Source organism: Ursus arctos, unplaced genomic scaffold (assembly GCF_023065955.2).
Source record: "Ursus arctos isolate Adak ecotype North America unplaced genomic scaffold, UrsArc2.0 scaffold_39, whole genome shotgun sequence".
Classification (NCBI taxonomy): domain Eukaryota; kingdom Metazoa; phylum Chordata; class Mammalia; order Carnivora; family Ursidae; genus Ursus; species Ursus arctos.
The window spans coordinates 370,787-442,875 of record NW_026623055.1 but is presented as its reverse complement, the minus strand read 5'-3'; positions in this window follow the sequence as shown (position 1 = coordinate 442,875).

Genomic DNA, 72,089 nt, shown 5'->3' with positions numbered 1-72,089 from the left:
GTGTGATCCTGTGACTTTGACAAAGTATTTAAGTGTGTCTTCCAAAGGCTTGAGGCTCTGAGGGAGACCGTCACCAATGCTTAGCACTGTTGGGAATCTCTCAGAAAGGGAGTTAGCTCTGGGGGGAGAGAGAGCTGGCTAAGAAGCCAAGCAAAGCCGGTGGAGGAGGTGAGCAGCTGGTCCTGTGTGGGGGGCAGGGACCGGGAGGCAATTCCGTTAGTGGCAGTTGCTTGGAATCGGTTGATGGGCGGGGCAGCAGTTGGAACCCCAAAGGCAGTTGGAAGAGTTGGGTTCCACAGCAGTCTGTGCCTCATAGGTGCTGTGGGCCACCGGCCGGGCACGAAGTCAGAGGGACTGTCACCCACACAGCGGAGTGCTGACTTCCCGCTCTGCGCTTTACAGTCTTTGGGCCACAATTTGGGGTTGCAAGGGCCTGAGAAGGAGCAGAACTTGGTGGGGGGGGGGCAGAGTGCTCCTGCCGCAGTCGCAGGCTTGGGAGGAAGTTTGTCCTAGTGGGGCAGCGAGCAGGGCAAGGGTGGGGCGAAGGCCTGGGAAGACAAGTTTCCCCTTTTCTTCCCCCTCTATGGTCAGGCTGGCCCTCTGTGCCTAGAGCACCACCGGCCAGTGGAGCGAATGGGCAGACAAGCCAGTTCTAGAGAGATCCTTGGCTCGGGCAGCAGCATCTGTTGGGTGTGTTGGACTATAGCATTGGTCTCTATTCCCTAGGAGGCTGGCCGAAAGGGCAAAGAATGAAAGGGGTTGGGATTCAGACCCACTGTTCCCCAATTCCCACATCACTGTGTTCTCGGCATTTCTCAACGAGGGCATAGCTACTGCCTTCCGTGGTTGTTTTCCTGACTCCAATCTACTCTCCACAAAGCAATTTTAAAACTTAAAAAAAAAAAAACCAACAAAATTTAAACTTAAAAAACAAGAAGCAGTCCTGGCATTCCTTAATATCAAATCTCTGGAATGCTCTCTTAGGCTTATGGGGCCCTGTCCCCAGCTGCGGTATGTTGCCCTGTGGTCTGGGGCTGTCATCCGCTGATGGAGCCACCCCCTTGCTCCTGCCTCAGACCTCACCGTCTGCTGCCTCATCCTGGAAACTTTCCTACCTTTGTCTGGGGTCCTCCCCTTTATCTGGGTACCGCAAAACCACCGCTTCCTTACAGGTTTTCCTCCCTGGCGGGCAGTGCCCACCTGGGAGGCTCTGTCCCTGTATCCTGTTCATTCACTCACAGGCCCTCTCACACAGGGCTGAACGGATGTGCTCAGCATTGGTCTCGCCAGAGGCGGTGGCCGTCACGGCAGTTTCTCACCCAGCACCCAGCACCCAGCACCCAGCACGTAGAATGCAGGGTGACTCTCTGATGAGTGAGCACATGGACTGTCTGGTTTCACTCCGCCAGGAGGAGGGGCTCCACTGCTGTGTTAGTCTGTCTTTACACGTTTTGGTAGCTTTGATTTTTACAGTCTGAATCTGCAACCTCTCCCATCAGGCTTTCAAGGGTCTGGGTGTTTCTTCCCACTCTGGCCCAGGTGGGTGGCATCTTCCCCATCCTCTGAACAAGCTAGCTTTTCTGGATCATGTCTTCTGGCTGTGCCTTTTCCATATCGCACCCCCCCCCCACTTCTCTTAACAAGCCTGTTGCTTCCAAAATTTTCTCTCTGATATTTTCTTCTCTGAATTATTTTCAGGATTCGTTTCGAGACCATTCACTTTTGTCAGTCCATCATGTATCATGTGTTGATAACTGTTTCTTTGTGTGCCTTGCTTGTCTGTCTCCCGCAAGTACTTTGTTTTTAAAAGGCAATGACTATAAATTTGTACTTTTCACAGTGCCTTGAAAGCACATATGTGCTTTCTACTAGAATGTAAGAGCGTGTGGTTTCATGAAAGCAGTGATTTTTAACATCGTTTTGACCACTCTTGCATCTTTGGGGTCTTGAGTCATGCCTGGGGCACTAATAAATATTAGTTGAATGAGTTAAAGTGTGGTGGGGAGAATATCCTTATTCCATAAAATGTTCATATTTTGTAATAATAAAAAAATCAACATGGAAGTAACACTCCATACTTGAGTTATTTTGAATGTTATTTCAATGTGTTGGCTAATTTCTGCTGTGTTGAATCCAACCAAATAATCTCACAGGGTTAATTTGCCACTTCCCATCAAAGAGGGCAATGAAAAGTTAGCATTTTGATTATAGAAATTTGCTTTACGGTCTAACATTTTAGGGACACAACGCTTGTGCTTGATAGTATATAGTGAACAGAATTTGGAAGAGCGAGAGGGAGTGGGATCCATGAGGAAGGAAGTGCTCTGGTCTGTAAGTCAGGACACATGTCCCAGACTGAATTTCATGATTGACCAGCTGTATGACTTTGGACCAAGAACTTAACTTCTCTGGGGGTGCCTGGGTGGTGCAGTCGTTAAGCGTCTGCCTTCAGCTCAGGGCGTGATCCCGGCGTTCCGGGATCGAGCCCCACATCAGGCTCCTCCGCTGGGAGCCTGCTTCTTCCTCTCCCACTCCCCCTGCTTGTGTTCCCTCTCTTGCTGGCTGTCTCTCTCTCTGTCAAATAAGATCTTTAAAAAAACAAAAACTTCTCTGGCACTCGCTTGTCTCATAAAGATGAGGGGGTTACATTAGGTTCTGTCTCATTTTAATACGGGGGGATTTATTTCTGGATCATATAAGCTGCTTCTGAAGGTCACCCTGATGCAGTAGAAAAAGTTCTGGACAGAGATCCAGGACCCCTGAGGCCCTGGGGTGACAATATGACATACCAGGACCTTAAGTAAGAGTAACCTCAGGTACTTAGAGGTACATCATGCAGATAAGACATGAAGTTAGCCCTTGCTCACCTTAAAATTGAGTTTCTGTGCCTATAAAGTCAATGAGCAGGGAACTTCGGCCTTGAGATCTAAATAGGGGGTAGCAAAAATGTGGCCTCCAAAGATTTCAAGGAGATAATCCATGTACAGAAAGGCATAGGGTTAATTTAAGCAATCTACAAAAGAAGGGCCGCAGAAAATATGAAGAATATGGTATTTTACATTTAATTCTTTATGCTGTGACAGGCTACATCCCATTTTCACCATTAAGTATATGGTATTGGAGTAGTTACTTGCCCAGTTCACTCAGACACGATACCCTGGACCTCATTTTCTGTAGAATTAAGGGAGTTGGAATTAAGGGAGTCCTTGGGCTCCCTTTCAACTCTACTGATCTATGATTTAATTTTGCATCCCTGAAATCATAGGTAGCAGATACATTTTGACCCGATCCTCCCCTCTGTGGTGTGGGGACTTGATACTCTCTGTTGGTGGGTCTGCAGAGCATGAAAGGCCACGACCACTACAAAGCTACGGGTTGCATGAACGCTGCTGGGTAGAGGAGCTCTGTCACCTCTCAGCTTGGGGCTTCCTTTATCAGTGACAGTTCAGAGAGAGATCTTTGTACATCCAGTGTACCCGTCTTGTTACTGGGAGGACACACTGGCAGATGTGATGCCCAAGAGGTTCCCAAGCTTGCTCGGCCCACAAATTCCCCTTTCACTCCCCCTGAAAGTGTCCTCATATAATATCTGTCATTTCCACTGAAGGACTGACTCCAGGTTCTGCCCCTGTTCCTTCCCTCCTCTGGTGAGATTAAAGAATGCCACAACAGTGTGAGCTTTTTCTTTTTCTTTGCACAGCCAAGATTGAGGCATGATTTTCGTAACCATGCTCACCTAAATTACTATTAGCAATTCTATTAATAGTAGCGATTAAGGCCATTTATAATAACCATAACATGGGGGTGAGGGGGTGGGGGGCGCTCATCCACTCCAGGGCTGGAGTGAGGGGGGAGGGCTCAGCTGCTTCCAAAGGCACAAGGACTATAATTGGGAAAAGGGCGGGTTCCCAAATAGGGGTTGGGCAAAGTGGTTACGTCCTTAGTTATGGAATGAGTGGAGCTGTTGCCTCTTCCCAAGCCCCCCGCCCTTCTGAGGAATGGGGGATGCTCTTGGAGAGGCTACATTGCTGTAGGTTGTAGCTGCTCTGATGTTTACTGAGGCAGCGGTGCTCGGTGCTCGAGGTTTCAGGCAGGGATGCTTAACATCCCGTGGGCCCTTATGGATTTTCCCATGAGTTCCTCCAGGGGCTGGCTTTGTTTTCGCAGCTCCCAAAGTGTTTTCCAAGATGCAAAAAACCATGTGACAGAACACTGTTTGCAACTGGGGTCACTGTATTTTCTGGTGAATGTTCAAAAACAGATTTGGTGCCATTTTGTGTCCCAAAGACTGCCCAGTGAAGTCAGAGACCCAGGGTTTAAATCTCTGGCTTTTGACCCCCTCACTCATTGCCGGGGTCTCCCCGAAGTGAGTATACCACTTCTAAAGAGAGACGTGCATTCCAGAAACCTCAGTCAACTTCTTCACTTTGAGTGACTATTTTAAAAAGTTGTTTTCTAGAAGCAAAAAATTAACAGTTCATCTTGGTAAGGAACTCTAAAGGATCCCACAGCACCAGTCTGACACGAGGTGGGCTGGTGGTTGGATAAGTCAGAGGTTGTGACTCTGTGAGCTTCCCTGGGATGGGGGCAGTTCTGGGACACAGACTCCTGGGGCCTGTGCTAGTAAGAGCAGAGTCAATATTCCTTGAACTGAACTGAAAAGGACAGTTTTAAAAAATCTTATCTTTCATCCTTCATCTTACAATTATATTAGAGGAGTTTTGTGGTCAAAGTACCTATATTTTGGGAGCTGTAATTTAGAAATAGAGCATATCTACCCTTTTGCCCACCTTGCTCCCCATCCTTCTAAAACACAAAGGGAGAAATTCTTAACTTTCTAAGGGAAACATTACTTAAAACATTAGTCTGAATGATAATCAGATCCATAGCCAATCTCAGGAAAATCCTTTAATGTTTCCTAACAGACAGAATATATCCCTGTTTCAAGTGCATATTTCTGTGCAAATGAACTCCCGTAATGCCTGCTGTAGGAAAGTCACTCTCCCCCTTGGGGTGGAGAAGTGTGTAAGCTGGTACCTCGTTCGTCCACCCCGACCAGCAGAGATGATTTGGTTGGTTCACACAGTATTTCCAAGAAAGTTTGAATTGGTTAAAGACATTTCAACATTGGGGCATTCCACACAAAAACTGGTGTTTCCGGCTTCCCTAGAAAAATCCAGAAGACGGGGCAGCCTTGGGCACGTACGTGCACAGGGCAGAAAGGGGCCTTTGCGGGGTGATGGATGCCATGGGGCGCTGCCGATGGGGGTAGGTTGGACTCCTCCACGCCTCCCAGCTGGCCCTGCAGTTACTTGAACCTGTGACTCTTGCGGCTAGGGTCTTCACAGGAAGAAGGGGGGGGGGGTAAACCCAGGGCAAGTCATTAAAGGTTTTCAATGAACTTTTTGGTGGAGAGTTGAAGCAAGAAGCAATAATGAACTATGACAGGGCAGGAAACCTAAACTTTGTACCCTTGGCTTTTCTTTGTTGAGTTTCCACATTTACTCGTGTTATTAAAGTCCTTTAGGAGATCTCAGCCTTTGCAGATAGGCTGAGGGTGAAAAAAAAAAAAAAAGTGTGTCCTGAGCCGGAGAGAAGGAAAGCTGTCTTTCATTGTGGACATCCAGGCCTGGCATGCTGGCTCAGGGAGGAGCCAAGAGCCAGAGAGGCAGTGCCACGCACGGCCTCCTTGCTCCCTGCCGCCCGGAGACGGGAGGCTGCTCTTCACTTATTTTTTAGGGTCAGTTTTGCTTTATTCTCATTTGTCAGAGAGAAAAGCTGGTTGGTGGAGACGGGGTCAGAGAGGAGGATAAAAGAAAACCCTACGGAGGAAAGGAAAGCTCATATGCGCAGAGACAAAAAGTTCCCTTTTTCTTATTCTTAGGAAGATTTTGAGTGTTTTCTCTGGGCGGGGGGGTGATGCTGGATTGGAAGCACCAAGAGGGTTATTCATAACTTTTTAGGAGAGACGGGATTCACAATATGGCTTGGGAATTCACTTCTCACTTATTCGGGGCGTAACAGTTCAATTTTGCTCTTCAGGATGAAGCTTGAAATAATTTTATAGGTCGTGATTTGGCTGAGGCCCACGTGGGCATTTAGTGGGTGCTCCTGTATCCTCCCTCAGCGCTTGCGTCAGTTAATGGGTTACTAGTGCCCGTCCCAGGCACACGCCACCCGTGTGCTGGCTCGGTCCTCTCACTCAGGCACAGTTCCCGTCAGGGAAGCCCAAGGCCTCACCCTCTGTCACCTCCACCCTGCACCCACCCTCAGGTCAGACCTGGTATGTTCTTGCTTCTGAAGAACAAACATCTATTGAGCTCTGCAAGGACAAACAATCTGGCCCTTCCTGAGGTTCTGAGGAGGTAGGAAGGGACTCCACCCTTTTCTCTGTCTTGCACTTTCTTGAATCCCTGTCACACCTCTTTCTTCTAGGTCTTCTTCTCTCCGAATGTTTTCTCCAAAGTCCCTTCAAGCCTACTCCCTTTTCTTTCCTGTCTGACTTCGGAAAATCCCCTTAGCTTGCCTTCTTGTCAGGAGAAACAATAGAAAAATTTAGTAAACCCGACTGCCTGTTCTCTTCAGCAGACCCCTTGGGTTTGGAATTGGAAGGGCTTAGTTCCTCCTAGTGAGGAGAAGCAACAGTTAGTTATTACTTGTTAAGTGATTATCTGACTGCTAGCTTTCGAGTGTCCTCCTCTAGGCATGGACCCCAATGGGGAGACTTGTTTTTTGAGCAAAAATAAAGCCCAAACCCCGTATTTCTGTGTATAACCAGAAGTAAAAATAGAATAATAATAAAAAAGTAAAGCCTTATTTTTAATGTAAGACCACAACTGCCTTGTGTGGAGGGGACCCTGGTGCGTCTTGCATGGACGGTGGGGTTTGCGCGTGCGGCCCTGGGCTGAGGGAATGGGAAGGCTGGAAAGCTCTGCTTTAGGGGTGGGAAGGGGAGACTCTGGAGCCCATCAGGCTGGATACCGAGGGGATGGGAAGGGACCTAGAACAAAGGTCATACCTATTGTGGACTCTCAGATTTCCTGTCAGGATTGGGACAGACACTCGTATTCCATGTTCGCAGCTGAATAATTTGTAGAATCCATATTGCTCACCGATGCTTTTGTGCAAGTTGGTTCTTTTGGGGAAACTTGGAGAAAATGTGAAGTTTCATGACTTGTGTTGGTGGGGTGTGGGAGGCGTGGGGCCGACCCTGGAGTGTGGGGACCACAGGGGACGGAGAGCTTGAGCACCCATGAAGTAGGGACTTGTCTGGGGTCTCCACAGTGGTTAGGAGGCTTAGGTTTCCCATGGCTGCTTTGAGGGGGTGGCAGGAGTTGGGGTGGGGTTCCAGGTCCTTCTGTGGGGTCCAGGCCTTAGAGAGGGCTCTGCAGACATAAGAAATCACCTTAGTGCTTCTCACAGTTGCTCTAGATTTTCAGGGTGTGAAAGAATAAGGATGTCTGGGCTGTTGTCAGGGAGGCAGTTGGGGAAGGGGGTTGAAGGGAGTCCAGTGTCCACGCCGCCACCAACGTCTTGGTGTCTGAAACACTTTGGCAACCCTAGCATTTTCTAGAGGCTTCTTTTCCCCCTAGCTTAGAAGTTTCATTTAGTTTCAGTCTCACCAACTGCAATTCTGCCTGCCTTTCCCTTTTCGGAGGGTGGTTAAAATGTGTTTTAGCTGCCCAGCAGGCCCGGGCCCGGTTCTGCCCCCCCCCCCCGGGGGCCCTGCTGCCTGGGCCTCGTCCAGTGCCTGCAAACCAGAAGTAAGGACGGGGTTTCTCTACCCCACAGGGTTGCTGTGAACAGCAAAGGAGACAGTAAGCACAAGGTGCTGCTTTAAAAAGAGTCCCAAGGGGCTATGCAAAGGGCACCAGCTGTGTCTGGGACCCAGGTGAAGAGAGTAGTGTGACACTGAGGTGGTTTAGGGCGCGATGCACTTCCTACTTTGTGAGTCTCGAGCTCAGAGCTCTTGGACGGTACTCTGGCTCACGGCGACGCCTCCCGCCTCGCGGAGAGCCCCGCTGATTCCACCCTGTCGCAGTCGGCCCTCTCCCGTCGGGGCTGGCCAGAAGCATATGTGAACACTCACACCTCACCCCTTACACCCAGGCGGATAGCATTTCGGTGGAAACCTGGCGGTGAACTCCAGGTAGTGCATTCACCTCTCCGGTTCTCCCCCACCCCCGCCCCCACCCTGAACAGGGCCCCAGAGCTGAGTGCCTTTGCACTTGCCCTCCTCACCTTTTGGAAGGCTGTTCCTCTTCTTCCCAAAGGAGCAATCTCTCCCGTGTGCTACCACCTCTAACAAAAAGTGAAAATAATTATTCTGCCTGTATATTTAGCTCCTGTATGCAAAATTGACTCGGGATCATAAAAAGCTGCCTTTCTCTGCCGAGGCCTGTAATAAACACGTGTTGTACATTTCAGAAATCAGACGGGCCTGCGCTTTACTTCTGACACTTTTGGCTCTGCTCCCTTGGGCAGGAATCTCGGCCCCCTCACCAGTTTCTTTCACCTCCACGCAGTCCCTCCCCTGGACGTGGCATGAGTCTTTGTGGCAGTACATATGCCGATTCCTATTCAGTCAGCTTTGTGCCTGGAAGGTCAGAGGACGCCCTTCCCCTACACCAAATCCCAATTCCCCACCTGGGCTTAAGGGCTCTGCGTGGTCTGCTTTGTGCCTGACTTTTTGAGCTCAATTCGGACTCTTCTTCTCCTGGGTTACCTGCTCCTTTGGCCTTCGTCCTGTATGTGGGGCATGTCAACCTGTGCCTCCTTGTCCCTCTGCTTGGGAAGGCTCTTCCTTTGGACCATTTCCCTTGTGGTTACGAGATGCATCAACTCACACATCACACCTCAGAGAAGAGATGGTATCCAGCCCCCCGCCCCCCAGTCTTTGAGAGTGGTGCAGACACTGTCCACCACACCACCCTTCATGAGCTCCGCTTTGACTCCTCTTACTTACTTGTCTGCTTTTTGCCCTGTCTCCCCCATTGGGTGGGAAGCTCAGTGAGGTCTAGTTTAGTTCACGCCAGTGGTGCCTGGCACATGGCCACTCAGTAAACTCTAGTGGGCAAATGTCTTGTTTCTCCAACTAGATTGTAAGCTCTTGAGCAGTGGGACAGCTTGTCCTTCCTTTGACTCCTTCTCCATAGTGCCTGGCACATAGGAAGTGCCCGGTGAGCGCCGCTTCATAGCTTGTTGAATGTGGTTGACTGTCATTTAGGGGACAGCGACTGAAGAGGAAGGCATCTAGAGTCACAAGTTTCCAAGTGCCGCTGTAAATGTGCTCTCACATGCTATGTAAACATGGGGAGCCCGTGACATGGGACAAGCTTTGATCTGGATTCTAGTTCCACTGCTACCACTAACCAGTGGGCATCCTTGGGCAAGTTTTTTTACGTATTCTTCAAGGGAGCAAGTCCCCTAGACCCCCTCAGCTCTCACCCCTGTGAGTATGGGAGTAAAGTGAGGGGCCACCTAAGGCTTCCTCTCAGCTCTAAATTCTGACTGCCATCCTTTGAGGCCAGGACCATCCCCAGCATCAGGTGGTTTCCGCTTGGTTTTTTGAACATTTACTAATATCCATAGCTTAATCCTATGCAATAAGAGGCGTCGTTCTTTCCAGGACAGAGAACAGGTGCAAAGGTCAGCGGCATAGAGATGTCACTGAGAAGTTGGGTCGGAGGTGTAGGCAAGAGGAGGGCCCCGTAGCTGGAGAACGGAGGTGGAAGGCTGGGTCCTGCCCTGCGGTTTCTTGCGGGTTGCTCCCGTGAATGCTTGAAACGCGAAATGCGCGTGGTTCATTTGTGAGAACTGGCCTTGAAAAGCAATCTGGTGACGGAGGTGAGGAGGGCAATGAGTGGGCAAAAGTTGAATTTTGCAATCAAGTTAAATTCCAGGCCTCGTCGTGTACAGCTTCAACACACCCTCCACAGAGGGAAAGGAAAAGCTGATTCGCGAAATTGTTCCAGTGAGCGCTTGGGCTGATGCCCGCCGCCCCCGCCTCCCCTCGCTGCGCACGAATTGTGGGGGCTTTCTAGATGGCTTTAGGACATATCCCTTGTGAATGGCAAATGTGTATATGAATAAAAAATGAGTCGGGCACATGCCCAAAGCTCGTGGGGGGACGGCGGTGCCTGTGCACCTTCCTCAGCTGCTCGCACTGGCGCCTCTGCTGGGTCCCACCTACACATTTCTCTTCCCTGGGCTCCGGGGCTAATCTGAGCCGGGGCCCCGCCGGGGACCGTGGTCGCAGGCCACAGTGGGGGGCTCTGAAAGGGTTCTTGTGAGCCTTCTATCCAGGGTGCTGGGTGCCCCGTGTGCCCACCGAAGGCACCGCGGCGCGCATTGGCCCCCCCCCTTTCTTTTTCCCTGTCAAGTCACTGCAGCTCTTTTGAGTGCTGTGCGCCTCGCCTTCCCCACGGAGCACCCCAGGCCCCCCCACTGGCACTGGAGCTTGTGTGCCGAGGGTCCCGACCCCCGGCCTAACTTCTTGGTCCCCTTGGCAGGAATGTGCTGGCCCTTCTTCCGGCTGTGGTCAGAGTCCGGTCACGCCTAGATGGTTTCTGTGAATCCTGGGCGGCCGCCTACACCGCCTCCCAAAGCCGGGTTCCTCCCCCGACCGCTGCAGCCGACGACTTCCACGTTCACAAGCCCCGAGTGGCCAGAACGGCTGCGCCTCTTTTTGTAGACTTACCGGGGGGAAGCGTGTGCTCGCCTGGGCCGGCAGCTTTGGTCGCTGCCAGGGCGCCATCAGGACTGGCTTCCTTTCCCTTCCTCGACACGTTCAAGGTGCTGAAGCCACGTGGCATTTTTGCTGGCGTCCACACTGTGCTTAGTGAAGCGTCCCTGAGAAGGGAAGTTACCTCCCGTTTGAAAACCATCCCAAACTATAGCTTGAGAGTATGGGAGGTTGATATGAACTTTATCTAAGAATGTTCGGAGCTTTTAAACAAATTAACTTAAAAATAAAATTGACTTTCTTTAGAATTGTTAAGTTGAGAAAAAAGTTTAAGCGTGTTACTACGTGTCAGCCAATGAGATCTTCAAGATCAAATTTTTTAGATGGATTGTGCCTGCTCATTATGCCAGGTATGAATGTTTGGGGAGTTATCTGTGTTTCTCATCATTTTTAAGCCTTGATCTTTTGGCCATTATACCTTTATTTGGGCACATGACGAGCCAGAACTTTTGTGGAAAAGAGCTCTCTGGAGAAGGTTTCTGAACCAAAGAGCCGTTTACCCACGTGTCAATTGCTTTCTCTATTCACAATAGTACTTGAGATTGGTTACCTTTCCCCCAAGAGGGCGCCTGGGAGCCTCAGGCAGAAAGGTGGTTAGAAGTCTGCTGAGGTGGGTCTGGTCCGGACGCACCTTCATGGTGTTCTGTTTGACAGTGTATAGCCTCTATGCCCACACTTCTGATGACAGGGAACTCATGACCTCTGAAGAGGGACAAGCACGTACTTGGTGCTGGCAGGTGTTTTCCTGAGCCCAAGTGCGTCTTCTCATACTTACTCTCTCCCACTCTCCAGATTTACTTCTTCCCTTTGGGGCCCCGTGGAAGTCAGTCCTGGTTTTTAGCCTGGGTTCTCTAGAAATCAAGGCTGGAGGCAGAAGGAAGAGGGAGCAGGGATAAAAAGGAGGGCGGCAGGGGAGTCCATAGCAGGGAACTTGCCGCTGTTAATCACGACTGATGTCCCAGTCCACGGGACCGTGCCTCTGAGGGGCCGCCCCAGCCAAACCCTGAGATGTCCCCTTGGCAGTGAGAAAGGGGAAGAATCCAGGTATTGGGTCTGGTCTCACGCTGGGGGTCCAGCTCCCTTACACGCCAGGCTCCACCCACTCATGTGACCTCCCCAGGGTTGGGGACAAGAGGCACGTGGGCAGCACCACTCTTAAAGTTCAAACCAGGACCCCTTTGAGAGTGAAAGGGACACGTGAATTATGTCTAAACAACAGGCGTAAACTGGGGCTGGTCTGGGCAAACTGGGATGCATGACCATCATCCTCAGAGCCCATGAAGAGCAGGATCCGGGACTCATGAGGCCTCGAGGCTCTGCAAAGGTGCCTAAGGGGCTCTGCTACAACTCTCATCCACATGGCAGTCTGAGTTGAGGGTTCATTCATTCCACAAATATTTATTGAGTGTCTGCTAATACCAGCACTGCCCTGGGCCCTAGGGAGGCAGCGGCAGTGTGCAAAGCCAGGCACAGATTTCTGCTTTCTGGGAGTCTATAGTTTAGGAGAGCAGATATCCACTTAACAATAACTAAACAACTCTTTAATTACCAGTGTGGTGCTGTGGAGAAATGCTGTAAATACACAGAAGGGTATAACCTCTTCTGGGGCAGGTGGCAATCAGCAAAATGTCCCCGTGGGAGTAAAGTGAAAGGTGAGATTCTAAAGTGTGAGCGGAATTAGCCAGGCTGGGCTGGGCAGAGGAGGAAAGCCTGAGGGAGGGAGAAGGGAAGAGGCAGGGGAGGAGAGAAGATTGTCTCAGTCAGGGGGGATCTCATGGCAGAAGATTCCTGGCCGGGAGGACTTTGGTGCCCAAGATGGTATGAAATGCCCCCATGGGTCTGGGACCCAGGATCCAGGGGGAAGACTGGGTGGTGGTGAGACCACATGGGAGGGCCATGTTGCTCCAGCCTGACACCAGGCTAAGGATCACATCTTCAGTGATTTAAGTTGAAGCTGTGTCCTCACTACCAAGTGCGGTGTGGCAGCATGTGCAAAGGGGAAAATCTTTAACATGCTTTTGGGAGTGTCCTACAGTGAAAGTTACAGGTGCTTTGGGTAGGACGGAGGGAGTGGAGATGGAGAAAAGTAGATGGGTTGGGGATATACTTAGGAGACAGGATAGGCAGAGCTCAACAACCCATTGGGTGCAAGTGGGGAGGTACAGGGAAGCAGGGAAGGGTCAAGGATGAGCTCTGGTTTTAGCACGAAGAGCTTCAGCATGGAGGTGCCCTTTCACGAGGGGAGAGGGATGGAGAGGGAGGGAGGAGCTCTTTGTGTGGGAGGAAGAGACCCAGCCATTCCTTTTGGATTTGTAGAGGCTGGGGGCAAGTGAGACCTCCCCATGGAGATGGGAAGTAGGTAGCTGGGGTGGAGGTCTGCCACCTGGAGCAGATATTTGGCCTGGAGTTAGGGACTGGGGCTTTATGAATCTGTGAAGCCACGGGAGAGGTTAGACCTGCGAGGGAGAACTAGAAAGGAGTGTCCAGGATGGAGTCTTGGTTTAACTCTACTGTTTAAAGATCTGGAGGCGAAGAGAGAGCTCTCAAAGCAAATTTAGAAAAAGGAGCCAATCAGAAGGTGAACAGAGAGAGCGGTCACTTGGGAAGCTGAGGGAAGAGTGTTTCAAGAAGGAACAAAATAGTTAACTGCGCTCAAGGCTTCTGAAAGGTCCAAAAGATTTAAACCAAGAGGCTGCAGGTTTATCAACGTGCAAAGCCATTGCTGACCGGAAGGAAAAAAGAGAGTTTTAGCAGAGGGCAGTTCGATCGGAGGGGCTTGAGGAGTACGGGAGCCAAAGAAAAGCAAACAGTGGAGTGTGGATGAATTGGAGCGAGGCTGGGACAAGAAGAGATGAGGCGCGTTTGGTGGGGGCCACCGGGGAGGGCTCACTTCGGGAAGGTGAGAGAAGGTCCAAAGGCTGCTGGCAAGGAAGCTTGTAAGGAGAGGCTGAGGTTATATGGGAAAGAGGGGAAAGTGAAGTCAAGTGCCTGAGAGGACGGGGCAGGGAGGGGACTATGAAGCAGCCAGAGATGTGAAGGCCGAGTGAATGCGAAAGGGCTGCCCATAGGTTCAGATAAGATGGTGGCAGGATAGGACAGAATTCCTGGCTGTAGGCTTCGTATTTTCTTTGAAACTTTGAGAGAAGTTCACCTGCTACATGGTAGCAAGAAAAGCTGGAGGTTGGAGGGAACAGTTGAAGTATTAAGTTCCATGATGCGAAGACGAACCAGACGGGTTCACCGGCTTCTCGATACCGGCTGGCCGGGACGCTGGCCGGCCGAACTGGCCGCACAGGTGGTGGCCACTTTCTTGAGAGTTTGAGGCACGATGTTCCTGCCTTCTCATTAAAAGGCGTTCTGGACTCAGTCTATTAATGAGCATCTGAGATGCTGTTCTCACTTTTTTAGCTTCTCCATTCATTTCACAAACTACTATTCTCTGCTACCTGTCTCAAGATCTGAAATTTGGCTTAAAAAAAAATCACTTTCTGGGAATGGCTTTGACATCATAGCTGAAGCGACAAAGCCTTTAGAACAGAGTACATTTTGTTCTTGCTTTTGCAGTTGTTCATTGGGATGGGGGTCATTTCATCAGGACAGGAAGGCCCCAAATGCACACAGATCAGAGGTGGCAACGGTCCTCATCTCTCGTCTGTGCTCCTTTGTTGTAGAAACGATGGTCCTGTTCGAGGGCCACATCTGGAGGCTTGAGTTTGCTAAATGTGCTCTACACCTGGACAAGTCACAGAGACTTTTTTTCCCTCCAAATTTTTATTTAAATCAGTTAACACACAGTGTAATATTGGTTTTAGGTGTAAAATTTAGGGATTCAACATTCCATACGTCACCCGGTGCCGCTCATAGCAAGGGCACTCCTTAATCGCCGTCACCTGTTTCACCCACCCCCTCTCACCCGCCTCCCCTCCAGTAACCATCAGTTTGGTCTCTATAGTCAGGAGTCAGTTTCTTGGTTTGTCTCTCTCTTCCCCCGTCCCCCACCATGTTCATTTGTTTCTTCGATTCGAAGGTCAGGTGGCAAATACATATACACTGGAATATTACTCAGCCATAAATATGAAGCCTTGCCACTCACAGACAATTTTTATGAGAAGCTGTTTAAGGGACACTATCCCTCCTGGGAATGCCAGAGATCCAGGGGATTTAAAAGTCTGGAATAAAATCTGTTGCAAACCACTATATTGGTGAGTGGCCTAATTCTAAGTTCTGTTCGGCTAAGATGCCCCAATAATGGGCCTATGCCCCTTGTGGGAGAGAGCAGTGTTGATCTGAAAGCTGTGGTTTAGTGCTATGGGACTTCCGGTGAATTCCTTTAGGAGGAGTATAAACTTTGTGCCCTGGAGTTAAGATTATGGTGTAGAAGAATAACAGGCCTTCATAAACGTGAACACTGCTGCATGCCCTCTCTTGACTTCTGACTCATAACCTGGCCAGGCTAACCTCTGATTCCTGGCAGGAACCTTCCACTCTAGCTATGCAGATTAGATGAGGTTGAATCCGCTCGAACTGCCCGCAGAGCACTCGGGGCTCTGTACCTTCTTTCACCTCGGCACCCTCAGTTCCTTGAAGACCAGGACGATGCCTCCTACGTGTTTGTATTCCTAGAGTTTCGCACTCCTCCTTTCTTGATGTACTTACCTTCTCGAGTTTTCAGAAGAGTTGCTCGGTTGTAACGACTAGACTTTGAAGTTGCTAATTTCTAAAGCTGGGCCTTTTCCCTTTTGTTGTGATATCAGCAAATTCTATTTTCTCTCTGCTTTTAGTAGACAAATAGCAGCATTCTCATGATGCTCCCATTGTCTGGACCCAGCTCTCCCATTCTCCTCCTCTCCCCTCCTATACCTCTCTACTGCTGAATTAATAAGAGATGAGCCAAGAAGTGTGAGCCGCTTGTGTGGTTAAAGGTGACTGATGCCACGTGAATTTCAGCCCTAAAATAACAGGCACAGGCAATGTAATGCATGGTGGTGTAGACTGCCCTCTGCTGGTATCATTCAGAACTGCAGAAAGCCTTGTTCTAACCCACTCTGTGTCACATTAACGGAAGAAGAAACAGCTTTTCACAAGTCAAGAAGCTTAGCCCCTTGGAAATCCGAAGATATGGAATGTTAATGTCCCTTGGATCCCCTCGGATCCCCTCTCCAGAGCCATACACTTGATTTTAGTAAATCACTTAGCATCACTGGGAGAGGTTGTATTGCTTTAGAAACCGAATGGTCTTTCTACTTTACAATTTTACCAAGTCCTGGCACTGGGTAAAGCCGTCCTTTGAAAAGTCACACTTACCCTAGAAGCCAAAGCGGTGGCTGTGTGCACTGAGGGAGACAGGGGTGGCCCGTGCTGGAGAAAGGGTGCTGGGCTAAGCTGGGGAAGGACAGCCTTGGATTCCTGGCTCCTTCCCCAACCTGAGTTTTAACTTGTGAAAAATAGGGTGGTTTGACTAGATGATTTCTAAGGACCCTTCCAGCTTTGTGTCTACTGTAGACAGCACCATCCCGGCCCTCCAGGAGCGTATAATCCAGGTAGCATGTTTCCCGGAGCCCCCAGGGGTCACTGTGGTAAAGCACGTGCGTGGCCTGCAGTGGCTGGTTGCATGAAGTGATCTGACATGACAGATGGCTGGCCATCTCTGTGACTGGACCTGAGTGTTGGCACGTGCGCGCGCGCACACACACACACAAAATCACACTCATGCTTCCCTCCGGCTTGCTGCCCCTATCGAGTCATGTTTGCTGAGGTCATGTGGGCATCCAGCACTCCATGGCAATTCCTGTGTACGTTCCCACATGGCTTTCCCTTCCATTGAGCACAAAAGCTCTTTCAAAGCTTCCCTCCCCCAGTCCTTTGGTCCTGCCACCTGTCACCAGACTCCTAGTGGGTGATTTTGCCTCCCTCCCGCTTCACAGAGGAAGACAGAAGCTATTGGTAAAGAGCTCCCCTGCCCTGCCAGCCTCTCTCTCACGGCTGGCCGACTCCTGTCAGTATTTAACTCACTCATGCTGCCCCGTCCAAAAAACCAAAACACAAAACACAAAGCCAGCCTCTCCGAGGATGCCACATCCCCATCCTGTATCTTCTGTCTCCTCCCTTTCACAGCCAAATTTCTTGAAAGCAGTGTCTACATTCACTGTCTCCCTCTCCTTCCCCCCACTCATCCCTTGCCCCACTCCGTCGGGCTTCCTTGCTCCTCTCCACTCCCCTGAAACTCTCACCACTGACCTCCATGTTGCTAAAGGCAGTGGACACTTGGGCATTTCCTGTCTTCTCATGCCTAGGTGGTTCCCCTCTCCCTCTGTGAGCCTCTCTCTTCCCATGACTACTGTTACCCTAGATGCTTCTGGTTTCTCTCCTCCCTCTTTGGCTGCTTATTTCCAATGTGTGGGGTCCTGCCACCCTTGTTTTTCCTTTTGGGTTCTGTCCTAGATACTTTTCTGTTTTGCTCCACACACTCTCTTGTCAAAAGGAGATGGAAACAGAGTGGTGGGGGTGGGATCAAGAACAGAGAGGGAGGTGTCTTGGATAGGTTGGTTATAAAAAGCAAAAGGGGAGGGAACTTGGTCCTGTTTCCAGTTCAGAACTGTTGGTGGGGCAGTGGTGGTGGTGATCAGGTTGGATGGAACAGTGTAGGAAAAGAGAACAGCACCAGGTGGCAGGCCTGAGCCCCATCAGCCCCTGTGGGACATTGGGGGCTGGGGCCCGGACATGCGTGCACATCCTCAGGGGCCAGCAGGCCGAACCCTCTAGATGGCTGCCAAGGTGGGGGTGGTGATGGGACCCCGTAGATGAACGTGGCTAGGGTGAGCTGCCTGGAGAAGGAATGGGGTGGAGACTGTATTGTAATTGTGACAAGGGGACCCCAAGGGGCCCATAGCACCAGCAAGGGCTGAGCTGGGGTGTATCAGCCAGAGCAGGTCGACAGGCCCTTTGGGAGAAATGCCAAAGGAGAAGCCTCATTTTCCAGCTGGATACAAGGGGCAGGACCAGACCACCTCGCTAAGTGAAACCAGCTTATGCATTCCTAGTGCCCAGTCCAAGGTGGAGGTCAGCAGAAGGCAAGGCCTCCATGCCCTCTAGGGGTGCTTGCATGTTTTCATGGCATGGTCATTGGTTTCCCCCAGAATGAGTGATCCAGGAGAGCTCAAGGGAAATCCCAAATGTCTTTGATGGCCTAGTCTTGGAAGGAATACGCTGTGATTTCTGTTGGTTACACACACAGGCCCTGCTCGCTGTGAAATAGGAATACACCAGGGCACCAGCACCTCTAAGCCCTGACGACCTCGTGGATAGGGGCATGGGAGTGAGAGAACATAGGACATCTTATCCACCCCCAGAAGTCATCCAAAAGAACTCCTTTAATTAATTGGGCAGAGACTGTAGCAACATAAACTGTCAAGTTGAAAGTTTACTGGTCCTTATTCTTAAGGAGGTGTGGGATCATGAGAATATCCAAGTAGTTAACAGAGGATAAAGAACCCATGTTTTCTTTGCACACTTGGGTATGAAGTGAGAAATTTATAAATTTTACAAGAAATTTGAAGGGGCCTTAAAATGCTTGAAAATATACTAGGAAGATCGGTAGGGGAAGAAAGGGATAAAGAAAGGGGGGGTAATCAGAAGGGGGAATGAAGCATGAGAGACTATGGACTCTGAGAAACAAACTGAGGGCTTCAGAGGGGAGGCGGGTGGGGGAATGGGATAGGCTGGTGATGGGTAGTAAGGAGGGCACGTATTGCATGGTGCACTGGGTGTTATACGCAACCAATGAATCATCGAACTTTACATCAAAAACCAGGGATGTACTGTATGATGACTAACATAATAAAAAAAACATTAAAAAAATAAAGGTTTATAATTTTTTCCACAGGGAAAAAAAAATACACTCGTAATAATGATAAACATAGTCTATGGGTCAACACAAAAACCCCTGTAAGACAATGTAATGTTAAGTGAGCAAAGAATACACCTTGTGTGTTTGCTTTTAACCACTGAAAACTATATGCAGTTGGGTAGAAACTAGGAAAAAAGCACAGGGAGCTGAAACTATCTCTTTGACAGGCACCTGGATAGATTTTTACAAAGTTTGTATTATTAATAAAATGAAAGTATTATAAATTCATTTTATTAATTATGGTTTGTTTTAAAGTGATGAGTAAAAATCATATTTTTGCTTTGTTTTCTGGTGGGGCAGCCCACTGCACACTTCTTTTTTCTTTCACTGGAATGAGTGTTTCCATTTGAAAACCACCCAGAATATAATTTTCACTGGCCATTGCTTTAAAAATCTTTCTTAAAAAACATACAACTGACATACCATTTCCTTCTGCTCTGAAACATTGTAGAAGTTTTAGGGTGCACCACAGACTACAGAATAGAAAGTATAGGATGATCTCATTTGTGCACAATAGTCAGATGTTTCCACCCCACCTGCCCCCTCTGTGTTACTGATTCCTGACTATGGTCTACGCTTCCCTTGAGTTTCAGTAAATTTATTTCTTTTGTGAAATATATTTACTATGAAATGTATTATTTATCTATTGCTGCATAAAAAATTACCCCAATGCTCAGTGGCTTTAAACAGTGGGCATGTATGTATTGTCTGACATTGATTTGGGGGGGTCAGGGATTTGGGAGTGGCTTAGCTTGAAATTGCTCACGAGGTTGTATTCAAGGCCTGGTCTAGCCCTGTAGTTGTCAGAAAGCTTGTGCAGGGGGTGGAGGACCCAGCTTCTGCCCACTGCTAAATCTACAGCTTCTCCCACATTTTAGATTTTGGTTATAGTAGCATCCCATTACCAAGTTCCCAAGTCTATTAGTTATCTCTGGCTGCATGACTGCATAACAAGTTACCCCAAAACTTAGATGCTTGAAACAACAATTTCAAGGTCTCTTTTGAATGGCCAGTAAGTGAGGGCTGACTGTTGCTTGCTGTGTGGACCTTCTTCAAAGTACAGCTGCCTGTATTTTTCCATGGCATGGTCATTGGCTTTCGGCTGAGTGAGTGATCCAGGAGAGCTCAAAGGAAGTCCCAAACGTCTTTGATGACCTAGTCTTGGAAGTCATATGCTGTGATTTCTATTGGTTACACACACAGGCCCTGCTCGCTGTGAAATAGAAGTACACTAGGGCATAAATACCAGGAGGTGAGGAGCATTGGGGGCCATCTTGGAGACTGGCCACCATAGTTCACCCTCTGGCCTCCAATGACTCATGTCCTTCCCACATGCAAAATATACTCATCTCTTCTCAAGGTCCCTTGTTAAGGGTTTCATCCCATTAAAGTATCTCCTCAAAAAAAAAAAAAAAAGAAAGAAAGAAAGAAAACCAAACCTAGGATCTCATTATTTACATTAGGGCCAACTGTGGGGCTACTCAGGCCCAGTTGCTCACAGTCTGAAGATCTATGAGTTAAAGAGACAAGTTATTTGCCTCTCACACACCCAATACTCAATGGTGGGGCAGCGGGCACGGGATAACTGTTATAGACATTCCTGCCAAAAAGCAGGGAGAAGGGGGCCACATAGGAGTCACTGGTCCATAGCAATTCTGAAATCCATTGGGATACATTTAAAAAATCACTTTAAAAGGACTCAGTCCTACTGCTGCCTTGGAATGAGTCTCTTTGCCTTTTGGCTTTGCCATCTGGCTCTTATTTCTACCCTAATCATCTTTCCTTTCCCATGAGAGGCAGCCTATGCTTGCAACCAAGTAGTTTCCCAGTCTTCCTGTCTGTAGATGTTTGAGGTCCAAAGTCTACTTTTCATTTTGAACTGTCTCTGCCCTTTCAGTCCAAGCTGGTGGTGTTTCTGCCACAGCGATTCTCTTATTAAAGTTTTTGTGGGTCTCCTGCCATAGTGTGTTTTATTCCTTGGACGAAAGCCACACCCACAAATCTCTTCCAGATAAGACTTTATCTCTACCTTAGGCTGCTACTGACTGAGACATCGAAAGGCAATGCCTTCAAAGTCCTTAGAAGTCCCAGACAGTATGGGGCTGAACAGTTCTTTGAGGTCATAACAAAGGATTTTTCAGTTCCACTCTCAGCTTCACCTTTAGACCACGTTTTCTTGAGAGGGCCCTGGATTTGTTCTTTGCCCAGAAGCCATTTCTTAATTTTAGCATCCTTTCCATTTGGGGAGACTGGGGGTTTTCAAATGCAACCATTCCTGGATCCTTCCTGTGTAATTGTCCCTCCTCTGGCTTATCTCTGCCCTGTTGCATTTTGGTCTGAGCAGTAAGACAAACACCAGCACACCTTCAGAATTCAGTTCCGTCACCAGCTCGGGAGGTACATTATATGCTCCACGTTCTGTAGATGACAGTGTTGATCATCAACTTTCTGCCACTACACAACCTCTTGTTTCCAATAATAGTCTCCTCTGCTTCCTTGAAGCCCTCACAGGCAGCCTCCTCAAATGCCACCAGCTTTTGCTAACAGTTTGTTCCAAGTCCTCTAGGCTCTCGTTAGCCCTCTTCAAAGTACCCTCCCCCCGCTGCTGCCCGCTGCCAAGCACACAGCTTCTCCCACCTTGTAGGTTTGTGTTTTAGTAGCACTTTACTTCCATGGTCCCCGATTTATTAGTTACCCACTGCTGCATAACAAACCACCCCAATACTTAGATGTTTAAGGCAATAATGACCATTGATTATCTCTACCCATTTTCTGTGGGTTGGGAACTAGGGGACGACTCAGCTGGTGGTCCTGCTTCAGGGTGTCTCATCTCCTGGAGTAGCAGTTCAAATGTCAGCTGGAGCTGCGGTCATTTGAAGGCTTTCCCAGGACCAGCAGATCCAGTTGCAAGATGTCTCACTCACCTGGCTGGCCAGTTGTTGCTGGCTGTACACAGGAGGCCTCAATTCCTTACTGCGTGGATCCCGGGCTATTTGAGATTCCTCACAACATGACCGCTGGCTTCTCTCAGAATGGGTGAGAATTTACTTTTTGTGACCAAAACTTGGAAACCACACACTGTCATTTCTGTAGTGACAGCCAGGTGTTCTTACTGTGGGAGGGGACATGCAGGGGGGCACTGATGCCAGATAGCAAGACCAGGATGGGGGCGCTGAGGAGGGATCTTGGACACGGGCTGCCACTTGAACTATGTGAACAAAACAATGTAGACACACACATACATTTATTGAGGTGGAGAAAAAAAACACCCCCAAGGAAAGAGTACACATGTGTGTGCACACACACGTACATGTGCACACACACACACCCACACACAAATGTGTCTAGAATAAAAGAATAATAAAATGAGAAATAGGTACTCTCAGACAAGTACAAGAAATAAAACATTATCAATAACTTTAACTTTCAAGCCTTTGTTCCCCACATCACATTCCTTTCCCAAAATGGGAAGGTATTGAACATTGTGGTTACATGACCTCTGCTTTCTTCATAGATTTTTGGAGGGGTAATGTTCTAAATATTTAACAACCAGTATGATGTGGGCCTGATGACTGGGATGAGGCCCTAAGTGTTCAGCACAGCTGTGCCAGTGCATACTGGCTAATACCAAGCTTGGTGGTGGTATCTCTAACCAACAGGTTTCATTGAGAATGTTTTTAGAGTTTGCTTTTTTCATTTACTGTTTTATTTCTGGGATTCATTCATGTGGAAACATGCAGCTATAGTTCACTGCTGTGTAGTGTTCCACCGTGTGACCATCCCTTACTTTGTTTAGTCTCTCTCCGAATGATGGCCATTAGGTTCTTTCCAGTTTTGTTTTCTTTCCTCCTATTAAGACAATGCTGGTATGAGATTATCTATACATTTCTTCCAATATACTTGTGTAAGAATTGCTCTAGGTATATAGCTAGCAGTGCAGTTCCTGGATCTCGGAATATATATGTGTTCAACTTTAGAAGGTAATGTCAAACTGTTTTTCCAAATGGATGTAGGAATTTGTATCCTGATTACCATTTAAAGAGTTTTCTTTGCTTGACACTTTGGAATCGTTAATTTTATTATTATTACTTTTTTGTCTGATGGATGTTAAATGGTAAGTTAGGTTTCCTTTAGTTTCTGTTTCTTGATTAGTAATGAAGATGATGATCTTTTCGTATTCTGGGTTTTTAATCATTCCTGTTTCTCCTTTTTTGGATGTCAGTTCCTGCCTTTTGTCTACTTTTCTACTGGGTTATTTCTGTTTCCCACTCTCCCCCCCCCCACAAGTCCCACACTTTATATGTTTTATTGAATCAGATAATTGATATTCAAATTCAGTGACTTAGTCATGTCATTAAAGACATCAAGGGCTGTTCTGGCCTGTCCTGCCTGCCTTCTGGGCCTCCCTTAGGGTGAGTGGTTGCAGCAATCCTGAGCCTCACGTTCTCTGCACTGCACCTCCAGAGGCAGCAGAATATAATTGACCATGGACATGTCAGAGAGCTCAGGGATTGAGGCCAGGGATTATCCCCTGTCTGGTCAAAGATGTGTTTCCTATACTTAACATTCCTGGTACTTTGTGGGCTCCCACAAAGTATGTGTTGCAGGAATGAGCAGAAATTGCTTCCTTCCTAGGAGATCCTGCCAATCCTCTCCACCTGCCTCACTGACCACAGGTGGGTCCTGTGCAGCTTCCTGAGCAGTCTCGAGCCAGGAAACACCTTGCATGGACAGGTGCGGGCTTGATGAGTTGGGCGGATATAATTTCGCCTTAGAGCTATTGGGATTTTCAGTCTCCAGATTCCACAAAAGAAGGAGACGGGTCACTGTGGAATCTGTTCCAGGGAAAGGGCCATAATATCCTCTGGGAGCGGTCTTGCATTCCATTTACAACAGGAAATACGATGAGAACTTCTCCAAGGGGACCTCACCTACCCCATCTTCTTCTCTTTGTACTGATGGGTCTACAGCTCTCTGACTGTTGGTAGGAGCCAATGCTGATGCTGGGTGCGGTCAATGGCAGCAGAGCAGAAGGAGGATGGAGTGGTGGGAGGTTTTGCTTGATACCCTATACAGCTCTCTGGACTGATCAGTGTTTTCAGCAGAATGTTTTCCTGCTCTATCTAGTAGTTTCCATTTTTCAGCTCTTTTCTCTTTGTGAGGATCCACTTCCTTTCCAATTGTGGAAGTCAAATATCTTTTCACCAGATCCACAGTTTGCCTCAATCTATCTCCAGTACTTCCCTTCACACTAGAGAGGATTGCAAGCTCTAAGTGTCGTGAGTAGCAAGTCCTCCCCACACACAAGATGAGTCTCAGGGCCAAGACAATGGAAGTTCCTGTCTTACACAAAGAGATCCTTCAAGTGTGCCTGTTTGGATAGTCTCTGTTTTTGGCTTTTGTCACTTCTGAAGATGGATAAAAATTTCATTGAAAAACATGGAGAAGGAATTGGAAAAAGGAACATTTTCCCTGAAGGAAACACACATTTCTTCTGAATGTGACCTGACATGATCAAGGAAATAGTTTATGGTGATGGCACACCTACTTAGAGATGACCTATTGTCTTTTATGCTCATTTTCCAGAGTTTTACTGAGATGCAATTATATAAAATAAATGGCATCTACCTTAAGTGTATAGTTTTATGAGTTTTAACATATGGATATACCCATGATACCATCACCACAATCAGAATAAGGAACATATTTGTCACCACCAAAAGTTTCTTCATATCTCTTTGTAATCCATTCTCAGGTAACCAGTGAACTGGTTTCTGTCACTATAGATTACTTTGCATTGTCCAGAATTTTATATAAATGGAATTGTACAGTAGGACTTTATTTTTGTCTTCCTTCTTTCACTCAGCATAATTATTTTGAGATTCATCCACCATTGCATGTATCAATAGTTTTATTTTTTATCACTGAGTAGTAATCCTTCTCATGAATATACCATAATTTATTGATTCACCTGGTAATGGACATTTCGTTATTTTCCAGACTTTGGCAATTGCAAAGAAAGCTGCCATAGTTTTACTGTATGGTGACTAACATAATATAATAAAAAATATTATTATTAAAAAAAAGAAGGCTGCCATAAATATTCATGTCCTACTCTTTATTTGGATACACACTTTGATTTTTCTTGGTTAAATACTTAGGAGTGGAATAGCTGGGTCATAGGGTAGATGTTATGTTTAACCTTTTAAGAAACTGCCCAACTGTTTTCCAAACTGGTTGTGCTATTTTGCACTCCCACAAGCAGTGGAAGAGTGTTGCAACTGATCCAAATTCTTGGCATCATTTAATGTCTTCCGTCTTCTTAATTTTAACCATGCTAGTAGGTACGTCATGGTATCTCGTTGGAGTTTTAGTTTCTATTTCCTTAATGACTAATAATGTTGAGAGTTTTCCCATGTGCTGTTATGTTATTCATATATTTTCTTTGGGAAAGTGTCTGTTGAAATATTTTGGCAGTTTAAAAATTAAGCTATTTGTCTTTGAGCTGTAAGTGTTTTTTATATGTTCTAGATACAAGTCCTTTGTTGCATTTATATTTTGGAAATACTTTCTCCCAGTCCTTGGTTTGTCTTTTCATTTTCTTAACATTGTATTTTGAAGGTCAAAAGGTTGGAATTCTGATGAAGTCCATTTTATAAATTTTCCTGTGTTACAGTTTCTGCTTATGATGCTCTGTTTAAGAAATATATGTTAAGGGGCACCTGGGTGGCACAGCGGTTAAGCGTCTGCCTTCAGCTCAGGGCGTGATCCCAGTGTTCTGGGATCAAGTCCCACATCAGGCTCCTCCGTTATGAGCCTGCTTCTTCCTCTCCCACTCCCCCTGCTTGTGTTCCCTCTCTTGCTGGCTGTCTCTATCTCTGTCGAATAAATAAATAAAATCTTTAAAAAAAAAAAAAGAAATATATGTTAAGCACAGTTTACTAGGTATTTCTTTTCTGTTTTCTCCTGAAAGTTCTACTTTTATAGTTAGGTCTTTGATCGATTTTGAGGTTAAATTTTGTGTATGGTGTTAAGGGTCAAGATTTATTTATTTATTTATTTATTTTATATTTTAATAATATTTTTTATTATGTTAGTCACCATACAGTACATCCTTGGTTTTTGATGTAAAGTTCGATGATTCATTAGTTGCGTATAACACCCAGTGCACCATGCAATACGTGCCCTCCTTACTACCCATCACTGGCCTATCCCATTCCCCCACCCCCTCCCCTCTGAAGCCCTTAGTTTGTTACTCATTTTATTTATTTTTGTACATGACTTTCCTATCAGTTCAGCATTTTTTAGAAAGATTGTTGTTTCTCCCATTGCCATGTCCCACAGTTCTGTTTCTGGAGTCTCCGTTATGTTTGATTGATCTATGTGTTTATCTTCATGCCAATAGTACTCTATCTTTTCACGGATTTCTGCCCTTTATTATTTTTCTCTTGATCGTTCGGATTTAATTTGCTCTTATTTCTTCTGATGGATGCTTAGCCCATTGACTTGATATCTTTATTTTTTTTCCCTAATAGGGGTGTTTAGTGCTGTTCATTTCCCACTGAGCACTGCTTTAGCTGAATTACAAAATTTTTCATATGTTGCATTTTTATTTTCATGCAGCTCAGAGTACTTTTAAAATTTCCTTTTGATTTCTTCTTTAGTCCAAGGGTTATAAAGAGTGTGTTTATTTTTTTTTAATATTTGGGGATTTTCCACATACCTTTCTGTTACAGATTTTCAGTTAATTTCACTGTAGTTAGAAAACATTCTTTGCTTGATTTGATTTCTTCAAAATTGACACTTATTGTATGGCCCAAAATATGATTTTTCTTGGTAAATGTTCCCTACACTCTTGAAAAAAAGATATTTCTTTTTCTATAGTCTCCATTATGTTTAATTGATCTTTATGTTTATCTTCATGCTATTACTATGCTGTCTTTTCATTGATTTCCACTCTTGTCTTTATTATTGATTTTCTTACTATGTTTGGATCTAATTTGCTCTTGATTCTTCTGATTTAGTTTGCTCTTATTTCTACAGTTGTTTGATGGATTGTTCTACAAATGTCAATTAGTTCAAGTTGTTTGAGAGTGTTCAGTCTTTATGTACTTATTTTCTTCCTACTTGTCCTTTTCAGTTATTGAGAATAGAATGGTAAGTCTCCAACTGTAATAGTGGATTTGTCTATTTCTCTTTTTCAAGGCTCCATGTATTTGGAAACTTATTGCATTTAGAATTATTCCATCCTTCTGATGAACTGATACATTTATCGTTATGAAACATCGCTCTTTCTCCTTGGTAATAGTCTCTGATATAAAATCTACTTGTCTGATAGTAATAAAGCCTTTACAGCTTTCTTTTCATTAACATAAGCAGAGTAGTACATATTTTTTATCCTTTTACTTTTAACTTATTTATATTTTATATTTAAATCGAGTTTCTTGTAGATAGCACATAGTTAGATCATGCTTCCCTCCCCCATTTTGACAATATGTGAATTTAATTGGGGTGTTGAGACCTTCTGCATTTAATGTGATGAAAGACTTAATTGAGTTGAAATTTTTTGTTTTTTGTTCTGTTTGTCCCATCTATTCATCATCTCCTTTCTTCTCATTTCTTGTCTTCTTTTGGTTTACCTGAGTAATTTTTTTTGTGATTCTGTTTTATTTCCAATATTGTCTTATTAATAATACCCTGTATAGTGTTTGCTTAGGGTTTAATGTGTACATCTTTAACACAGTCTCCCTTCAAATAATATAAAAATAATTATTATGTATGGAATGTTTGAGTCTCGCCCCAGATTCATATGTTGAAGCCCTAATACCCAGAGTAATGGGAAGTAACCAGGGTTAGATGATGATCTTAGTGCCCTTATAAGAAGAGGCACCAGGACCTCTCTACATGCACACACATGTACACGCACCAAGGAAAGGCCATGTGAGCACATAGTGAGAAGGCGGCCATCTGTAAGCCAGAAAGAGTCCTCACCAGAACTCAACCACTCTGGCACCCTGATCTCAGACTTCCAGTCTCCAAGACTGTGAGAAAATAAATCCTGTTTTGTTTAAGCCACCCAGTATGCAATATTTTCTTATGGTAGCTCAAGCAGATTAAGGCAATGATCTTACAATTGTATATCTTCATTTCCCTCTCCTAGTCTTTGTACTAGTGTATATAATTTTACTTCCAGATATGTTATAAGCTCCACAATGCATTATGTTTTCCTTGAAGCATTCAATTATTTAAGGAAATTTAAAAACCTAAAACGACATCCTATTTGCTCACGTTTTTGTAGTGTAGTGTGGTCTTCATTCTCTGTGTAGATTCAGGTTTCCATCTGGTATCATTTCCCTCCTGCCTGAGGGGAAGTGATATTGTTGTTTTCCTATAATGTTGTTCTGGTGATGGTGAATTCTTTTAGTTTTTATATGTATGAAAAAATATTAAATTTTCTTTGGTTTTGAAAGGCTTTTTCCTTAGAGTGGAATTCTAGGTGAATAATTTTGTCCCTATCATGTTTTAAGGATGTTGCTCTATTACATTCTGGCTTACATATTTTCTGCTGAGAAGTCTTCTGTCATTCAAATTTTTATTCCCCTATACAGTTTTTGGTCTGGCTGGTTTTAATATTTTCTCTTTACTATTGATTTTAAACAATTTGATTTTGATGTGTTATGGTGCATGGGGAAGTCAGGGTTTATTGAGCTTATTGGAACTGTGGGCTAGTGAAAATTTATAGCCATTAGTTCCTAACATACTGTTTTCTGTCCTCAATAATTTCTGTTCTTTTTTGGGGACCACAATTATGTTCCTTAAAGTTGATCTATAGATAACTGTTACTCTGTTTAATTGTTTAAAGTCTTTTTTCTTTCTGTTTTCCATTTTGGATAGTTTCTAATTGTTGGCATATTCAAATTCACTAACCTTATTTTCTGTAGTGCTTTATCTTCTGTTATTCCCAGGCTGTGTATACTTTTTGTTGAAAATTTTATTGAGCTAATTGTTGATTCATATGCAGTTGTATATTTGCCTATTTTTCACCAAAGTTTGCACTTTGCAGAATTATAGTACAATATCACAACCAGAATATTGACATAGATACAATCTACCAGTATTATTTAGATATCCCCAGTCTTACTGATATGTGTGTGTGTATCAATGTGTAATGTCTTTCAATAAAGCTTTAAAATCTTCCCCATAAAGTGATTGCATATTTTTATTAGATTTATTTGTAATTACCTTATACTTTTGGTTGCTAATATAAAATTAGGTTTTCTAATTGTTTCTTTCACAAAGTAATTTTTAATTGAGTTTTAATCTGCTCACTTGCAGATAAAAATCTATTCTAATAATTGCTTTGTAGACTTTTTGATATTATATGCAGACAATCGTCTCAGTGAGAAATGATTTTGTTCCTACATTTCTAGTTCTTTCATTTTAGATTTATTTACGTCATTTTAATTTATTTTCCTGGTTTTATTATTTTGGCTATGACTTCCAGTAAATGGATGTGGTGATAGCAGGCATCCTTGTGTTATTTCTAATCTTTGAAAACAACTTTATTGAGGCATATTTTACATACCATAATATTGCCCAATTGTCAATTTGATGATTTCCATACATTTACAGGGTTGTGCTGATTTGCAATTAATCCCCACTTCCACCCTCTGTCTTAGGCAACCACTGATCTATTTTGTCTTATAAATATAGAGATGCTCAAAATCAATGGTTATAAGAGAAATTCAGATTAAGGGGAAATCACAATTTAACCATTAGATTGGCAAAAGCTAGAGAACTGCAAATGCTAAGAATTGGTGGGGATATGTGGACAGAGGAGTCCTTGCAGGCTGCTGGATGGACTGTTGATTGATGTAGTCATTTTAGAAAGCAATCTGCTAGTACATCGTCAAGTACTCACATACTCTATGACTCAGTTCAACTGCTTCTGGTATTCATCCCAGGGTAATTTCTGCACAGATCTATAAGAGGTCATCCTTTGGAATGTTTATTGCAGCATTTTTATGGGAGCGGGGAGTTAAAAGCTACTTCAGTGTCTGTGCTAACAAAGTGGATAGGTAATGTGTGGTGTCTGCATTAGACACAACAAACGAGAGGTACATGTTATATGTGTGTATCTTAAAATGTTATAGCTTAGTGGAAAAAGTAGGAAAAAATGAGATGCAATGCAAAAATGCAATATAATACCTTTTATGTAAATAAAGATATATGTTCTCAAGTTAAAAAAACATTAAAATACAAACAAAAATAATAATATGCTATTAATGAAGGAGTATAGCTGACTCACCCTGCTGAAGTACTTGAGATATGAAACAAAGCCCAGAAATCTAGCTTGTTAGCAAGCTTTGTAGGGATAACTGGGTAACTGACTCTGGTGGGCCAGGAGGGTGCAATCCAGAGAGTCTGAAGTGACCTGCCCTCAGAAGGTTTCACCACAATTCTCTATGTCCTGGTCATGTGATCTGAAAACTTTTATCCTCCTGTCTTCATTTGTTCCTAATGCTTTTTTAAAAATAGTTTCTGCTTGTAGACTGTCTTCTCTGTCTTCCTTCTTTTATTTAGGTGAGAAAATTCTGTTTGACTTAACTGATGTGGTGTCTGCTACTGTACTTTCTGACAATCTAATCCTGTTATTCACAATTGTCGGAGTAATGATTGCGAGCACTGTAGAGTCCCATTTCTTGGTTTACTTTTTCATTTTTCTGATGCATATCCTGTAGTAGTCCTCTCAAAGAAGGGTACATGGAAAGTAAATTGAGACTTTACATAGTTGAATTCATTTATATTCTGGTGTAGTTTATAATTCTAAGACAGAAGTCACTTTCCAACAGAATTTTGAAAGCACCACTGAGTTCTAGTAGCCAGTGTTGTTTTTGAGAAGGTTGGGTACCATTATGGTTCCCATGTGTGTGTGTGTGTGTGTGTGTGTGTGTGTGTTTTAATCCTTATTCTGAAATCATTTTAGACTGACATAAAATTTGAAAAGGTAGTACAGTTTCGGTATATCCTCTACCCAGTTTTCCTCATTGTTAACATCTTACATTACTGTGATACATTTCCCAAAAGGAAGAAGCTGATATTAATACTATTACCTCCAGGCTTTATCCAGATTTCACCAGTTTTCTATTAATGTCCTTTTTATGTTCCAGGATCCAATCCATGGTAGCACATTGCATTTTAGTTGTCAGATATCTCCAGTCTCCTTTGGACTTTGGCAGTTTCTCATGACATTGGCAGTCTTGAGGAGTACTAGCCAGGCATCCTGTAGATGATTTCCCAGTCTAGGTCTTTCTCACAATTAAAATGTGGTTGTGGATTTTTGGAAAGAATACGATAGAGGTGAAGTGCTTTTTTTTGGTTACATCATATCAGAGGTACATGCTATTTATGTCTGCCTGCACTAAGTATGTTAACCCTGACTTGGTTAAGGATTTATTTACCAAGTTTTTCTTGTCTGTCAGATGATGGACATTTGGGTTGTTTCTGGTTTTGGCTATTGTGAATAATGCTGCTATTTGTATACAAGCTTTCATGTGGAGAATGTTTTTTTTATTTCTCTTGGGTCTATACCTAAGAATGGTATTGCTGGGTCATACGGTAACTCTATCATTTTGAGGAATTGCCAAACTGTTTTCTGCAGCACTCGTACCACTTTACATTCCCACCCTTCAATGTATGAGGATTCCAATTTCTCCACTTTCTTGATAACACTTGTGTTTCCCTCTATTATTTTGATCATAGCCATCTGAGCGGGTGTGACAATGGAATCATTTTGTGGTTTTATTTCCCTGATTGCTAATGATGTTGAGCATCGTTTCATGTGCTTATTGACCATTTGCTTTATTTGACCATATCCTCTTTGGGGAATGAAATGCCTATTCAGATCCTTTACCCATTTTTAAACTGGGTTAATTATCTTTTTACTATCAAGTTGTATAAATTCTTTATGTATTCAGGATACAAGTACCTTATTTGACATAAAATTTCTCCCTTACTTTCTGGGTTATCTTTTTACTTTCTTGAGGGTGTCCTTTTATGCACAATGGTTTTTAATTTTGATGAAAACCAATTTATCTTTTTTGTCACTTGTGCTTTGGATATTGTATCCAATAAGGCTTTGCCTAACCCAAGTTCACAAAGATTTACTCCTATGTTTTCTTTAAAGAGTTTAATACTTTTGACTGTTACATTTAGGTGGATTTTTTTTTGTTATGTCCATTTTATGTTAGTTTTCTGTGTATTATGTGAAGCAGGGGTTCAAATAAATTTTTTTAGTGTGTATGTATGTAATTGTCTCAGTACATTTTGTTGAAAAGTTTATTTCTTTTTCATTGGATTTTCTGGATGTCTTTGTCAAAAATCAATTGATTATAAATATAAGACCTTATTTCTGGATTCTGGATTCCATTCCATTGATTTATATGCTTATCCTTATGCCATTACCACACTGTCTTGATTCTTGTGGCTCTGTAATAAGTGTTGAACTCAGAAAGTGTGAATTTTTCAATTTTGTCCTTAATTTTCAAGATTGTTTTTTCTGTGTTGGGTCCTTTGAAGTTCCATGCAGATTTTAGAATCAGGTTGTCCAGAAAGTCTGTTGGGATTTTGATGGGGATTACACTGAATCCATAAATAAACTTAGGAAAGATTGCTTTCCAAATAATATTCAGTCTTGCATTCCATTAGTTTATATTGGATGTCTTTCCAATTATTTTGATCTTTTATTTATTCAACAATGCTTTATATTTTTCAGTGTACTTATACTTCTTTTGTCAAATTTCACTGTATTCTTTTCGAAGTATTTTATTTTGTTGCAAACGTCATTGTTAAAGTCATTTTCTTGCCTTGTCTAGCTAGAACTTCAAGTACAATATTCAGTAGAAGTGGTCGGAATGGGCTTCTTAGTCTTGTTTCTGATTTTAGGAGGAAGGCCCCCAGTCTTTCACCACTGAGTATGACATTAGTTGTGAATTTTTAGTTAATGCCTTCATTAGGTTGAAGAAATTCCTTTTTAGTCCTAGTTTGTTGAGTGTCCTAATCATGAAAGGGTGTTTGGATTTTTTCAAATGGTTTTTCTGTATCTAATGACGTGATCAGGAGTCTTTTCTTTATATTAATATGGTGTATTACATTGATTTTTGTGTGTTGAACCAACTTTACATTCCTGGGATAAATACCACTTGTTCATGGTGTATAATCCTTTCTATAAGTTACTGGATTTGGTTTGATAATATTTAGCGGAGGATTTTTATATCTGTATTCATAAGGAACATTGGTCTGTAGTTTTCTTCTTTTTTCTCTTTTTAAAAAATGATTTATTGCTGGTGATGGGTATTAAGGAGGGCACATATTGCATGGAGCACTGGGTGTTATATGCAAACAATGAATTATGGAACATTATATCAAAAATTAAGGATGTACTGTATGGTGTCTAACATAGCATAATAAAAAATTTTTTAAAAGAGAAAAAAGATTTATTTATTTATTTTAGAGAGGGGGAGGGGCAGATGGAGAAAGATAGAGACCCCCAAGCAGACTCCATGCTGAGCACAAAGCCCGACATGGGGCTTGATCCCATGAGCCTGAGATCATGACCTGAGCTGAAACCAAGAGTTGGTTGCCTAACCAACTGCACCATCCAGGCATCCCTGTAGTTTTTCCTTATGATGCTTTTATCAGGTCTTTCAGGATGATACTGGCATTATCTAGGTTATGCAATTTGTTGGCATTCCCTTATAAACCTCTTCATTCCTGTAAGGACTATAGTAATGTCTCCTCTTCTGTTGCTGAGTTTAGTAATTTGAGGGTTTTTGTTGTTGTTGTTGTCATTCATTCTGCTAAAGATTTGTTAAATGTTTATCATTTCAAAAAAGTACTTTAGGTTCCATTGATTTTTCTCTATTGTTTTCTATTTTCTGTTTCGTTTATTTCTCTTTTAATCTTTATTATTTTTTTTCCTTCTCCTTACTTGGGTTTAGTTTGGGTTTTAGTTTCTTTTTCTACTTTCTTAAGGTGACAGGTCAAGTTATTGATTTGGGTCCTTCTTTTTTATATAGGCATTTACAACTATACATTTTCCTCTGAGCTCTAATTTTATTGTATCCCACAAGTTTTGGTATGTTGTGTTTTCCTTTCATTCATATCAAACATTTTCTAATTTCTTCGGTAATTTTTTGACTCATTGGTTAGAGTGTTTAATTCCCACATATCTGTAAAGTCTCCAATTTCCTCTTATCATTGATTTATTATTTCATTATCATCAGAGAATATACTTTGTGTGATTTTGATTTTTAAAAAAAATTGGAGATTTGTTTTGTGGATAACCTGGCATATAGTTTATTCTTCAGAATGTTCCATGGGAACTTGAGAAGAATGTGTATTTTGCTCTTGATGGGTGGAGTGTTTTGTAGAGGTCTGTTAAATCTGATTGGTTTGTTGTGTTGTTCATGTCTTCTATTTCTTTACTAACCTTCTGCCTAGTTGTTCTACCCATTACTGAAAGTGGAATATGGAAGTCTCCAACTATTATGTTGAATTGCCATTTCTCCCTCTATCCTTTCAGTTTTGCCAAAATATGTATTTTGGGCTCAGCTGTTAGCTGTATATATGTTTATAATAGTCATATCTTCCTAGTGGAATTGACCCTTGTATCATAAAATATCTTTCTGGTAATATTTTTTTACTTAATTTTTTCCTTGATATTAATTTAGCCACTCCAGTTCTCTTTTGGTTGACATTTGCATGGTATATCTTTACCCATTCTTTTATTTTCCCCCATGCCTTTGGATTTAAAGTGAATCTCTTATAGACAGCATATAGTTGGATCATTAAAAAAAAAAAACCATTCTATCAATCTCTGCCTTTTAATTGGAGAGTTTAATACATTTATACTTAATGTAATAAGTATTAAAATAGGATTTATGTGACCATTTTGCTATTTATTTTCTTTTTTTTCTAAAGATTTTATTTATTTATTCGACAGAGATAGAGACAGCCAGCGAGAGAGGGAACACAAGCAGAGGGAGTGGGAGAGGAAGAAGCAGGCTCCCAGCGGAGGAGCCCGATGTGGGACTCAATCCCAGAACGCCGGGATCACGCCCTGAGCTGAAGGCAGACACTTAACTGCTGCGCTACCCAGGTGCCCCTGCTATTTATTTTCTATATGTCTTTTTTGTTCGTTAGTTCTTCCATTATTGCCTTCTTTTGTATCAAATAGAAATTTCCTAGTATATCTTTTAAATTCATTTTTAATTTCTTTAAAAATATTTTTTAAAATATCTTATTGATTGCCCTGGGAGTTACTGTTAGTGTCTTAATTTATAACAATACAATTTAGATTAATACCAACTGAATTTCAATAGTATGCAAAAACTACTCTTATATAGCTGTTTCTCCCTCCTTTATACTATTATTGTCACAAATTACATTTTTAAACATTGTGTGCTCATTAACATAAATTTTAATTACTTATTTTTGCAGTTGTCTTTTTAAAATCAAATAGGAAAAGGAGCTGCATATAATAGCTACATTTATACTATTCTAAAATGTTATATTTACCTTTAGTGGTGCAGTTTCTTTGTGATTTTGTATTACTGTCCAATGACTTTTTTTTTTTTGCAACCTGAAATATTTTCTTTAGTATTGTTGGACAGCTTTGCTAGTAATGAATAACTCTCCCAGTTTTTTTTCTTTTGTTTATAGAAGAATGTTTTAATTTCTTTTTCACTTTTGAATGAGAGCTTTGCTGGATATAGAATTCTTAGTTGGCAGTTTTTTCTCATTGCTTAGAGATCTTCATGTTAATTGATTTCTAATTTGCTTCCATGGTAGTTGGATAATGCATTTTGTATGACTTGTGTACTTTTTTTTTTTTTAAAGATTTTATTTATTTATTTGACAGAGATAGAGACAGCCAGCGAGAGAGGGAATACAAGCAGGGGGAGTGGGAGAGGAAGAAGCAGGCTCATAGCGGAGGAGCCTGATGTGAGGCTCGATCCCATATCGCCGGGATCACGCCCTGAGCCAAAGGCAGACGCTTAACCGCTGTGCCACACAGGCGCCCCATGACTTGTGTACTTTTAAATTTATGTAGACTTGTTTCATAGTCTTGAATATGGTCCATCTTAGTATATGCTCTGTATGCATTTGAATGAAAAATTTATTCTACTCTTGTTGGGTGGATATCTATAAATGTTAATTAACTCAAGTTGGTAGGTAGGGTTATGCAACTTTTCTATATCCCCACTTACTTTTTGTCCCCTTGTTTTTGTCAATTACTGAGGATTGTTGAAATCTCTGACTATAATGGTGGATTTATATGTTTCACCTTATTTTTAACAAGTTTTGCTGCTGTGTTTTGAACCTCTGTTATTAGGTACATAAACCTTTGATATTTGTACATCTTCTTAGTGAACTGATTCATTATTATGAAAATATCCTCTTTATCCTGGCTAATAGTCTTTGCTCTAAAATATGTCTTGTCTGAAATTAATATAGCTACTCCACCTTTCTTATGATCTGTGGGAGCATTACATCTCATTTTTCGTCCTTTCATTTTGATTTAATTGTCTGTATATTTAAAGTGTTTTTTTGGTAAGCTGCATGCACTTGTGTCTTGCTATGTTTAAATCCCATTTGACATCCTCTGCCTTTTCTTATATTTCAGTGTACTTTATATATTAATATGTGAATATTATTATGATTGAATATAAATCTATCATTTTGCTATTTGCATCATCTTGGTATTTGTGTCATCTACTTCTTTTATTTTATTTTATTTTTTTGTTGTTATTGTTTTTATTTTTTATTTTTTTTAATGATTTTTTTATTATATTATGTTAGTCACCATACAGTACATCCCCGGTTTCCGATGTAAGGCTCGATGATTCATTAGTTGTGTATAACACCCAGTGCACCATGCAATACATGCCCTCCTTACTACCCATCACCAGCCTATCCCATTCCCCCACCCCTCTCCCCTCTGAGGCCCTCAGTTTGTTTCTCATAGTCCATAGTCTCTCATGTTTCATTCCCCCTTCTGATTAACCCCCCTTTCTTTTTTTTTTTTTTTAAAGATTTTATTTATTTATTTATTTGACAGAGACAGCCAGTGAGAGAGGGAACACAAGCAGGGGGAGTGGGAGAGGAAGAAGCAGGCTCCCAGCGGAGGAGCCCGATGTGGGACTCAATCCCGGAACGCCAGGATCACGCCCTGAGCCGAAGGCAGACGCTTTAACGACTGCGCTACCCAGGCGCCCCTACCCCCCCTTTCTTTATCCCTTTCTTCCCCTACCGATCATCCTAGTTCTTATGTTCCATAGATGAGAGAAATCATATGATAGTTGTCTTTCTCTGCTTGACTTATTTCACTTAGCATTATCTCCTCCAGTGCCATCCTTGTTGTAGCAAATGTTGAGAACTCGTTCTTTCTGATAGCTGAGTAATATTCCATTGTATATATGGACCACAACTTCTTTTTTCTTTTTTTTTTTTTAAAGATTTTATTTATTTATTCGGCAGAGATAGAGACAGCCAGCGAGAGAGGGAACACAAGCAGGGGGAGTGGGAGAGGAAGAAGCAGGCTCCTAGCGGAGGAGCCTGATGTGGGGCTCGATCCCATAACGCCGGGATCACGCCCTGAGCCGAAGGCAGACGCTTAACCGCTGTGCCACCCAGGCGCCCCTGGACCACAACTTCTTAATCCAGTCATCTGTTGAAGGGCGTCTCGGCTCCTTCCATGATTTAGCTATTGTGGACAATGCTGCTATGAACATTGGGGTGCATATGGCCCTTCTGTTCACTACATCTGTATCTTTGGGGTAAACACCCAGTAGTGCAATTGCTGGATCATAGGGTAGCTCAATTTTTAACTTTTTAAGGGACCTCCACACTGTTTTCCAGAGTGGCTGTACCAACTTGCATTCCCACCAACAATGTAGGAGGGATCCCCTTTCTCCACATCCTCTCCAACAATTGTTGTTTCTTGCCTTGTCAAATTTTGCCATTCTAACTGGCGTAAGGTGGTATCTCAGTGTGGTTTTGATTTGAATTTCTCTGATGGCTAATGATTTTGAACATTTTTTCATGTGTCTGTTAGCCACTTGTATGTCTTCATTAGAAAAGTGTCTGTTCATATCTTTTGCCGATTTTATGATTTGTTTGTTTATCATGTACTGAGTTTGAGAAGTTCTTTGTAGATCTTGGATACCAGTCTTTTATCTGTAATGTCATTTGCAAATATCTTCTCCCATTCCGTGGGCTGCCTCTTAGTTTTTTTTGACTGTTTCCTTGGCTGTGCAGAAGCTTTTTATCTTGATGAAGTCCCATAAGTTCATTTTTTCTTTTGTTTCTCTTGAATTGGAGATGTGTCATGAAAAAGGTTGCTGTGGCCAATGTCGTAGAAGTTGCTGCTTATGTTCTCCTCTAGGATTTTGATGGATTCCTGTCTTACACCAAGGTCTTTCATCCAGTTGGAGTTTATCGTTGTGTATGGTGTGAGAGAGTGGTCAAGTTTCATTCTTTTGCATGTAGCTATCCAATTTTCCCAGCACCATTTATTGAAGAGACTGTCTTTTTTCCACTGGATGTTTTTTCCTGCTTTGTCAAAGATTAGTTGCCCAAAGAGCCGAGGGTCCATTTCTGGGTTCTCTATTCTGTTCCATTGGTCTATGTGTCGGTTTTTGTGCCAGTACCATGCTGTCTTGGTGATCACAGCTTTGTAGTATAGCTTGAAATGTGGCAACATGATGCCCCCAGCTTTGTTTTTCCTTTTCAACAATTCCTTGGCGATTTGGGGCCTTTTCTGTTTCTGCACAAATTTAAGGGCTGTTTGTTCCTGTTCTTTGAAAAATGTCATTGGTATTTTGATCAGGATGGCATTGAAAGTGTAGGTTGCTCTGGATAGCATAGACATTTTAATTATGTTAATTCTTCCGATCCATGAGCATGAAATATTTTTCCATCTTTTTGTGTCTTCTTCAATGTCTTTCAAGAGTGATTTGTAGTTTCTAGAATATACATCCTTTACTTCTCTGGTTAAGTTAATTCCAAGATAACGTATGATTTTTGGTGCTATTGTAAATGGAATGGATTCCCTAATTTCTCTTTCTTCAATCTCATTGTTCATGTATAGAAATACAACTGATTTCTGAGCATTGATTTTGTACCCCGCCACATTACTGAATTGCTCTATAACTTCTAGTAGGGATGTACTGTATGGTGACTAACAATGCAATAAAAAATATTTAAAAAAAGAATAGAGTTATGAAAGAAGGAAGGAAGACTGACAGAGTCACGTAGAGTGGAAAAGACATGGAGGAGGTAGGGTTTATGCACGTCTCCTGTTTCAGTTCCATATAATCGAAGATCCAGTGGTCGATGAATGAGAACACATTTCAAATGTGAAAGATTACTCCAGGAGGAGTAAGCATTGCTAAGACAGTCCTGCAAAATGCAGTTGAAATAGGGTTGATGCACATCTTCTGTTTTGGTTCTGGGAGCTGTACGAACTTTGGACTTTTGTCAGTGTTGCAAATGATCACTGACCTCTGGGCCACCTCCAGGACCACATCCTCCTGCTTTGGTCTGAAATAGACATCAGGGAACACCTGGTAGCCAAACCGCCAACCATGTATTAGTTTAAGGTCTGCTAGCAGCAATCCTAATTCTTTCACAGCTTGTGTGACCTGGTGGTTTTGGCCTCTTTGAGCCTGCACTCCCTGCTGGCAGTGCGGAGCACACTTTCAGTTTGGGGGTGACTCTGTGTCTCCCAGAGTGCCATCCCTAAGACCCCAACTCAATGCTGTACTTGTTTTACAAATGGTTCTTCTTGGCTCACATTCCTTGGCCTCGTGGGTAGGATGCAACACGTCTGACCTCTGCGTCTTCACAGCAGATTCCAGTGCGATACGTACAAGAGTGGTACACCCTGTCATCTCCCCGGTGGTTCTGCATCACAGTGGTTAAGTTGTCTTGGTTCTGAACCTCCCAAATAAGTTCACGCTGACTTGTCCTCAGGGCCACTACCGAAGCTGTACATAGATCCCCAGTGCCATGCTGGCTCACTTTCTCAGAGCAGCTTTGGAGAACCTGGAGCATCTGTCTTGTTATGCAGCTGTGGGAAACAGCGGGGGGAGTTGTATGAGATCATGAGAGGCGCGTGGTTTTCCGCAGCTCTTACAAGAGGTCTACGGGTTAGTGTTGGGTGTGTCTTCTGAGGTCTTGAGGTGATTTCCCTGCAGGACCCATGTGTGTCCTGAAGAATGTGAAGCTCCCCACAGACCCCCTGGGGCAGAGTGAAGGCTACATTCTGAGGGTCAGACAGCCCCTCCCCTGACTGTCCTCCTCTGGGACTGCTGGGTCCCCGTCCTGCTTGCCTGTCCCATTCCCAGCCTCTCTGAGAGCCCTCAGCATGCCCTTCTCTGTGGAGGAGCCTTTGCACTCGTGAGTGTTGCAGGTGGCATGGCAGAGACTATGTGTTCCTGTGGAGACAGGAGGGGAAGTGACTTTGCACAGTCCACACTGTGGGTGGGGCATGAGCGAGTTGGGAGCAGACAGGGTGGCCTTCCCGCCCTGCTCTTGCCCATAGACTGAGCAGAATTGATAGAACCTCAAACTCACATGGAGAAATGGGGCCATGAGGTGACCCCCTACCTCCTACAAGGCTTTTTGGAGGTTCAGGGGACCCAAGGAGTTGGGCAGCTCCCAACTGACTGGCAATCATCCATATCTCAGCTTGATACCTGGACCTACTAGTGTCCACAGGGGTCCACCGCTGGGCGAGGGGAGCTATGTTGCTTGCACGAGACCAGGGGACTGTCCTGTTCGCTCCTTTCTCAGCTCCCTGAGGGGAGAGATAAGGCCACTCCATCAATATCTCATGCCTACTAGCGATGTTCTGGACGAAGCTCTCTGCTGACTTCTGCAGGTTGGGAGGGCAGGACTGGGTCCTGCAAAGTGAGGGGTCAACAGCTCCTGGGGCCCTTTTCCAGAAGAGCCCAGTGCACTCACCTTCTGGGGTCCAGTCCCTAGAGGTACCCACTGCCCTCCGTCCCAGTTCAGCAGCTGCTGGAGGACACAGCCCGACCACCACGGGGAGTTGTACGGCTCAGGCGGAGGTTCCTCGTGGGATGTGCTCGGGGCACCCAAGTGCCTGCAGGGACTAGTCTGACCTTCCTCTCGTCTCCTGTTTGTGCTCAGGCACCGGGGCAGCACCCCAGGTTTTGTGTGCCTTCCTGAGGTGCTAACAAGTAAGTCAGGGAAGCGACGGAGAACATATGTGCAAGTTTGCCTTCCCCCTTTCCTGCCCAAATCATCACTTTCCTAAGTCCTTCTCTTCTGAAGGACAGACTGCTTCTCTTGTTTTAGCTCTCAAGTCTGTGGAAGGAGAGATTCTCGAGAGCTGAAAGGAAGAAAAGAATCAGGCATGTCCACAGACTCCCAGACTCCCTCCCTTCCTGAGGCCCCTCAGCAGGGTGAGCTCTGCCCTGCTGCTGTCAGGGCTGCTCCCCAGGCTCAGTGGTGAGGGGTCAGGCTGATGCGAAGAAAGGGGTGGGGACGGCTGCAGAGTGATTTCATGAACAATGCAGACGCAAAGCCTCAGTGCCTGCAGGAGACCAGGTCCACCAGGGTGGGCCCTCGTGAAACCAGGGAACAAGGAAGAGCTAGGAAGAGGTGCTTATGGACAGACAGCAGTGAGAGGAAGTGCAAGAGATGGAGGAGGAATTGAATTATAGGCACAATGTTGTTCCTTCCCTGGGAATCCTCTTCATCCTTGAAGTTATCTGTCAGTGCACAGTGGATCGAGGATGCTGTGTGTCCTTGGGAGAGGACAGAGGACAGGAGGTGAGAACCTCTGGCTCCTGCTCTTAGCATGATGGGCTCTGGCCTCAGTTTGATGGGTCCTCAGCTCTGAGTCCTCCCTGGCCTTGGTCCCTTTATCTCCATAGGGTGGAAGTGGGTCTCTGGTCTCTCACCTGCTTTTCCCACCTCGGCTTCTCTCCTTGACCAGGAATGAAGTCTGTTTCATCCTGTCCCCCCGTAAGCCATCACTGTCCCCATGACTGTCTATGCAGGACTTTGCCTTCCTCCCGCCTTGCTCCTCTCCTCCCTGCTCCCCTTCCTCCTCCTCTCCTCATGATGCCCCATTCCCTTCCCCCTGCCAAGCTCTACCAATCATATTGTTCTCAAATAGGGGACAACCAAGGAAGGAGAGGAGATATGCTGGCTCCCACAGAATCAATTCCCTGATCCCTCTGTGTCGGGAGCAGCTGTCCTGGGTCTGGGATTGCTGGGGAACTCGAGGGAGAGAGTGCCAACCGCCTCCACATATCCAGTGTCTCAGTGACTGAGATGACCTTCCCAGGGAAATGCTTCAGGCTGAAACAGTGTCACCTGTTTGCACAAGTGGTACAGAGGTTGAATGCAAAGGAGAGCACAGTAACTTGTCCATTTCCCCTGAATGTTTGAGTGCCGCACTGGAAAATGGCTACAGTGTGTCCGCTGAAACACATGGTGCCTGCCGGTGCTCCGCTGAGCCTTACAGGGCAAGGACCTCGGCAGGGCGGGCAGAGCCCTGGGCAGGCCTGAGGAAAGTTCCCAGGGTGGGCATCACTGGAGAGTGGGGAGCATGGCCAGTGCTGTGAGCCCGGACTGGCGGTTGTGAGATGAGTAGTGACTCCCTGGCCCTGCTGCCAAGAGGCTCTGTCCTATGCCTAGACGACCCCTGGTGACAGGTCAGTGGGGCTGTGACAGCAAGTGTGTGGAACAGGCCCAGCGGCACGTTCGCACAGGCCTCTAGAACCCCGGCCCGCCCCAGAGGGTCTCCGGGGCAGCTGCACAGGGGCCTCTCTCCCCTGGAAGCACATTCAGGGGTCAGACTCGGGTGGGGTGTGAAGGCTGCCATAAGCTAAGGGACACGGGAGCCTAGGTAGTGATGCCGGAGGAAATATTCTTTAGCTTCCCCAGCTCTGGGAGTCCTCTTAAAGGTGCAGCAAACAGGACAGAACCACGAAGGTTTGGTCCAAGCCCTGGCAGTTATGAGGGAGAGGGTTTACTCTCTTCCACCTCCTGGCTCACAGCAGAACTTAGCGTCCGGGTTCTCGTGTGTGGGAGAGGGTTGTTGTGGCCCACAAGTCATGCCATTGTAGGTCAATGGCAAGAACGACATAGAATGTCTCGTGCACAATTCCCGAGAGGCACTGACCAGAGAAACCAGGCTTCGACATCTGGCAGAGGCAGAGGGAGGAAGTGCAGGTGTTATGGGAAAGATCATGAAAATAGCAAACCAAGGAGTGCTGATGACAGAGCAGAGCACACCAAAGACCCATGGACACAATTTCTGCTCTTTTCAGTTAGAAAATATGAAATGAACAAATCATACCTGTCTCCAATGTTTCCCTTTTCCTTTCTGATTTCTTACCCACCTTCTTCATTCTCCCGAGTGGCAGGTGCAACCCCATGTTCCCAGAGCCCTCTCCCCCACTGTTCTCTACGTCAGTGCTGTTCCCTACCTGAAAAGTCTTCCTCTTCCTCACTGCTGGAGTCGTGTACACTTTCCACTTCCAAATCTGTAGGAACAGAAACAGGAGAAATCCTGTTATTAGAAAGAAAGGCTCACCCGTTCATCCCACTTTAGCTGAGAGGTCTACGGGTCATGCAGCACTATCTGACCTTTCTCGTACATTGTCAGATGTTCACGGGGCTGCTGGAGACAGAGCCCTTCAACGAGACTAGGATCCCAGTTGCAAACCTTCTGGTGAGACCAAGATGCTGTAGGAATATCCTCAGAGTGTCAGGTCTACACGCCCCTTCTAGCTCTCCCCTCCAAATGTCAGAATCTGAAATTCCAACAGCTATGGGCTGCTTGGCATGTGGCTGGTGTGAGGGAGCAATTGGAGGTTTTATTTTATGATTTGAGTGTAGTTCATTGAGTTAATGAATAATTGTGTGAAATGGATTGCAGACAGACTCCTTCAGGGATAGCACAGCACTAGAATCCAACGATGAGCTAGATAAAACCCCCGCTCCCCTGCTTGCTTCTCTCCTATGAATTGCTGGCCTGATTCGACCACTTACATGGAGGTAGTTCCTGGGCTAACCCACACCTGCCAGGCACTACTGGAGGCCTGTCGACACTAAGAGACCAAGGGGAACACCCAGTTCCTGGAATAAATGCACGGATTCAATGCAGCAGCTACCAAGATGACAATGTCATGGTATAAAAATAGAAAAACTGCTAAAATATCTATGGCACCGCCAAGGAACACAGACAGCCAAAACATTCCTGAGAATGAAGAACAAGGTGGTGGCTCCAAAGACGCCGACTCTAAAAGACAGTGGACAGCGTCACTATGCAGACAGGATGGTGCCATCACAAGAATAGGCAGGGACACGTTGGAGCAAAATAGAGAGCCCCCAAACAAAAGCACTCATTCGTGGCATAAGGAACCTTGACAAGACTACACGTTAGGAAAAGCATACTCTCTGAAACATCTAATGAGAAGGAGAATGAGAAGCCAACCTACATGTTGGAGAAAATATTTGTAATTCTTTTATCAGAAAAGGATGCTCATTTAAAAAATGGGAAAAAAATAAGAATGGCATTTAACCCAATTAGGGAATAGGGAAGAGACTTAAATAGACTTTGCTGCAAAGGAAACAAATGAGTGGTCAACAGACATATAAAAAGATATTCAACATAACGCATCACGAAGGCAGTGGAAATCGAAAAGACGATATCCGTTCATCTGTTAGGGTAGCGGGGATCCAAACCAGAAATTCAACCCCGGAACGGATGTTGGAAGGATGCAGAGAACGAGAGCCTTTGTATGCTACTAGTGGAATGCAGAATGGTGCAACTATCCTGGAAAAGTGTGTCGAGGGTCCTCCAACTGTTGTTGCAAAAGGAACTCGCATAGATCCAGCACTGACAGGGTTCGGCGGGTGGGAGAGAGGGGAAGGGGCACACAGGTAGGTGGAGAGGATGATGGGAAGCTGCTCTGTCCAGGTGCTGAAGAAGATGTCTGCACAGGGGCACCCCAGCAAGGTGGCCACATGCTTTCTCGTCCCCCACGAAGGAGCTCCTATTAGGCTAAGTGTGGCCATGTGGGTGCAGGTAAGACTGCTGCTCCTGAACTTGAATCTTTGCAGTCAAGCTCCAGCAATGAGAAACTATGATGTGCAGATGGAGGATTTCTAGGACAACCTTCTTTCGATGGGATGGTTTTTGGAGCCAATGAATGACATTTTAAAACCAAGCAGTCTGTTTGTCCTTGTTTCTTTGAGGAAAATAGGTGTATGATAATCACATTCTATTAAAATACATGTTTCTCACAAGATTTAGGCACCAAAGGAAAACGGAAACCCAAATTTGGCTCTGTGTACATTCATAGTGACTGAAAATAATTTGTTTACCTGCAAAATCCTTCAGAATAAAACAAGCCCCTCTTTCACGGGCACATGGACAGGGAAGCAAGTGGTGATGCTCCCATCGCACTGTCAAGGTTTGAGGTTCTCTTTCCCCGCCTTCCAATGCACAAAGCGCCCTTCCTTCCTCCTTGGAAGAGGCCCAGGTACCCACAATGACGCTCAGTCCCTGAGGCAGACCTCATCTCTCCTTTCCTATTACACTTGCTTTGCCCACCTCAGAGAGCCACGCCTAGGATCAGTGGTGGGCGTGTGATTTTCCACGTGAGAATGACAGTTTTATTCTTAGACCCAGTACCTGAAGGTAAATGGTCGATCTCAATGGAGAAAGACAGAGGGAACTGGCCCCAACTAGTCCTGGCAGCTGGTCCTTTCTCAGGTTCCTCCCAGAACTGAGTGTGGCACGAGGCGGCCACAGAAGCCACGTGCAGAAGGAAGGAGTCTGTCCCAGCACGGAGTGCTTCGGATTGAGGCTTGGGAGGGCCTCCTTGCGGGGCCTCTGATGAAGAGAGTTGTGTGTGAGTGAAGGGGCAAGAGCGGCGTACCGTGCCACGAGACCTACCACGAGGGAAGAGTCATAGCGTCACTGACTCAGTAACAGGGATTATGAAACGCGAATTTGTGTCTTCTGTGCACAATTATCCTCTTCCTAGGGAGTGATGAGATTTGCTTTCCAGGTTCCCTGATGTGTATTTGCAAGTAATGAACACATATTTAAACTGTACCTGTTGAAGAGATTTCATATGCATAGACGTACATGATGTGATGGTGATGGGGAATGTCACTGAGAAGGTTGACAACATGAGGGGCAATGTTTAAGGGAACATGAACCTACAGGAACACACCCTTCACCAAACTAACACACACACAAATCCTAAGGATCACAGCACATGCACTCAAACGCAGACGCACTTCCTGCCCCGCACACAAACCCACACCACCTACGGACAGCACACTAGCTTCCAGGGACAGTGCCATTGGGCCACAGGTCTACACTCGGAAAACCCCTTTCTATTTCAACTTCCCCTATGCTCACGCCAGCAGGACCTGGCATCAGGGTGGCTCTCAATATTGACCCTGCAACAAAGCCCCACCTTTCCCATTTTCTAGATGGTTGCAAACAAGTGAGTGACTCTAGAATAGAGGATACGTACCACCCTCATTTTTCATCAGGACCACCTGCAATTTCAGAGAAGAAAACGTTATGAGGATCAGATCATGCTTGTCCTGTTTGCACAGCACTTTTGTTATCTTGGTGATGGAAGAAAACCGGATGGGAAAGGGTGATAGAGCCCAGCGAACCCTAAAACATGAACAGAACAAAGTCAGCCGTGGACGAAGGTGTCAAATCTTCATGCAGGATGCATGTCCCGGGTCCATTTGACAAAATCACTGTCAAGGAGGAATAGCTGCTACCTGGGAAAAAGCTCCCTACCCTGCAGACTCTTGCTGATCCTGCTGTTTTTTACATGTCTTTGGAATCAGGTAACAGTTGGTACCTGATTCATCTCAGTGAACATTCTCCCCACCTCAGTGAACATTCTCCCCACCAAGGAAAGTGTAGATAGCAAGCGGGATGTTCATGCTGAGATTTGTGTGTCTGACTTCGATTGCTACAGGAAAAAAGAATGTTGTAGCTCACACGAAGAAGGGCCTGCTTACCTCGTTGGTGGAACACTGGGCGTCTTTCCCCCTGCTGTCCTTGGAAAGGTCATCCATGAGGCCATCTGGGGAATCTAGGTAGATATGCACAGAGACTGTCAGGACACTGTTGGGGCTGCTCAGGAATTGCTTGGGGAGTTTTCTTTGGTGTGGACATGCACATGAGTGTACAGAGATGGCTGGTTAGTCCGTATGGCCTGATCTGCTGCTGGATCAGGAAAGGTCAGGGAGAGGAGCAGGAAAGTAAAGAGAAACATGGCCTCTGAATCTGAGCTACAGGGAACTGAATCAGGGTGAAATCGTCAATTTGAAAAGGGGGCAATCAGTAATATGCATGCTACGCTTTCCTGACAGTCCTATGAACCCCACTGACTCTTTGAAGTTTAGCAAAACTGCAAATGTGTGGTGCACATTTTCAAGACAGTTTCTTTGCAGGATAAATATACCCTGCTCCTACCTATATCTCATCTCTTCTAGAAGGTTGTAATTTATTAAAAGAACCCTGTGTTGCAGGGCTGCATCCAACCCTAGGAAAACTACCCTACAATTTTATATTTTTTCCCTAATCATTTATCATAAGGAAAATCAAAGATCCAACATTTCAACATACATTCCTGCATTTCAACGTAGCCACCATAGACAAGGTGCTGTTTCATTCCAGTCTTCCTTTTCTGTGCAATGTGTGTGTGTGTCCTTTGAGTCAGTGGGACCCATTCTCCCCGGAGCCCACCACCAAGTGGCAAGTTTGTTACAGAGGGGAGGCCTGGCGAGAGCAGAGACACGGTGTAACCTGGCCATGCAGGGGATTTGCAGCAAGTTGGGTCGGGCACCAAGCTAATGATGAAGCTTCACTGAGAGTTCCCATTTGCCACTGACCCTTCCGTTTAAGCGCTTTCAAGATGTAAGCGTTTTTGAAGGCTAATGATGATTTTCTGATAGGCTAAAATATCTTCCCGAATCTTCTCTCCTTTGACCATGTATGAGAAATGTCCCCTACTACGACAGATGTTGGCCCCTTCATTTCTGCCCCATCCCCATCTGAGGAAAGGGAATCCTAAGCAAACCTCCAGGTGTAGCTGTGGTCAGGGAGGCATGTGGTGTCCTAGGCAGTGTGCACAGTGGGGATGAGGTTTACCTTAGGAAATCTGACGCTTGCGTCAGTGAGAAATGTCTTCTGATGAAACACACACACTCAACACTCCCACTGGCACAATCCTGTCGCATCGACTCACACAGAAACAACCCCCAACCCTCATACACACCAGCCACACCCCCTAAAGGACCTACTTGTGTCCGGGGACTGTACAACAGGGTCCTAGGTTTTTACAGGGCAATCCGTTTTTCTCACTCAGTCCCCGCCTCCATTCCCAGTGGGATCCCAGAATCAGGGAAGCTCTCCGGAAAAAAGAAGAGAAAGCCCTACCTGATTCATCAACCAGATGTGTCCTCACGAAAAGACGGATCTTAGAAGATGTACCTTGACCCTATCCGGTTGCCTCCTCCTGCAGTTAGAAAAAAGGAAACACCATGAGGATCACACCCTCGTCTGCACACCATTTGCACACATCTTTTGTTCTCTGGGTGACGTAAGCAAGCTGGATGGGATACAGTCACTGAGTGCATGATCACAAAAATGATAACTTCACCTGCCAAAAAGGCTCCAGCGTTGAATGTCAGATCTCATGGGTCCATTCTGGCCAGCAAACACAAAGTCATTTTCCAGATCAGGAAATGATCTGGAAAATGCTCGCAACCATGCATCGTGTAACTAATTGGTGGTGACGTTTTTAACGCCCCTCTAAATACAGTGTCCATGAGTGATAGAGACTTGCTACGACCTCTCAGCACCAAGGAAGTTGTATATGCCCTCTGGGACGTACGTGCTCGCATGTTCATGGAAACAGAAGCAGAACGATGGTCGTATCTGAGGCACAAGACATGAGTTTACCTGAGGGAGAGTTGGAGTTTCTTCCTCGGCCTTTGAACCGGGTAGCTCTTCCACCAGGTCCTCTTCCACCAGGTCCTCTTCCACCAGGTCCTCGGGGGGAGCTGGGAGGATACAGAGCCGCTGTGAGGACCGGTGTCGGCTGTTCAGGGACTGCACGGGGAGTCTGGGTGGATGAGGACAGGAGGCGAGTGCGTGTGTGTGGTTGGTGAACATGTAGGGACTGCACGGCTGCTGGGCACCCTCCTTGGTGGACAGAGGAAGGGACGGGAGAGGAGCAGGAAGGAAATGAGAAAAGGGATTTTGGTGTTTCTAGGGAGGCGAGCCTGATCAACACGAAATAGTCCATCAAATACGGGTAAACCCTACAGTGCCTTCTGCGTGAGGACCGAGTCCCAGAACCTCTCTCGACTGAAGTGCCACTAAGCTGTCACTCTCTTCTTCTTTGGAAATCAGTTCTTGCCCCAGGATCTGCCTATGCTGCTCCTGTATTCATCATGTCCTTGTAAGATTTTGCCCTGGATGAAAAGCAGCCTTTATTGTGGGGCAGCATTTGGTCCTAGGGAAGGTACCTCAGTAGTTTCCTTCACTCATCATTTGTCCTAAGGAAACTCCGATGTGTAGCATTGGAAAATATGGACACCCTACGTTGTAAAACATAGCCAAGTCAATGAGTTTGATGTATTCCTTCTACTTTCCTTGGGCTGTACCATGTGGGTGTGTCTATCAAGACAGTGGTGGTCTCAACCGGCCCAGGCCATCGGACAAATGGGAAGTTCCTTACACAGAGGAGGCCTGGAATGAGCACTGGCACTCTAACCCTGCTGTGCAGGAGATGTGGAAAAGCGGTATTGGGCACAAAGCGTACAACCAAGTTTGACCTTGAGTTCCTATTTGCCCATGGCCCTTGGGTGTGTGCATACAGACCTGCCACCCTGCTAAGGCTTCTGGAAATCTGATGAAGCACACTAAATGACCTCCCTGGTTCTTATCTGCCAGTGGTCCTGTATACGCAATAACCCCAGCATGACGGATGTTGCCCTGTGCTGTCCCTCCATGGGGCCTCCCATTTGCAGCATCTATGGGCTTGACCAGGATGATGTGGCCTTTCTATGTCTGCTCCACACCAGTGGCCAGGCCACAGCCAGTGCTTTGTGCCCCTAGAGTTTCCCTGCTTTATGTGACCATGGAGGCCACTGTGTCATGTTGGGCAGTGTAGGGGGCCTTTGTAGAATCTAGGACGTGAGCTAAGTAAGCAATGCTGGCGCTCCTTTGCTGGCCAGCTCCCTTGCAAGCTCCTGACCCCGTGGCTGAAAGATAAGTGCAGGTCAATAGTCCCAAGCAACGTGCCGACCGACACCTGGGTTCACACCTTGGCTCTTCACGTAGGGAGTCAAGGGTTTTGATCATTCATCTCTGTGCCAACCCCGTCTCAGGAAAGGAAATGGAAACATCCTCCATGTATAGCTGTGGTGGTGGTGGGGGGATGAGTATGTAAAGTGTGCCATGGTGATGGGAGTGTTTCAGAAGGGTGACACTTTTATTGCGATGGAAGTGTGAGAAGTACGTCCTGAAAAATGCACACACTCACGTTCACAATCCTAACACACAGACTCACACACACAGGCCCTTCACCCCACGTGCACACAAGTCACACCTTCTGCACGCCATAGTTCCGCCAGGCCCTGTAACACACGGTCACAGTGCCTTACTGGACAATCTCTCTCAATTTACCCCCACCTCATTCGCAGGAGGAACCCATAATCAGGGGGCAAACTTCTTTTTACCCTAGATTTCATCACCAAGTATGATACTCTTAAATACGTACACTGTTCGTTTCTCCCAGCATCTACCTGTGATTGGAGAAAATAAAACACAATGAGGATCACACCATCCTGTCCACTGTTTGCACAGCTCTTCTGTTTGGTGAGGACTTCAGGAAATTGGTGGGGTACAGCGGTTGAGTCAATGTCCCCCCACCCACGTTAAAGAGGACACATTTAGTGATGCTTGAGCTTTGCACGGCAGATCTCTGAGATCCACTGTGATCAACAGATAGAACATTCTTTTTCCAGGAGAAACATGTTCTGCTGAAGAAGGTGTTCGATTGCATACAGTTTGTCACTGAGGCTGTCCTGTTTCGTCGCCCTTTTTTGTGTCCCCTGTCAGTGGGTAACAGACTTCCGCTCGGCATTCCTCCAACAAAGGAGACTGCCTATCTCATGTCTGAGGTATCGTGCCAGATTTCCATCCTGCAGTGATTGAAGAAGAAGGAAGGAACATCGCTATCTCAGAGGAAGAGAGGCGCACTTACCTGAGGGACAGATGGGGCCCCCTCCTCTGTCCCATCCGTGGGCAGACCCTCGGCCTGGCCCTCTACAGGATCTAGGAGAACACAGAGTAGCTGTCAGGATATTGGTTGTGCTACTCAGGAATGACTCAGGGAATTTTGCTTGATGTGGACATGGGGCCACAGGGGATGTATGTGATCGGTGAACGAGGAAGGCCTGACCTGCTGCCGGGCCAACCTCCTTGGTGTACAAAGAAATACAGAGGCAAGGAGCAGGAAGGAAAAGAGAAAGGGGGCCTTTGCTTTCAAGCCAAGGGGATCCCATCAGCGGGAAATCATCCATCTCAAACAGGGAAACACTCAAGGCACACTGTGTTTCATGACGCAGTCCCCTGAGCCCTCCCGCCCACTGTGAAGGCCAGCCACACTCCCACGTCTTCACCTCTCATGGGACCAGTTAGCTTTCATCCCTGCGAATCTGCTGCGACTGTATCTGTCCTCTATTGCCTCGGGGGACTCGGTGTTTATGTGATGGACTCTACGTGGTGTTTACGCTTTCAGTAATTACTAGGTGTGTGCTCAGTGACACCATTTGCATTCATAACGCTTTGTAGTCGACACTACCATCTGCATCCCAAACATTTGCATCCTGTCTTGAGGGACCTCTGTACGCATGCACCAATGACTGCACTTCCCCCTTCCTCCCTCCATCGTACTCTCTACTTTCTGGGTCTATCGATTTCCCTACTCTAGTTTCCTCAAAGGTGGGACCGTGTAATATACGTCTTTCTGTGTGTGCCTTGCTTCCAATAGCATATTAGTTTCTCATGGTGCATCCATTTCATAGCATATTGAAAACTTTAGTTTCTTCTTAGGGCTGAAGAGCACTCCATGATGTGTATGTATCCCATTGAATGTGTGCTTTCCCCACAGGACGGATTTTTTTTTAATGATTTTTTATTATATTATGTTAGTCACCATACAGTACATCCCCAGTTTCCGATGTAAGGCTCGATGATTCATTAGTTGTGTATAACACCCAGTGCACCATGCAATACGTGCCCTCCTTACTACCCATCACTGGTCTATCCCATTCCCCCACCCCCTTCCCCTCTGAAGCCCTCAGTTTGTTTCTCATAGTCCATAGTCTCTCATGTTTCATTCCCCCTTCTGATTACCCCCCCTTTCTTTATCCCTTTCTTCTCCTACCGATCTTTCTAGTTTTTATGTTCCATAGATGAGAGAAATCATGATAGTTGTCTTTCTCTGCTTGACTTATTTCACTTAGCATTATCTCCTCCAGTGCTGTCCATGTTGTAGCAAATGTTGAGAACTCGTTCTTTCTGATAGCTGAGTAATATTCCATTGTACATATGGACCACAACTTCTTAATCCAGTCATCTGTTGAAGGGCATCTCGGCTCCTTCCACGATTTAGCTATTGTGGACAATGCTGCTATGAACATTGGGGTGCATATGGCCCTTCTCTTTACTACGTCTGTATCTTTGGGGTAGATACCCAGTAGTGCAATGGCTGGATCATAGGGTAGCTCAATTTTTAACTTTTTAAGGGACCTCCACACTGTTTTCCAAAGTGGCTGTACCAACTTGCATTCCCACCAACAATGTAGGAGGGATCCCCTTTCTCCACATCCTCTCCAACAATTGTTGTTTCTTGCCTTGTCTATTTTTGCCATTCTAACTGGCGTAAGGTGGTATCTCAGTGTGGTTTTGATTTGAATTTCCTTGATGGCTAATGATTTTGAACATTTTTTCATGTGTCTGTTAGCCATTTGTATGTCTTCATTGGAAAAGTGTCTGTTCATATCTTCTGCCCATTTTTTGATTTGTTTATTTGTTTCTCGTGTACTGAGTTTGAGAAGTTCTTTGTAGATCTTGGATACCAGTCTTTTATCTGTAGCATCATTTGCAAGTATATTCTCCCATTCCGTGGGCTGCCTCTTAGTTTTTCTGACTGTTTCCTTGGCTGTGCAGAAACTTTTAATCTTGATGAAGTCCCATAAATTCATTTTATCTTTTGTTTCTCTTGCCTTTGGGGATGTATCATGAAAAAGGTTGCTTTGGCCGATGTCGTAGAGGTTGCTGCCTATGTTCCCCTCTAGAATTTTGATGGATTCCTGTCTCACATCGAGGTCTTTCATCCATTTGGAGTTTATCGTTGTGTATGGTGTGAGAGAGTGGTCAAGTTTCATTCTTTTGCATGTAGCTGTCCAATTTTCCCAGCACCATTTATTGAAGAGACTGTCTTTCTCCCACCAGATGTTTTTTCCTGCTTTATCAAATATTAGTTGCCCAAAGAGCCGAGGGTCCATTTCTGGGCTCTCTATTCTGTTCCATTGGTCTATGTGTCTGTTTTTATGCCAGTACCATGCTGTCTTTGTGATCACAGCTTTGTAGTACAGCTCGAAATCCGGCATTGTGATGCCCCCAGCTTTGTTTTTCCTTTTCAACAGTTCCTTGGAGATTCGGGGCCTTTTCTGTTTCCATACAAATTTAAGGACTATTTGTTCCAGTTCTTTGAAAAATGTCCTTGGTATTTTGATCGGGATAGCATTGAAAGTGTAGATTGCTCTGGGTAGCATGGACATTTTAACTATGCTAATTCTTCCGATCCATGAGCATGGAATATCTTTCCATCTTTTTATGTCTTCCTCAATGTCTTTCAAGAGTGATTTATAGTTTCTAGAATATAAATCCTTTACATCTCTGGTTAAGTTAATTCCAAGGTAACGTATGATTTTTGGTGCTATTGTAAATGGAATGGATTCCCTAATTTCTCTTTCTTTGGTCTCGTTATTCGTGTATAGAAATGCAACTGATTTCTGAGCATTGATTTTGTATCCCGCCACATTACTGAATTGCTCTATAACTTCTAATAGTTTGGGAGTGGATTCTTTTGGGTTTTCCATATAGAGTATCATGTCATCTGCAAAGAGAGACATTTTGACTTCTTCTTTGCTGATTTGGATACCTTTGATCCCTTTTTGTCGTCTGATTGCTGTTGCAAGGACTTCTAGTACTATGTTGAATAATAGTGGCGAAAGGGCATCCTTGTCGTGTTCCTGATCTTAAGGGAAAGGCTCCAGCTTTTCCCCATTGAGAATAATATTTGCAGTAGGCTTTTCATAGATGGCTTTTATAAGATTGAGAAATGTACCCTCTATTCCTACACTCTGAAGGGTTTTAATCAGGAAAGGATGCTGTATTTTGTCAAATGCTTTTTCGGCATCAATTGAGAGGATCATATGGTTCCTGAGTCTTTTCTTGTTGATATGATGTATCACGCTGATTGATTTGCGAATATTGAACCACGCTTGCATCCCAGGTATGAATCCTACTTGATCGTGATGGATAATCCTTTTAATGTACTGTTGGATTCTATAAGCAAGTATCTTGTTGAGGATTTTGGCGTCGATATTCATTAGGGAAATCGGTCTGTAATTCTCCTTTTTGAGGGGGTCTTGCCTGGTTTGGGGATCAAGGTAATATTGGCCTCATAGAATGAGTTTGGTAGCTTTCCTTCTGTTTCTATTTTTTGAAATAGCTTTAGGAGAATAGGTATTATTTCTTCTTTGAATGTGTGGTAGAATTCCCCAGGAATACCGTCCAGGCCTGGAGTTTTGTTATTTGGAAGGTTGTTTATCACTGACTCAATTTCTTCATAATTAATTGGCCTGTTTAAGGAATCAATTTCTTCCGGTTTCAATCTTGGTAGTTTATAGGTTTCCAGGAAGGATTCCATCTTTTCCAGATTGCTTAGTTTATTGGCATATAGCTGTTGATAAAAATTTCTAATAGTTCTTCCAATTTCAATGGTGTTGGTCGTGACCTCTCCTTTTTCATTCATAATTTTAATAATTTAGGTCCTTTCTCTTTTCTTTTGGATAAGTCTTGCCAGTGGTCTGTCAATTTTATTGATTCTCTCAAGGAACCAGCTTCTAGTCCTGTTGATCTGCTCTACTGTACTTCTGGTTTCTGATTGATTGATTTCTGCTCTAATTTTGGTCAACTGCTTCCTTGTGAGTGGATTAGGCCTGTCCCTCTGTTGCTGTTCCAGCTTCTTGAGGTGAGAATATAAAAACTGCATTTTAGATTTTTCTATTCTTTTGAGTGAGGCTTGGATGGCTATGTATTTCCCCCTTAGGACTGCCTTTGCAGTATCCCATAGGTTTTGGACCATTGTGTTTTCATTCTCGTTGGTCTCCATAAATCGTTTAAGTTGATTTTTGATTTCCTGGTTTACCGAGTCATTCCTGAGCAGGATGGTTCTTAGTCTCCAAGTGTTTGAGCTTCTTCCAAATTTTTCCTTGTGGTTGAGTTCCAATTTCAGAGCGTTGTGGTCTGAGAATATGCAGGGGATAATTTCAATCTTTTGGTATCGGTTGAGACCTGTTTTGTGTCCCAGAACATGGTCTATTCTTGAGAATGTTCCATGGGCATTAGAATAGAATGAGTATGCTTTGGTTCTGGGATGTAGTGTTCTATATATATCTATAAGGTCCAACTCGTCGAGTATGGCATTCAAAGCCTTTGATTCTTTGCTTAGTTTTTGCCAGGGTGTTCTGTCTATTTCTGATAGTGGAGTGTTGAGGTCCCCTACTATTAATGTATTTTTATGTATATGTCTCTTTATTCTGGTTAAGAGTTGGCTTGTGTATCTTGCTGCTCCCCTGTTGGGGGCATATATATTTATTATTGTCATATCCACTTGTTGAATACTTCCTTTAAGAATAATATAGTGCCCTTCTGCATCTCTAACTATAGTCTCTAGTTTAAAATCCAATCTATCTGATATGAGAATTGCTACCCCAGCTTTCTTTTGAGGTCCATTTGCGTGAAAGATGTTACTCCATCCCCTTACTCTCAGTCTGAATGCATCTTTGGGTTCGAAATGAGTCTCTTGTAGAAAGCAAATGGATGGGTCATTTCTTTTTATCCAATCTGCAACCCTGTGGCGTTTAAGGGAGAATTTAAGCCATTCACATTGAGACTGAGTACTGAGAGATATGATTTTAATGATGCCATGTTGCCAGTAAAGTCTTTGTTTGTATTGGTTGTAACTTTATTTTCTGTATCATTCTTGGGGCCTTTTTACCTTTATAGAACCCCCCTTAATATCTCCTGTAGGGCTGGTTTCATGGTTACGAAATTGGCTAGTGACTGTCGATTCTGAAATGTCTTTATTTGTCCATCAATTCTGAATGACAGCCTTGGCTGCATGTTTTTCTCTGAAAGAGTTTTAAAAATACCCCCCCCCCCCAACGCTTTCTCTCATTCCAGGTCTGTGTAGACAGGTCTGACGTAATTCTGATGCCTTTGCCTTGGTATGTGAGAAATTTCTTTGCCCTGGCCGCTTTCAATACTGTATCCTTGGATCTAACATTTGCGAAATGCACTATGACGTGACGTGGCGTAGGTTTGTCGTGGTTGAGCTTGGGAGGGGTCCTCTCTGCCTCTTGGACACGAATGTTTGTTTCCCTCGCTAGATTAGGGAAGTTTTCAGCTACAATTTGTTCAAATATCTCTTCTAGACCTCTGTTTTTCTCCACCCCCTCGGGGATGCCGATGATTCTAACATTGGATCATTTCATTGAGTCAGTAATCTCCCGTAACCTACATTCGTGGGCGTGGATTTTTTTAAGACCAGCTTCTATTTTCATTTTTTCCTCTATTAACTCATCATCCAATTCACTAACACGTTCCTCTGTTTCGGTGACCCTGGCCATCAGAGCCTCTAGTTTTGCCTGCATTTGGCTCATAGAATTTTTAATTTCTGTCAGATTCGCTCTCATTTCTGTTCTTAGGGATTCTATATTCTCAGTAACCTTTTCGTTAATACTTATTTCAATTCTACTCATCATTTTGACCATTGTTACTCTGAATTCCATTTCTGATAATTTGGTTACATCCATATCCATTATTTCTGTGGCAGAGGCCACAGACTCACTGTCTTTTCTTTGCTGGGGGGGGCGGCTTCTCCTTCTTGTCATTCTGATGAGGAGAGGTTGCGGGGTTGTCCAGAGCCCAAATTATTGACTGGGTCCCAGGCCGTTCCCCTTGTTTTATAGGGATCTTGGGGATGTGGGCTTCTTCTTTAAAGATTTTATTTATTTATCTGAGAGAGACAGACAGTCAGCAAGAACGGGAACAGAAGCAGGGGAGTGGGAGAGGAAGAAGCAGGCTCCCAGCAGAGGAGCCCGATGAGGGACTCCTTTCCGGAACGCCGGGATCACGCCCTAAGCCGAAGACAGGCGCTCAATGACTGCGCCACCCAGGTGCCCCAGGTTGTGGGCTTCTTGATTTTTCAGCCTGCCTTCTGTGTTCTGGGGGAGGGGCCTGCCGCGCCGATACTCAGGCAGCCCTGTTTGGGTAGAGTCTCGGCGTCCCCTGCGAGGGGGGATGGGGATGGGCACTCCCTGAGCCGGTATTTCCAGGCTTTTGTTCTCTGGCAGCTTTCCCTGGCGGTTTGCTGTGCCTCTTCTGAGAGTCAGAGCAGCAGCGGCCGAATCTCAGCCTCTGTCACAGAACAGAGGGATTGCGACCCGTTCTCTACTAATGTCTGGCCACTTTAACTCCGTTACTGTTGGTGCTGCTCAACCCTGCAGCGACCCGGGATGTGCGCCCCACACCCGGCGTCCCAGCCCTCACTTCCAGGGCTGGCGCGTCTCTGTCCTTTGTGTTTCTAATGCCGCCAGCCGCCAGCCGCCCGGTCTCTGTCCTTTGTGTTTCTAATGCCGCCAGCCGCCCCGCGCGCGCTCCCGGGTCTCCCGGTGTCAGTCTGGATCCAGTGAGCACACCGGGATTCCGGTGTTCCGCGAAATGCCTGGTGGCGTGCGCTCCCGGCTCACGGTCTCAGTCTGCTGTTTCGCGGGTGGGGTGCCATCCGCGAGTCCCGCCCGCTCCCCCGTGCAGGTGGCTACTGCTTCCCGGCGCCCGAACGCGGCGGCTCCCTCCCCCTTCCATTTATCTTCCGATATCTGTGCACGGTTTCACGGCTCCCCGCTTCGTACCTCAATACTCAGCACTGGAGATGTTCATTTATAGAGATCCAGATGTATCTTCCTGTGTCTCAGGCTGATTCCGTGGTTGTTTAGGCTGGTCTGGTACCTATCCAGCTCGACTCAGGGGACCGGCTGGAAAAGGGGTCCCCTACTCCTCTGCCATCTTACCTCTCTCCTAATCTCCCAGTTCTAGATATGGTCTCTGCTTACTAAAAATCTGAAACCCGTGGTTCGTGGAGAGATGTATATTGACCTGTGTTCCAAAAATAGCTAAGATCCATACATTCAGCTAGTAGATACTTTCTTCCTATGATACACGGATCCACTTTCAGGGAGAAATGCATCTTGACTTTGACACTTAATGGCGACGGACTTAATAAATTTAAATGCATACATATGAAATCATAGAAAAATCTGTCTCAGCGTTTTTCTCTTCTTCTGTAATGTCTACGTCACTAAATGAAAGAATGATTCTGAAATCAACTTAATGAGTAAATTGCCACAGTACCGTCCTCGGTGTCCCTGATCAGGCACACGCGGTGATCCAGGCAGAAACGGACTCTCTTCTGTGTTGGCCTGGCAGGGGCCGGCATGACTGTGAGGGGCTCCTCAAATTTAGGCTCCCCCTCCACACAAATTCCTGGGAAATGCATAGAAAGAGAGAGCAGTGTTGGCATCTTGTTGTCAGAAGACCATAGGAAAACAAGTCATAATTTACTCCCAGTTCAACCTTCGGCTCCCCCTACTCACCAGCTGCCTAGCAGACAGTCCTCCCTCAAAGTGGGACCTAGGACGATGTTGCAGTGTGGTGTGCACTGAAATCCCCCAACTGACAGGTTTTCTGGGCAACCACTGTTGTTTAGCAGAGATATTAGAGAAATGCAGCTACGCACAGAGACCACACCTGATGGCCTGGATTCACATTCCATTTAGCAGCCACACATACCTGAGAGAGTTCTTGAGAGCCCTCTGTGACTTAGTTTCCTGGTCTGAAATGTGGACATAGTCATACCTCCTATTCATTAGCGTGCTGTGAGGATGGGAAATGTGATTGACCTCAAATAAAGCCTCGGACGTAGTAAAGGACTGATCCTTCACCATTGCTCTGTAGGTGTTCAGGTTCTGAATGCCTCCAGAATGAGCTAGACACCCGGTAGTGGGTGAATCCAGACATGGGACTGGGATGACTGCACTGCATGGGGGGAAGGAAGCTCACTCTTTATCCTTCACATGGGAACGATGCCTTAGAGCTCACAGAGTATATGTGTCATCTACTCCTGTCATCCCCACAGCAGCACTGTTGGGAGGGGAAGCAGGGGCTGTGACCCATAATTTACAGTGGAGGGCGTTGAAATATAGGGAGTTGGAAGTGAGTGTCCAGAGGGGCCACGCTGGTGAGTGACGGATCCGGCAGATGAATGTAGTTGGTTCCCTGAGGGGAAGAGATCCTGAGCAACTGACACCAGCCCAGGGCCCCTGAGAAAACTTCCTGAACCTCTAAACCAATAGCTGCCCTCAATTTCCCAAATCCACTTATGCCAGTGTTTCTTTGGGAGAGAGTGGGTGCCTGCAGGAGGTGTCTGTGCCACGAGAACAATCTCAATCCTAACCCACCTCTCTGTTTGGGTCCCTGACATCAACTAATGATGCAGGTCCGTCCAAATTGAGCCCCAGTGAAGGACCAGGGAAGCGCAGCTCGGGCCACCTTCCCCCAGCTCTTTGCGATATCAGCTCAGTCAGCCAGGGCCTTCCTGAAGGCCAGTTGACCACCCACTGTGACTGGTGGACTGCTGGCTCCCAAGCTGATTCAAAATCCAGGCCATTACAAACCAACTGTCACGCTATGACCCTGCCAAGAATTCGCTTGCCTTCAACTGAACAATCCCGAGAAGCAGTTCATGGGAATTAGCATGACAGTGGCCATCTGGGCTGGGGATGGTTGCTTTCAGGAACGAAGTCTGTGATGCTGACCGTCCCTACTGTTGATCTCCGGAATGGTCTGAGGGGCCTGGACTAAAGTGAGGCTCCAATGTTTGGAGTGAACTAACTAACTAACTAACTAACTTCCTTAATGGCGATGGACTTAATAAATTTATTTTTTTATTTTTTTATTTTTTTAAAAAGATTTTATTTATTTATCTGACAGAGAGATAGAGACAGCCAGCGAGAGAGGGAGCACAAGCAGGGGGAGTGGGAGAGGAAGAAGCAGGCTCATAGCAGAGGAGCCCGATGTGGGGCTCGATCCCATAACGCCGGGATCACGCCCTGAGCCGAAGGCAGATGCTTAACCGCTGTGCCACCCAGGCGCCCCGGACTTAATAAATTTAAATGCATACATATGAAATCATAGAAAAATCTGTCTCAGCGTTTTTCTCTTCTTCTGTAATGTCTATGTCACTGAATGAAAGAATGATTCTGAAATCAACTTAATGAGTAAATTGCCACAGTACCATCCTTGGTGTCCCCGATCGGGTACACGTGGTGATCCAGGCAGAAACAGACTCTCTTCTGTGTCAGCCTGGCAGGGGCCGGCATGACTGTGAGGGGCTCCTCAAGTTCAGCCTCCTCCTCCACACAAATTCCTGGGAAATGCATAGAAAGAGAGAGCAGTGTTGGCATCTTGTTGTCAGATGCTTGCTTGCTTCCTTCCTTCCTTCCTCCCTCCCTCTTCCTTCCTTCCTCCTTCCTTCCTTCCTTCCTCCCTCTTCCTTCCTTCCTCCTTCCTTCCTTCCTTCCTTCCCTCCCTCCCACCCACCTTCCTTCCTCCCTCCCTCCCACCCACCCTCCTTCCTTCCTTCTTTCCTTCCTTCCCTCCCTCCCTCCCTCCCTCCCTCCCTCCTTCCTTCCTTCCTTCCTTCCTTCCTTCCTTCCTTCCTTCCCCAATTCCACTCTCTATTCTCAGGTCTCTTCATCCTCTCTAGACACTGTAGGGTTAGGGGACAGTCTCCTGTCTCCTCTTAGGGAGTTCCCTCCATACATACACAGAGCCTTGAGAACCCACCCCAGGACTATCTCTGAAGATCTTCAGACAGTCCATTCCTCAGCTGTGAAATGTTCATCCCACCTACTCGATGGCATGGTCCCTTCTCATGCACTCGCAGGCATCATCCAGACAGACGGGGAAGCCCTCCACATCAACCCATGAAAATACCACAAGATATTCCAGTCTCTCTCCTTCTATAAAGCTCTGGATTTAGACTGTTCGCACTTGCTTTCAGATTTTGTCATCTACACTGAGAAGAGTTGACCTGGAATTCCTTTCTCTATCATGGGTTGCTGGGATGGCATCAAGATCCTCCCAATCCACCGAGAGCAGTGTGCTGTATTCCCTGCGTGTGTTCTCTGGATGAGTGTGGACAAAATTGACATTCAGAAACAGTCCAGTTTTCTGAATTTAGAATTTCTGAATTTAAGGAAGCCAGCTTCATTGAAAAATCAAAATTAACTAATACGGAAAACCTAGAATTTTCATCTAAAACTGTGGACAAATTGGAGTGTGGAAATGAAAACAGAAATTTAAAAAAAGAAACAAATTTCTCTAAAAGTGAGGCAGCCAACGTGAGAGAAGAGAATTCAGAAAATCAGTACGAACATACCTTTAGAACAACAGTTCAGATTTCCCATCGTGGGAAGCTTCACACCTGCTAGCCAAAGTGCACGGGCTCGGCTCACAGAGTGACAGTTGAAATGGAAAGAGAGGTGTGCATCATAATCAGGTTGCCATGGCGATGGCTCATGCTAGAACTTTCAGAGCCCAAGGCAGCTCTGCACACTGTCGGTTGATGGAGGGAAGTGGGTCAGGGTTCGGTAGATGGGTGATGGGTATGAAAGAGGACACTTGTTGATATCAGCACTAAATGTTGTATGTAAGTGATGAATGACCAAATTCTACTCCAGAAACCAATACTGTACTGTATGTTAACTTAAAAAAAAAATAAAAGGATACCCCTGTCAGGGACACATAGGTGACTTAAATTTTCATTTTACATCTGCTATACTATAAAACTTTTATTAGTAAAACACTGTTTAAAAAAGTCTGAATTCGGTCAGTTTCGGTAGGAGAAGGAAGGGAAGAATGAAGGGGGAATGAACCATGAGAGACTATGGACTCTGGGAAACAAACTGAGGGCTTCAGAGGGGAGGGGGGGTCGGGGACTACGATAGGCAGGTGATGGGTAATAAGGAGGGCACGTATTGCATGGTGCACTGGGTGTTATATGCAAGTAATGAATCATGGAACATTACATCAAAAACTATGGATGAGAAGGGGAGGAGTTAAGATGGCGGAGGAGTAGGGGACCCCTTTTTCAGCTGGTCCCCTGAGTCGAGCTGGATAGGTACCAGACCATCCTGAAAATCCACGGAATCAGCCTGAGACACAGGAAGATACATCTGGATCTCTACAAATGAACATCTCCAGCACTGAGTATTGAGGTACGAAGCAGGGAGCCATGAATCCGAGCACAGATATTGGAAGATAAACGGAAGGGGGAAGAGCCGCCACGCTCGGGCACCGGGAAGCGGTAGCCACCTGCACTGCAACTGGGCAGACTAGAGAGCAGACTGAGACTGTGAGCCTGGGAATGCGTGTGCAGCCAGACTGAAAACCGGAGCTCCGGAGCGCATGCGAACCCTACTGAAACAGGGAGCTCGGGAGTGCGCGGGGGCGCCAGACGGCTGGCGGTGTTAGAAAGACAAAGGACAGAGACGTGCCAGCCCTGGAAGTGAGGGCTGGGATGCCGGCTGTGGGGCACACAACCCAGGACGCTGCAGGGTTTTTAACAGCACCAACAGAAACAGAGGTAAAGTGGCCAGAAGAGCACTGTGGAGAGGGACTGTGATCTCTCTGTTCTGAGACAGAGGCAAGGATTCGGCCACTGCTGCTCTGACTCTCAGAAGAGGCACAGAAAACTGCCAGGGAAAGCCGCCAGAGAACAAAAGCCTGGAAATACCAGCTCACATTGTGCCCATCCCCATCCCCCCTCACAGGGGACAGGGAGTCTCTACCCAAACAGGGTTGCCTGAGTATCAGCGCGGCAGGCCCCTCCCCCAGAAGGCAGGCTGAAAAATCAAGAAGCCCACATCCCTAAGGTCCCTATAAAACAAGAGCACACTGCCTGAGTCCTGGTCAATAATTTGGGCTCTGGGCAACCCTGCAACCTCCCCTCATGAGCATGACGAGTAGGAAATCCCCCCCGGCAAAGAAAAGATAATGAGTCTGTGCCCTCTGCCACAGAACTGATGGATATGGATATAACCAAATTATCAGAAATGGAGTTCAGAGTAACAGTGGTCAAGATGATGTGTAGGCTTGAAAAAAATATTAACGAAAATATTAACGAGAATGTAGAATCTCTAAGGGCGGAAATGAGAGTGAATCTGGCAGAAATTAAAAATGCTATGAATCATATGCAGTCAAAACCAGATGCTCTGGCAGCCAGGGTAAATGAGGCAGAAGAACGAATTAGTGAATTGGAGGATGGGATGGTAGAAGAGAAAGTTAAAACGAAACTTGGCTCAAAAAAATCCATGTCAAGAATCAAGGTTACGGGAGATTACTGACTCAATGAAACGTTCCAATGTCAGAATCATCAGCATCTCCAAGGGGGTGGAGAAAGAGAGAGGTCTAGAAGAGATATTTGAACAAATTGTAGCTGAGAACATCCCTAATCTGGCAAAGGAAACAAGCATTCGTGTCCAAGAGGCAGAGAGGACCCCTCCCAAGGTAAGTGACCACAGACCTATACCACGTCATGTCATAGTGCAATATGCAAATATTAGATCCAAGGATACGGTATTGAAAGTGGCCAGGGCAAAGAAATTTCTCACATACAAAGGCAAAAGTATCAGGATTACATCAGACCTGTCTACACAGACCTGGAATGAGAGAAAGGGTTGGGGGGGCATTTTTAAAGCTCTTTCAGAGAAAAACATGCAGCCAAGGATCCTTTATCCAGTAAGGCTGTCATTCAGAATTGATGGACAGATAAGGACCTTCCAGAATCGCCAGACACTGACCAATTTCGTAACCACGAAACCAGCCCTACAGGAGATATTAAGGGGGGTTCTATAAAAGTAAAAAGGCCCCAAGAGTGATACAGAACAGAACGTTACAATCTATAGAAACAAAGACTTTACAGGCAACATGACATCATTAAAATAATATCTCTCAATAATTACTCCCAATGTGAATGCCCTAAATGCTCCCATAAAATGCCACAGGGTTGCGGATTGGATAAAAAGACATGACCCATCCATTTGCTGTCTACAAGAGACTCATTTTGAACCTAGAGATACATCCAAACTGAAAGTAAAGGGATGGAAAACCATTTTTCATGCCAATGGGCCTCAAAAGAAAGCTGGGGTAGCAATTCTCATTTCAGACAGACTGGATTTTAAACTGAAGACTGCAGTTAGAGATACAGAAGGACACTATATTATTCTTAAAGGATGTATCCAACACGTGGATATGACAATTATAAATATCTACGCCCCCAACAGGGGAGCAGCTAGATACACAAGCCAACTCTTAATCAGAATAAAGAGACATATAGATAAAAATACGTTAATAGTAGAGGACCTTAACACTCCACTATCAGCAACAGGTAGATCACCTAAGCAGAAAATCAACAAGGAAACAAGAGCTTTGAATGACATACTAGACCAGATGGACCTCATAGATATATACAGAACACTACACCCCAGAACAACAGAATACTCATTCTTTTCGAATGCACGTGGAACGTTCTCCAGAATAGACCATATACTGGGTCACAAAACAGGTCTCAACCGATACCAAAAGTCTGACACTATTCCCTGCATTTTCTGAGACCACAATGCTTTGAAACTGGAACTCAATCACAAGGAAAAAGTTGGAAGAAACTCGAATACTTGGAAACTAAGAACCATCCTGCTCAAGAATGATTCAATAAACCAGGAAATCAAAAATCAATTTAAACAATTTATGGAGACCAACGAGAATGAAAACACAACGGTCCAAAACCTATGGGACACTGCAAAGGCAGTCCTGAGGGGAAAATACATAGCCATCCACGCCTCACTCAAAAGAATAGAAAAATCCAAAATGCAGTTTTTATATTCTCACCTCAAGAAGCTGGAACAGCAACAGAGGGACAGGCCTAACCCACGCACAAGAAAGCAGCTGGTCAAGATTAGAGCAGAGATCAATGAATCAGAAACCAGGAGCCCAGTAGAGCAGATCAATAGAACTAGAAGCTGGTTCTTTGAAAGAATAAATAAGATCGATAAGCCACTGGCAAGACTTATCCAAAAGAATAGAGAAAGGACCCAAATTAATAAAATTATGAATGAAAAGGGAGAGGCCACAACCAACACCAATGAAATAGGAAGGATCATTAGAAACTTTTATCAACTGCTTTATGCCAATAAATTAAACAACCTGGCAGAAATGGATGCCTTCCTGGAAACCTATAAACTACCAAGACTGAAACTGGAAGAAATTGATTTCTTAAACAGAAGACCAATTAATTACAAAGAGATTGAAGCAGTGATCAAAAACCTCCCGAAAAACAAGACTCCAGGGCCTGATGGATTCCCCAGGGAATTCTACCAAACATTCAAAGAAGAAATAATACCTATTCTCCTGAAGCTGTTTCAAAAAATAGAAAGAGAAGGAAAACTATCAAACTCATTCTATGAGGCCAATATTACCTTGATCCCCAAACCAGGCAAAGACCCCATCAAAAAGGAGAATTACAGACTGATATTCCTGATTAATATGGACGCCAAAATACTCAACAAGATCCTAGCCAATAGGATCCAACAGTACATTAAAAGTTTTATCCATCATGACCAAGTGGGATTCATCCCTGGGATGCAAGGGTGGTTCAACATTCACAAATCTATCAGTGTGATAGATTATATCAACAAGAAAGGAGTCAAGAACCATATGATCCTCTCAATAGATGCAGAAAAAGCATTTGACAAAATACAGCATCCTTTCCTGATTAAAACAATTCAGAGTGTAGGGATAGAGGGCACACTCCTCAATTTCATAAAAACCATCTACGAAAAGCCTACAGCAAATATCATTCTCAATGGGGAAAAGCTGGAAGCCTTTCCCTTAAGATCAGGAACACGACAAGGATGCCCACTCTCGCCACTATTATTCAACATAGTACTAGAAGTCCTTGCAACAGCCATCAGACGACAAAAAGGGATAAAAGGTACCCAAATCAGCAAAGAAGAAGTCAAACTGTCTCTCTTCACAGATGACATGATACTCTATATATGGAAAACCCAAAAGAATTCACCCCCAAACTACTAGAAGTTATAGAGCAATTCAGTAATGTGGTGGGATACAAAATCAATGTTCAGAAACCGGTTGCATTTCTATACACGAACAGTGAGACTGAAGAAAGAGAAATTAGGGAATCCATTCCATTTACAATAGCACCAAAAATCATACGTTATCTCGGAATTAACTTAACCAGAGAAGTAAAGGATGTATATTCTAGAAACTACAAATCACTCTTGAAAGACATTGAAGAAGACACAAAAAGATGGAAAAATATTCCATGCTCATGGATCGGAAGAATTAACATAGTTAAAATGTCTATGCTATCCAGAGCAATCTACACTTTCAATGCCATCCTGATCAAAATACCAATGACTTTTTTCAAAGAACTGGAACAAATAGTCCTCAAATTTGTGCGGAACCAGAAAAGGCCCCGAGTTGCCAAGGAATTGTTGAAAAGGAAAAATAAAGCTGGGGGCATCACGTTGCCAGATTTCAAGCTATACTACAAAGCTGTGATCACCAAGACAGCATGGTACTGGCACAAAAACAGACACATAGACCAATGGAACAGAATAGAGAACCCAGAAACAGACCCTCGGCTCTTTGGGCAACTAATGTCTGACAAAGCAGGAAAAAAACATCCAGTGGAAAAAAGACAGTCTCTTCAATAAATGGTGCTGGGAAAATTGGACAGCTACATGCAAAAGAATGAAAATTGACCACTCTCTCACACCATATACAATGATAAACGCCAAATGGATGAAAGACCTTGATGTGAGACAGGAATCCATCAAAATCCTAGAGGAGAACATAGGCAGCAACCTCTACGACATTGGCCACAGCAACTTTTTTCATGACACATCTCCAAAGGCAAGAGATACAAAAGAAAAAATGAAATTGTGGGACTTCATGAAAATAAAAAGCTTCTGCACAGCCAAGGAAACAGTCAAAAAAAACTAAGAGGCAGCCCACGGAATGGGAGAAGATATTTGCAAATGACATTACAGGTAAAAGACTGGTATCCAAGATCTACAAAGAACTTCTCAAACTCAATACACGAGAAACAAATAAATCAAAAAATGGGCAGAAGACATGAACAGACACTTTTCCAATGAAGACACACAAATGGCTAACAGACACATGAAAAAATGTTCAAAATCATTAGCCATCAGGGAAATTCAAATCAAAACCACACTGAGATACCACCTTACACCAGTGAGAATGGCAAAAATTGACAAGGCAGGAAACAACAAATGTTGGAGAGGATGTGGAGAAAGGGGATCCCTTTTACACTATTGGTGGGAATGCAAATTGGTACAGCCACTCTGGAAAACAGTGTGGAGGTCCCTTAAAAAGTTAAAAATTGAGCTACCCTATGATCCAGCAATTGCACTACTGGGTATTTACCCCAAAGATACAGAGGTAGTGAAGAGAAGGGCCATATGCACCCCAATGCTCATAGCAGCATTGTCCACAATAGCTAAATCGTGGAAGAAGCCGAGATGCCCTTCAACAGATGACTGGATTAAGAAGATGTGGTCCATATATACAATGGAATATTACTCAGCTATCAAAAAGAACGATTTCTCAACATTTGCTGCAACATGGATGGGACTGGAGGAGATAATGCTATGCGAAATAAGTCAAGCAGAGAAAGACAATTATCATATGGTTTCACTCATTTATGGAACATAATAAGTAGGAAGATCGGTAGGAGAAGAATAGGCAGAAGAAAGGGGGGGGTAAACAGAAGGGGGATTGAACCAGGAGAGACTATGGACTCTGGGAAACAAACTGAGGGCTTTAGAGGGGAGGGGGTGGGGGAATGGGATAGGCTGGTGATGGGTATTAAGGAGGCCACATATTGCATGGTGCACTGGGTGTTATACGCAAGTAATGAATCCTGGAACTTTACGTCAAAAACTAGGGATGTACTGTATGGTGACTAATATAATAAAAAAAAATATTATTATAAAAAAATAAAGTATATTAGAAGGTATGGTCCTATCCAGATCAATTATGTACCTCTCCCATTTGTTCAGTCTTCTTTTACATCCTTTGGTGACATTTTAAATTTTCTCCATGAAAATCTTGATTATTTCTTGTTTAGTTACTTCTAGATATTTTAGTCTTTGTTGTCACTGTGATTTATTTCTTTCTGTTTTGTTTTTTATTTTATTTTTTAGAAGATTTTATTTATTTATTTGATAAAGAGAGACAGAGATAAAAAAGAGCGAGAGAGAGCACGAATGGATGGGAGAGGGAGAGGCAGGCTCCCCACTGAGCAGGGAGCCGGACACAGGGCTGGATCCCAGGACCCCGGGATCAAAACCTGAGATGATGGCAGATGCTTAACCAACTGAGCCACCCAGGTGCCCCTAGTCTGTTTTTTAAATGGCTAATGACAGTGGATAAGAATGTTCCTGTGTTTTTCTTTGTTGATTATCAGATTATTCTCTGCAATTTTTAAAGTACAATTTCTCTGCCTTTGTAATAGAATCAACCTGTTCGTTGTTCTTGCTCTTGTTGTTGTTGTTGTTACTGTTTGCTTTGGCCAGAACCTGAATCACAACATTGAATAAAATGAGCGATAATGAGAAAAAAAACCAACAACTATGGATGTACTGTATGGTGACTAACATGACATAATAAAAAATTATTATTAAAGAAAAAGACAGATGGGGCACCTGGGTGGCACAGCAGTTAAGCATCTGCCTTCGGCTCAGGGCGTGATCCCGGGGTTCTGGGATCGAGCCCCACATCAGGCTCCTCCGCTGGGAGCCTGCTTCTTCCTCTCCCACTCCCCCTGCTTGTGTTCCCTCTCTCGCTGGCTGTCTATCTCTGTCAAATAAATAAATAAAATCTTTAAAAATAAATAAAAAATAAATAAATAATTTTTAAAAAGACAGAAATAACAAACCTTACCTAGGATGTGAAGGAAAGGGATCCCTGGCGCACTGTTGCTGGGTACCTAAGTAGGTGCACACGCTGTGGAAAACAGTATGCAGGCTCCGCAAACAAAAGAAAAATTAAAAAGAGAACTACCCCACCATACAGTAACTTCTCTTCTTAGCTTTTAGCCAAAGAAAATGAAAATACCTATTTGAAATATATTTAGACCTGCGTTTTCATTGCAACAGTATTGTTTAGTAATATAACATATAAAGCATAATATTTAAATAAACAACATATACAACATCTATAATGCAAAGTATAATACAAGACTGTATATACATAACGTAACATAGAGGAGCCAAGAGAGAAGGATAACCTACAAGTCCACGTCCGTGGAGAAATGGTTCCATAACGAAGATTTGTTGTGCCCTTGCCACCGCAAGTGCCCTCCCCGACTCCACTGCCCTGGCTGCTCTTGACACCCGGACACTCACCGACCTCTCCCTCCCCCCCATCCTCACCGCCAATGCTGCCCACCATGCCAACCCACTTGATGTCACTGGTGCATGGAAGGGCCTGCGCTGCTGCCTCCACGGCCCTTGAGGTCACTGATGCACCACCACCGCCAGAAACGCCAGGGACCTCACTGCCAGCGTCCTGGCTGCTAGAAATGCCAGGGACCTCATCACCAGAGCTGTGGCTGCCACCGCCGCAGAACTCCCTGCCCACACCACCACTCCCATAGACAGGATGCCACTCCCGCCCTTACCGCTGAGGTTGCCCCGGAACACACCATTTTCGCCCATGCCAGGGCTGCCATTGAGGCTGCATCCATCCACTCCACTGCCCTGGCAGAACTAACAACCCTGACCTCTGATGTCGTCCACACGGCCTACGCCACCCACAACATTGCCGCCCCTGATGTCACTGACACACCGCTGCCAGCAATGCCAGGGACCTCACCACCATCGCCACCACGCCGCCCTTGCCACCGCAGAACTCACCGCCCTCGCCACGCTGCGTTCCCCAACCTCACCACCCTTTCCAACGCAGCCCATCTCCCTGCCACCCGAGCCGCAGCCCTTGCTGCTGTGGCCACCGCTGAACATTCCACCCATGCCCTCTTCCATCTTCGCCTACGACCATACCACTGCTGCCCTCGCCACCCGGTGACAACTCATATCCCTCGCCCTCACCGCCGCCTGGGACTCAGAGCCCTAACCAAGCACGCCATCCTCTTCCCCGCCAGGAAACCCACGACTTCACGGCCCTTGACCTCACTGCGTACCTACAATGCACGCGCCGCTGCCACCGGGGCCCCTGACCTCACTGACGCGCCGCCACCGCCGGCAACACCACGGACATCCACACCCGCGACACCATCACCACCCTCACTGCCACTCGCATCGCAGCCCATGCCGCCTGGGAACTCACCATCGCCCTTGCTGCCACTGCCTCCACCGCCGCCGCCTCCAGCGCTGAAGCCGAATCTGTTGACGCCGCCCTGGCCTCCAGTGATGCTGCCTTCAATGCCAGAGTCCGGGCACCACTGATGTCAGAGGGAGGCGCCGCCGACGCTGGGGCTGCCTCCAGCACCGAGGCGTCCTCAGTCAACGCCCCTCCAGGAACACCGCCACTGGCGCCGCCTCCAGCACGGCCTGCACGGCCTCCAACGCCTCCAGCAACGCCGCTGCTCCCGCTGACTCCCTTGAGGCCGAGGACGCCTTCAGCGCCACCGCTGCTGACTTCATCAACGCTGCTGAAGCCTCCAGCGCCGCCATCTGCATCCACGCCGGAGTCCCTGCCGCACTAAAGTGAGGAGGGCCGTCCAGCGCGCGGGGCTTCCACGGGTGCCCTTCGGCCTCCTGCGCACCAGGCCCCGCCTCCAGAAGGAGCGCGGTCCCAGAAGCCTTTGGCAGGGGCGCCGCATGCATGATTGCTCCTGCCGCCTCCAGTGAGGCGGGCGCTGCCTGCAAGAAAGGCGCTGCTGCGGACGCCACCTCCAGCAAGGGGACCGCTGCCGCCGTCTCTGGCAGGGGTGCCGCTTCCGTGGACGCCCGCCGCCTCCTCCAGCTTGAGGCCCCGGGAGCGGCGGGCGCCGCCTGCGTCGTCTCTTGCAGGCCTGCAGTGCGCCGGTCGCGCTGGTGGTGCCTCCAGCAGGGCGCCGCGTCTGTGCACGTCCCTGCTTCCTTCACTGCTGCCGGTACCCGCCTCCAGCAAGTCATCGCCGCCTCCTCGAAGGGCGCTGCTTCTGTGTGGGCTTCGGCCACCTCCAGCTCGGTGGGTGCCGCCTCCTGGAAGGGCACCGATGCCGGCGCCTCCGGTTGAGGCGCGGCTTCCGTGAACCCCGTGCGGCCTTCACCGCGCCTGGTGCTGCCTCCAACAAGGGCGCCACCGCCAGTGCTTCCCGCAGGGGCGCCGCTTCCCGTGGTCGCCCTTGCGGCCTCCAGCGCAGCGGGCCCCGCTTTCAAGGGTCACCCTTGCGGCCTCCAGCCTGGCCGGCGTTGCTTTTGTTGGAAGGTTGGATAGGCAAGTATTAACGAACATATTTTTTCAGACACTCCTCTTTACAAATTCTTTCTCCCCTTTCACATTCAGAGAAATTGGAGTGACGACAGAAGGAAACAAAACATTATGCAGTGTATAGAATAAATGATGGGTGGATGGATGAATGGATGATTTAATCTGGTTGTTTAAAATTATACACAAGTATTATGAATTCTTTCTTAAATGACTCAATTCTGTATATCTCCATTCAAAATACATAATATATAAAGACATATTTTCCATAATTTATTTATAACTATATATATGTAGATATATTTCATTCATATTAATGGCTTTCCATTATATACCATGTCAAATTTGAAGAGAAATTAAAATAAGATGGTTTTAACTCC